Source organism: Crinia signifera, chromosome 2 (genome assembly GCF_055691185.1).
Source record: "Crinia signifera chromosome 2, ASM5569118v1, whole genome shotgun sequence".
Lineage (NCBI taxonomy): Eukaryota > Metazoa > Chordata > Amphibia > Anura > Myobatrachidae > Crinia > Crinia signifera.
In genome coordinates this window covers 275625978-275698066 of record NC_139218.1, presented here as the reverse complement: position 1 = coordinate 275698066, position 72089 = coordinate 275625978, and the positions used below count along the sequence as shown (strand labels likewise).

The 72089-nt window shown below is 40.5% G+C and overlaps 1 protein-coding gene across 1 annotated transcript; it reads left to right on the top strand.

The window, feature by feature from the left end:
* The first annotated feature begins 20392 nt into the window (after positions 1-20392).
* EFNB2 (ephrin B2) lies at positions 20393-64677 on the top strand. The gene is made up of 5 exons (XM_083168655.1): positions 20393-20962; positions 42474-42754; positions 57078-57170; positions 58969-59082; positions 61096-64677. The coding sequence occupies exons 1-5, from the start codon at positions 20841-20843 to the stop codon at positions 61476-61478; spliced, it is 993 nt and encodes a 330-aa protein (XP_083024781.1). The 5' UTR covers positions 20393-20840; the 3' UTR covers positions 61479-64677.
* The last annotated feature ends 7412 nt before the right edge of the window (positions 64678-72089 follow it).

The window sequence follows — 72089 nt, the reverse complement described above, 5'->3', positions numbered from 1 at the left end:
GTTTTAACCATAATCTGAGTAGTGGTATTGTTAGCCTGCTCCTCAGCTGCAATGCACTACCATGCACAGTGCATACCCAGCACTGGGCATACCCAGCAGCACACTGATTGGGATAGCTGTTCACAGTGCCAGATTTAGCCTTCAGGGGGCCCGGGGCACTTTAGACAGGGGGGCCCCCTTGCACTTATCATTACTGGCCGCAAACTGCATGGGGGAAAATTACACTGTCAAAACACAGAGTAAAGTCAGTATAAACTTGGTCAATGGGTAACTTCAGGGGATATATATATATATATATATATATATATATATATATATATATGCACACACACACATACATACTGTACATACATACATACATACATACATACATACATACATACATACATACATACATACCACATGAAAAGCCTGTGTTTGTCCCTCTGCACCTTACTCTGTAGGAGACCTCACAGTTCCAGTGCTGCCTCTGATTAAAAACCCTCCCATGACTAGGCTGCTGCTGCTGTTATCCATGGGCCTGAGAAGCATGTAATGAGCTCCACCAATCAGAGCTCAGCACAAACGTCTCATCCTCTGCCCTCTGGTGCAAAGTGTCATGGGACTTAGTCAACTCCCAGTAATGTACTGCACACTTGTGTAGTCAGTGTTCCTTGGCACCCCATGCTCAGCACCATTAATCATTGTCACATTGGCAGATAGGTGAATCTGCAGCACTATCCCACTGCCATGCACAAAACATTTAGCTAAAAAAAAAAAAATTGTTTTTGGGAAAAATACATGCAAACCACAGGGGGCCCCTAGCTAAAGGGGGGCCCAGGGGCACTGACCCCTTGTGCCCCCATTATAATCCGGCCCTGGCTGTTCACCACTCATTGTTCTGTTTGAGAAATGGCTGAGAGTATCCACAAATTATGGTGCTGGAGATTATCTATTTATTTATCTATTACCAGTTTCTTATATAGTGCACACATATTCCGCAGCGCTTTACAGAGAATATTTGATCATTCACATCAGTCCCTGCCCCAATGGAGCTTACAATCTATGTTCCCAACCACATGTACACGCACACACAGACATTCTAGGGATAATATTGTTGGAAGCCAATTAATCTACCTGTATAGTTTTGGAATGTGAAAGGAAACTGGAGTACCCAAAGGAAACCCACGCAAGCATGGGGAGAATATACAAACTATGCATTGTTAGGGCCATGGTTACAATCAAACCCGTGACATCAGTGCTGTTATCTAAGTCATGTGATTTCTGGGGTTCACAAGGGCAGCTGCTAAAAGCTGAAGAGCATGCAAATACCAAAGTCCTTGGTTATCCAACAGTGGTTTGGATGTCAGGTCCATTCCCTTATGAATTATTGTATTATACCTGCCTCAGTCTTGTCCGGTATTCTTTGATGTCTCTGTGTCCTGGTTATGTTTGATGTGACTACTACCATTGACTGATTTGCTGGCCTTTTTCTGGTGGGGCGGGCAATCTGGGACTCGATAAGCTGCGAGCTTCGCAGCTTACCAGGACCACCAGAATCAGTCCCATAGAGAGTTCACAAAAATGCCATTGCAGATGTTCAGTAACAGAAAATAATGAATGAACATCGATAGTATATTATTTCTACAAATGGCCAATCTACTGTAAAAGGTCGCATTAGTTTGTGTCACTAATTGTGCATTTTGTAGAATGTCATAAAACATTGAAGAGTTTACATTTTTTTTCATTTCTGTTCATTGGCCTATGCAATTCTAAAATAATCCTAGGTGACTATCAATCTATAGAACTTCATTGTTACACAGAAGAGCTAAAATAAATGATTTTGTAATTCCATTACTATGCAAAAACATTACTTCCAAAGACAAAGGGATAAAAAAACACAAATCTTTTACTGAGAATGAATTAATGTACAGTATGTGCAAATCCACTGTGTATCTGCAAAGGTATTAGGCTTTTTCATATGGATGTTTATTGTTTTGTTTTATCAATTCTATGTTTCACTATCCTATATTGTGGAGATTTTAGCAACAAGTGATCACATTGCCTGCTCTCTGTAAAGGCCCCCCATACTTTAGGCTGACTTGTCCAAGTCGGACCTAATTATCCTGACAGCCCTCCGTGGTGTGTGTGTGTGTGTGTGTGTGTGTCACACACGATTTGGCACTTGATGTGCCATGTATTGCATGTGATAAATGGCATGCGATTTATCACATGCAGTTCCCAGGGAGCTGCAGACGGAGGGAGTCGGGGGATGGGGGGAGGGGTTGTGCGCAGAGAGCCGGGCAGGGAACGCAGTGAGGGGACCAGAGAGCCGGGTATGTGAAGTCGGGCGGCGGGCGCACGTAGAGTAGCCCAAGGGAAAAAAAAAACATACAAATGAATGGGCAGCCAGTGATTGGCTGAGAGCTATCTCAGTAAGCTGTATTGCTATTTTTTACTTTCTGAGTGCCGCTCCCTTCCGACGCTTCTGTATGTGGGGTTCCTCCTGAACTACATATGGTGAAGGCACCTGAGAATTTAGGCCATGAGATGTAAATGTGCTGCCCATCTGGATGATATATATATATCTCAATTGAAGGTGACCAAAGAAAAATATGATATTTTGCTTTTAACTTTAAGTACCACACATTTGGATGCTGAGATTCCAACAGAAATGGCAAATTGTAGATTTGTAGGCAATGGCACCAAAGCACGTTTGACACTTGAAGTCCAATCTTCTGCTAAGAACTGTGACAGTGATGACTTAATGCTGAGTCCAAGCACATCTCTCAACAACTTCCCATACCATTTAACGGAGCAGCAGCTACTATAGATCATTCCCTGTGACCTACATTCTGACAGTCGCCTTGAGTTTGAAGCCTGCATAGTACAGGCCAATAGGATATGTCTCAGTTCTAGTGGCATAAAAAGTCAGCATCCAAGTGACTACCCTGCGCCTCCTAAGTAGCTCCAGTAGCTGTTCCCTGCCAGCATCCGCGCTAGCATAAGACAAACCTAATTGTTAGGGTTTGCATAAAGCACCGAGTTTGTGGAATAATGTTTCAAAACTGCTCACAGAAAGTTTAAATGTGTGTGGATAATTAGGACGACAGTCAAAAGGGTGACCATTATTAGTCAACAGGCGGAAGGTCGACACATTAAAAAGGTTGACATGCATTAGGTCCACGTGGTAACAGGCGAAGGGTTGACATGGGAAAAGGTCGACATGAGCTTTTCATGGTTTGCGGTGTCTATGGTCGACATGGACATCGTATTAGTGTATCGCATCCTCTCCCATGGCTTGCTGCACTCGGCACACTCTTATATTCTCCCTCTAGGCCCACTGGGATGGTAAAGTATAAACAAGTTGGTTTAAAAAAAATCATGAAACACTCGAATTAATGCATTTAGACATTTTTTATGTGTCAACCTTTTGCTTGTCAACCAATAGGGGCCAACCTATTGACTATCGACCTAATGACTGCGTACCAGTTCAAACAGCAGCAGCTGCTACCTATCCCCTCTGCATAAAAGCAGTTGGCCCACCAAGAAAAGGGTGTTGTGGTACGGGAGGTGGGGGCATCTTCATAAAGGTCAAGGAGCCAGAGCCAGTAGTGATGTCATTGTAATGTAGTGAGAGGCAGCACAGCCTGCTGCAAATACTGGGCAGCTCTGCATCTGTGCTAAACTGCAGTGTCCTTGGAACTGGCATTGCATTGTCAACCAGATCTGCTAAAGCATGGATCCCTGGTGGCAGTGAAGATTACCTTTACTGGAATTTAAATATTGCATATTTAATTATATCCATTTGGGGGAGTGTAGTAATGCAGTGTGTAAGAGCAGCCTGTCTTCTGTAATTACTTTATAAACAGCAACAGTGGTGGAGCTTGTGTGTTGTGTGGGCCCTCTGCAAAAATATAATTTAGGCCCCCCTCTTTCACCCCAACCCAAGATCACAATATGCAACACAGCAGTGGGTGACAGAGAGAGAAGGAGGGTGACAGTGTAAGGCAGGGGGATACATCTGCCCCACCTGCAGTGCACATGGTTTTGCCCATTTTGAGAACAAATTTGTACTGCGATCAGATCTGAATAATGCCCAGTATCTGATTGGTTGCCCATAGCAACATCCCGTGTGACATAGAACTCCAATCTTAGTAAATTTCCCCCTATCAATCATTCCAATTCCTAATTAGTCAGGATTCCAACAGTTGTTTCTCCGACACTGGAATCCCAACTGTCAGTAGCCAAACAAGGGGGCAAGTGCCTTCAAGCCCCTTGTGGGTTTGCTGTGCACCCCATGCTGTGGGCTCGGTAATAAACTGCGCTCACCACCTATTCCATTGTCCCTCTTTAAGGGTCGTGGACCTCCACAAGGGAAAATAGCCTGTGTAAGTCGGGCCTCCGATTGTCCGGCTCCTGATAGTCGGGATTTCGATGTCGGAGAAACTACCATCGGAATCCCGACTGTCAGTGAGTCATCCAGCTCCCGGAGCTGTGTGGCTAAAAGCACAACCTTCAGATGAATTACAGGAGATTCTAGATACTGCTAAAAGTCCATACTAATACTGAAAAAATGCTATGGAGCAAAGGTCTATAGTGCACCGATAGTGGTGTCTAGAACCACCAGCGGAGTTTCTGCATGCAGGGTGCAGAATGTGGCTCTGTGACTACACGTTCAGACACACGCAATGGGGTGTGGTATAGGGTTCCGACAGTCGGGATCCCGATAGTGATTATCCCGACGTTGGGATCCCGACTGGCTGGACCCAGACAGCATGATGAGCGCCACTAAGCCCCGTGGGGGCTCGCTGCGCTCGCCACGCTGCGGGCACGGTGGCACGCTACGCAAGCCACCTATTCTATTCTCCCTCTATGGGGGTCGTGGGCCCCCACGAGGGAAAATAGCAGGTGGCCGTCGGGAACCCGGCTGTCAGTGTTTTGACAGTGGGGATCCCGACGTCAGGTGAATGCCTGTCGGGATCCCGACTGGCACCCTGTAAGTGCACAAAGGGAAGGCTGAAACTTCTATTTGCATATTATTGCTGCCATACTAGACAACAGACCCAAGAGCGGATGCAGCAGCTCTCTGAATCAGGCCCATGGACTCAGAAGCCAGGTGATATAGGAAATGCTGCTGAGACATGTTTTGAAAACCAAGAAAGATTACATTACCGCTAATGAAAACAATGGACAATTATAGCACCTAAGTACACTATTTATGTCATGTAAAGAGATTGTGTTACAGGTTTAAATATATCAGCATCAATTAATCTGATTACTTATTGTTTTTCTTGTCTGAGACAGACACATTTTGATTGACAACATTCACCACACAGCAGCCTGCAGACATGAGATGAGACAATTGATTTACAAATAAACAATAGAAGTCAGGTATTTGCCATGGTGATACCTGTTAGGGAAATGCAATTGAATTGTGAGATTCTTTAGAAGTTGATCATGAAGACAATAATCAGAGACATGGCCTTCTGGACTGGAAGCTGATCTTAAATGCATATCATTGCATATCAGGCTGAGAGTGATAAGGTGGAGAATGAGTTAACATGTTTAAATAGTGACTATTAACTTTGTGCATATCTGTAACGCTTTAATTCTGTAGTGACAACAGTTATCTGATTATAGACTCACAGTAGTCCGTGTTTGTGTACTGAGATTTGCATATAGTGATTCTTGCAGCGAAACAGATTTTTGTAAAATCATAGTTCTGTTAAAGTTTTGAATTTGGTGGAATGGCCATTCAATTGTGTATTTGTAAATTCTGGATTCCACATAATTTATAGAGTTTGGCCACTGATGGTATAAATGTAATATGCTTTGTGGTAGGTTTTTTATCCTATGCAGAACAAATTGAGAAACAAGGTCTAATTCTGCTGCAGATACAAGTGCCTAGGTTTAATTCTGCTGCAGATACAAGTGCCTAGGTCTAATCCTGCTGCAGATACAAGTGCCTAGGTCTAATCCTGCTGCAGATACAAGTGCCTAGGTCTAATTCTGCTGCAGATACAAGTGCCTAGGTCTAATTCTGCTGCAGATACAAGTGCCTAGGTCTAATTCTGCTGCAGATACAAGTGCCTAGGTCTAATTCTGCTGCAGATACAAGTGCCTAGGTCTAATTCTGCTGCAGATACAAGCGCCTAGGACTAATTCTGCTGCAGATACAAGCGCCTAGGTCTAATTCGGCTGCAGATACAAGTGCCTAGGTCTAATTCGGCTGCAGATACAAGTGCCTAGGTCTAATTCTGCTGCAGATACAAGCGCCTAGGACTAATTCTGCTGCAGATACAAGCGCCTAGGTCTAATTCGGCTGCAGATACAAGTGCCTAGGTCTAATTCGGCTGCAGATACAAGTGCCTAGGTCTAATTCTGCTGCAGATACAAGCGCCCTAGGTCTAATCCGGCTGCAGATACAAGTACCTAGGTCTAATTCGGCTGCAGATACAAGTGCCTAGGTCTAATTCAGCTGCAGATACAAGTGCCTAGGTCTAATTCTGCTGCAGATACAAGCGCCTAGGACTAATTCTGCTGCAGATACAAGCGCCTAGGTCTAATTCTGCTGCAGATACAAGTGCCTAGGTCTAATTCGGCTGCAGATACAAGGGCCTAGGTCTAATTTGGCTGCAGATACAAGTGCCTAGGTCTAATTCTGCTGCAGATACAAGTGCCTAGGTCTAATTCTGCTGCAGATACAAGTGCCTAGGTCTAATTCGGCTGCAGATACAAGTGCCTAGGTCTAATTCTGCTGCAGATACAAGTGCCTAGGTCTAATTCGGCTGCAGATACAAGTGCCTAGGTCTAATTTGGCTGCAGATACAAGTGCCTAGGTCTAATTCTGCTGCAGATACAAGTGCCTAGGTCTAATTCGGCTGCAGATACAAGTGCCTAGGTCTAATTCGGCTGCAGATACAAGTGCAATTCTGCCCCTAAATTCTATTGAGACTAATAATCCTCAGAATATGTTGCTCATCTCTAGATTCAAAATGTGTGAAATGTAACAATATTGTTAGCTGCCTTTATCACATTGTGGGCCTCATTCTGGTTCATTCACTTGGACGCGTGCACGCACCCTTGCAAATGACCCAAACCCCGCCTTGCGAATGGTTAGCCCGCACCACCCATTTGCACACCAAAATAGTTTGCAAGGCTTGCGAACGGATGTTTTACATGAACATCCATTCACATGCCAGTGGGAACCTCCCCATCTTTCGATGGTCGCCAAACATCGAATGATGGCGAAGGCGCAGGCATATGTAAGGGTGGCCCAGACACATATACATATGAGCGAAGAAATGCAGGGAATTGGGTGGGCAGCTAACATCCGGCTATGTCAGCTGTCCGCCCCCTGCGCATGCGTCACGACTGCATTAGCATATGTACGCCCAGCGGTTTAATCAACGCCCATGAAATGCAGGGCGTACACATATGCTAATGGCCCAGACCAGCACCCCACATCCCTCTCCACCCACCTCTCGCAAGGATTGGAGCATGCACTTGGCGACCAGACTTCGCACACACCCAGCGTATACACATGTGCGAATGAACCAGAATAAGGCCCTGTGTGTATGCAGCTTAAAGATTTTCCTGTATGTTTCTCGTTTTTCAGCCATGAGCAGTTAACCCATCTTGTATTGTGTAATAAATAGAGACAAATTCATGATCATGTGGTATGTTCCTCTGTATTCATATGGACCTTAAAATAGTGATCTATTAATCAGAATTGTCTGTAGTCAGTGTGTTGCAGACAAATGCCACAAGGACTGGACCAAACTGCTTTAGGGTCTGTTCAGCATATGGCTGAGGAGCTACACAAGTACATTTCACTATGCCCCCACATAATATATTTAGACTGTATATATTTGAAACTAAGTATCTTTGCAGATATTTGGCTTTCCATTGTCATAGCCCAAATGTTCTTCAGACAGAGGAACCCACAAGTGCATTTATCTGTATGGTATGGGAGCAGTATTCCTAAAATAAATCAGTATGGAGCACATTAATTATATATGCCATGGACTCAAGCAGGTGCTGGAAATATCCCTTGTCTTTAAAGTACACATAACTCATTGACACGTGCTTCGGCCCAGCTTGAGATCTAATGTGATTTGTGACCTGTTACCCTGCTGGAAGTAGCCATTAGAAGATGGTTAGATGACCATGAAGGGATGTGCATGGTCAACAACAATATTTGGTTAGTGTTATTTTACCAAGGCTCGTTTGTTATTATTGTTTCATTATTAATGTGTGGAAAGAAAACATTCCTCAAACCAACACTACCATCCACCTGGAGAGTTACAAATGGCAGTATGGATCCATGGTTTCCTATTGTTTGCACCAAATTCAGCCCTTCAGCATGTTGCAGCAGAAATCTTATTTCATCAGATGGTCAATGTGTTTCCAGTTGTATTGAGCTTGTGCCATTGGTTGCCTGTATTTTACCGCATTCAATATAAAATACTTCTACTTACATTCAAGGCCATTACTCTGACTACACCGATTATATCTCTTCGCTTATCTCAAAATATATTCCCACCAGACCTCTACGCTCTGCACAAGATCTGCGTCTCTCACTCACACTCATTACTTGCTCCCACTTACACTTGCAGGATTTTTGTCGGGCAGCACCCACCTTATGGAATGCCCTTCCATGCACATTAAGACTCTCCTCTAGCCTCCAAACTTTCAAGTGTTTCCTGAAAACTCACCTCTTCAGGCAAGCCTATCATATTATGGAACACCCACACAACCTCCAATAGCAGTCATATCTAATTGCATCCCATCAGGACTATGTTGTAATCTGATGGGACTGCCATGCTATGGAATCCTATCCTTATGTATCCCTCCGATTATCCCTATAGATTGTAAGCTTGCGAGCAGGGCCCTCCTACCTCTATGTCTGTTTGTTTCTACCCAGTTTGTTTAATCACTGTTGTTTTCAATTGTAAAGCGCAACGGAATATGCTGCGCTTTATAAGAAAGTGTAAATAAATAAATTGTGCCCAGCAGACTCAGAACCATGCCCTTACATCAGACTAGCACATACACTTCAAAATTCAATGAGCTGGCTGCAAGAGATGCTTTTCTGCATACCACTGTTGTAACACATGGCTATTTGAGTTACTGTTGCCCATATGGCATCTTGAACCAGACTGGCCAATCTCCTCTGTTCTCTCATTAACAAAGTATTTTCTACCACAGACTGCTGCTCACTGAATTTTTCTTGCTTTGCAAAGCAAACTCTAGAGCAGCACTGGATGCTCACGTCACCATATTTGAGGGCCTAATTCAGCATTGAATGATAATTAGAGAAGAATCTCGATGCATTTGCAGATCCATTCGCAGCAACTGAACCATCGAACAGTTCTTTTTTTACATATGAGTACGTCTAGGGATTCAACTAAACTGCTAAAGAACCAGGCTGCAAGTGGTCACCCAGAAAATGCAACATTTCCACCCCTAAACGCTGGCTTCCTTTGAATCAAACTGTGACTGCTATGTGTATGGCCACACCAGCGGCGTAACTAGATTTTCGGCGCCCCCCTGCCGACAATGCAGGAGGCGCCCCCCGGTAAAAAAAAAACGGAGCGGAGGGGAGCCGTGGTACGGCGGTGGGGAGGGGGGGTTGTGTTTCTGTGTGTGTGTGTGTGTGTTTGTATGTATGTGTGACGTGTTTGTGTGTATGTGTGTGTGTGTGTGTTTGTTACCTCTGGCCGGCGTGGCCGGCTGGCCGAATCCGTCTGCACCGGGTCCCGGGCGGCTCTCCCGTTACTGCTGCTAATGAAAAAGTGACACTTGGAAAATGGCTGCCCCCATACTGCAGACGAAAAACCTTTTTGTATTAGAACAGCGCTGCGGCTGCCGGGACTCGGGAGAGCTGGGACCCGGTGGTGCAAATAAAACCACCGGTCCGGCGGCAGAAGGCAACTATCATCCCGCAGCCCCCCCGGCGCCCACATACCCTCAGCGCCTCCCCGCAATCGCGGGGGCTGCGGGACGATAGTTACGCCACTGGGCCACACATGAGCAATGCAAATGCTGTATACGTAGTTCGATAGTCAAATGGATTTTCGAACTCTCTATTTAGTGATCTGAGCTTACTTAGGCCATAGTTCCATGTTCAGTGGCTCAGACCACAATTCTTTACTATGCTGGTGTTTGATAAGAACAACAGCTGAACCTCTTGCATCTTGCATCCGGCTTCTTCCCCATTATTGGTGGATTACATATTTGCATAAATAAGCAGGCAGACAGGTGTTCATGATAAAGTGACTCCTAAGTGTGTGTGTGTGTGTGTATGTATATATATATATATATATATATATATATATATATATAGCTGCGAGTAATCCCAATGAAGGAGAACAGGAGGCGGCACTCTCAGTGTAAAAATGTGTATTAAGTCATCAAAGCAAAAAACAGCAAAGTGCAGGCGACAGCCAGTGTGTCGACAGTTTCGGAGCCCAAAGCTCCTTCCTCCTTTTCTGTATCACACGCTTTGTATCACTGTTATGTGACCAGCCTGTCCTGAGGAAGGAGCTTTGGGCTCCGAAACTGTCGACACACTGGCTGTCGCCTGCACTTTGCTGTTTTTTGCTTTGATGACTTAATACACATTTTTACACTGAGAGTGCGGCCTCCTGTTCTCCTTCATTGGGATTACTCGCAGCTATATACCGACTGTGGAAGGCACCCCCACCCATTTCCCCTCAGCTCCGAGTGCCAGTCCTACTCGCTCTGTATATATATATATAATATATATATATATATATATATATATATATATATATATACACACTTCCAAACTAGTCTCTGCTAACTCCAGCTGACAGACCACTGGAGCATTTTTTAATCTGCTTTGACTTCTTTAGATGTTTCAGAGATATTTGTTTCACATTTCATGTCTGGAAGATTTTTCCTCTCATCTTGCCTGAATTTCATTCAGTCATTTGGCCCCCTGTTTAAGCTGCTAGAAAGTTATTTGTGAAATAACCATGCTCAACCACACCTCTTTGAAGACATAATGAGATCAGGAATCATCTGATTTGATTTAGCAATGGCAGCAATGAGTGAATCTGTACCTGGTTATATTGTCTTGCCTCTAAACTGCAAACAGGAGACATGCAAAATTAAATTCCACACATGTAATGAAAGTTACAGTATGCAGTCTTAGAACCGAATTGCAGAACATATACACAAACACGATACAAAAATAAAATAATAAACACAAAAACATAAATGATATCAATGTTCACAAAACATGAGGCTCAAATGGATACATTGGTGTATTGTAAGCAGAAAACTCAAATTGTTACAATTGCAAGTCGTTTATTTCCTGAATAAAGCCAGCCTTCAAGAAAGAGCATGCAGACTACTGTCTGATAATCAGATATAAGGGGCACTACCACTGTGGAGATTATGTGTATAAGTATTACTACTGTGGGCATGATGTGTAAGAGGCACTACCATTGTTGGCATGTGGAAGGGGCACTACAGCGGTTGGCATTATGCATATAAGTGTCACTACTACTGTGGAGATTATGTATAAGTGGCACTACTACTCTGAGAGTTATGTAGAAGGGAGACACATTTGGCATAAGATTTTTTTTTAAGGGGTACGGCTGTGTAGTGTAATGTGAATAATAGCCATTACTGAGAGTCTAAATCGATTTCACCTGATTTCGGAAGATCAGACCTAGAAATTGGGTGAAAATAGCCCAAATAGCATTTGTGTGACATCCGATGCACAATCCCGTGCGCATTTGATTGGAGCCGGGGATCATAAATGCTGCACTTAGGATCTCCTGGTCAGACCCCCTACCAGCAGCAGGGAACGGGGATCACATGTGATACATTGCATGCAGAAGTAATGGATGTGATGTATCGCATGTAATCCTGCTGCCTGGTAAGGTCCCAGGCAGCTGAAGGGGGATTGGATGCAAATGAAAGTTAATAAGGGGCAATACTGTGTGTTGTAATGTGAATAAGGGGCACTACTGAGTGTTGTAATGTGAATAAGGGGCACTACTATATAGTGTAATATGAATCAGGGTAACTACAAGCAGAGTAATGTAAATAAGATTGTGCTACTGTGTGGCAGAATTTTAAATATGTGTACTATTGTGTAACCATACCCCTTCCTTGTATGGGAGGAAGGGTCAAATTTATAGTTTGCAAGGGGGTGCCAAAAACCCCACCACTAGTCTCGGCTCCACCTAATGGTGGTTGTGGTGGTGGTGTGGGGTGATAAGTGGCAGGGGCAATAAGTTCCCCCATCTCCCCAGGATCACTTTAGTCCCTGCATAAGCCAACTTACTGAAGGACTTTTTCGCAGATGGAACTAAAGCAAAATAAAAACGAGCAAACTATGCTGCTCTTTGAGTCATATGTAAAATGTGGAGCAGCTGTAGTGCAGATTTCAAAGTAGCAGATAGTGGGATGTACATGTCCTAGCTAATCATAGAAACGCAGTGTAAAAATAAAGCTGTCTAACGTTTGTGGACTTCAAAAGTAGCCAGTAGTTTTCTTCTTTGAAAAATAAAAGTATTTGCACCCCTTGTATTACAGTACAATATGGTTTGTCCGTGTGTAAAGTTCTCCTGTTGTTTTTACTTACACAGAATCCACCCATAGTGTATTTTTCACCATATAGAACAACTAAATAATGCCATCAAAAGACCTGATGACAGATCTTCTTTAATGTTACTTGTGTATAAAGTAGGAGCGTTAATTAGAGCAGCATTTTAGGCCCCTGCGTGAGATGAAACAATAGAAGCCATTTACAGATAAAGTCTTAGCTTGCAGAAAGACACAATCAGAATGTTTTGGGAAAAAATGAATGTCTTCTGGTCTCAACCCCTATGAACCTTCCTGTGTATATACCCCCATGAATCTCCGGAGTGCCTGCCTCCTCTTCAGTCATTCCCGACACATCCTAGCTTCTAATTACACGCTATTTGCACACTTGTAACATCCACCATTATCTCCTGTTTATCAGAGGGAACAGAGAAGGAGAAGAAAACATATATGAATCACCTGTCATCATATGAAAGGAAAACAACAGTTACACAATTAGTACATGTTCTAAGTTCAATGCAACTTGCTGGAAGTAATACACAAGGAACCTGATTAGGGAAGGCAAAATAATTGCTTGTGATGTGCTTTTATATACTATTGTCAGACATGATGTAGTTTAATATATTTTCACATATATTATTGAAGAATAAGCATGTATATATGTGGTTGTGTACTTTACACACCATAGATAGATAGATAGATAGATAGATAGATAGATAGATAGATAGATAGATAGATAGATTGATTGATTGACATACATAGAAGCAGATTTGTTGTACATTCCAGTAATGTATAAAAGTTGTATAAATTACATATATTTGTAGTATTATAAACATTCATTCTTTTCTGCTGATTTGAGATCTGGTTCATATTATTAAGAAAAAAATAGAGTAACATAAATCGATAAATCGATAGATAGAAATATTATATTTGACACTATTTTTAGTGCTCACAACTACTGCACAAGTGTAAAACATAGAAGATCATTTTCTAGGAAGCACATGCATAAAGTGCACATGAATTCCTGCCGGAATCTCCTAATCTCAGGTTGCACTGGCCCTGAATATGTTTGGTATGTGATGGAAATATGTATTATGTATCCCGCCTAAATCAGTATAAATCTTACAGTGACCTTTCCCATTCCCATGGGATTGGGCGCTAGCAGTGAAATGAGACCCTGTGTTTCATGTGTCAGGGAGCCAGCTACTGTGGAGTCTCACATCATAAGGAGCACATAAATACCTCACATTTTACGTGGGATTTTTAGCCTGCTCACGGTGCTGGAAACTTTAATCCTAATATTGTTCCTGGTATAGTTGCGGTTCTCCCTCCTGTTTCCAATACTTGTGGGAAGAAGCTGGAGGACAGGCAGCCCCATTCCCAGCAATAGAGAAGTAAGAGTGATGTGGAATGCTGGCTTCTGTAATAATAATTAGGGAAACTTTATGTCCTCCCATCTCACTGATGGTCCTTTTTTTTTTTTTAGCAGCTTCTTATGTGGAATTACTGAAACACAGGCCCCAATTAAGCCTAATAATGACCTAATAATATTTTAAGTCTTACAAATCTAGACATAATATTGTAGATGTAGGCTTATCTCACTGCACATTAGAGGAAGTTTCCCTCTCTTCTACATTGCTTTGTTTGGGATCTTATCAGTGATGAAGAAGCCTTTGAAGTGAAACCCCAGCTCCTGTGAGGTATGGCTGCTGCACTCATCATGGGGGATGGATTGTTTTTTTTAACCTAGTGTCAGTTTTTATTCTGATTATTACCAGCCTGACAAGTTTACCCAGAGACATTTCCTGTGTAGTGTCTGCAAATCTGTCTGGTTTGTCTTTCTGCCATCAAATGTAAAAAGGAAAGAATCAGTGACATAGCATACTCAGTCTGTCATCCCTAGCCACAAGTATTGCAGGTTACTAAGTGCATAGTTATTATGCTTACATGTTTTACTTTCATTTACCCCAAACTTTGGGACTAGATTTTCTGCGCAGAAATCCACATGGACTATCCGGTATCGGCACCACAATCACATACAGACACATGCGGTATCAACATTAATGAGAGCTTGCCCAGAGAGAAGGTGGAATACTGCAGACAGCGCTTATGTACAGTAATAATCGGGGATGTCATGTCCAGTAATAATCGTGTACAGTAATAATCGGGGATGTTATGTACAGTAATAATCATGTACAGTAATAATCGGGAATGTCATGTACAGTAATAATCATGTACAGTAATAATCGAGGAGGTCATGCACAGTAATAATCGGGGATGTCATGTACAGTAATAATAATGTACAGTAATAATCGGGGATGTCATGTACAGTAATAATCATGTACAGTAATAATCGGGGAGGTCATGTCCAGTAATAATCATGTACAGTAATAATCGGGAATGTCGTGTACAGTAATAATCATGTACAGTAATAATCGGGGAGGTCGTGCACAGTAATAATCGGGGATGTCATGTACAGTAGGGGCTCCGGCAGCTGCTGCACACCTCAGGAGGCACAGCATTGTGCAGTACCTGTACCGGTTCATAACAGGGGAGAAAGTGACAACTCCAACACGGCCTCGGTGTGTTCTACACCACAGTGATCCCAGACAGATCATCACCAGCTATTCTACATAGTACACAGGGACCTGCGGGACCAGGTAGTCACACTGCAAACCTCCAGGCTCCAGGCATAGCTGTAGAGTGAAACACTGTGAAACTGTGTGTGTGTGTGTGTGTGTGTGTATGTATATATATATATATATATATATATATATATATATATATATGTATGTGTGTGTGTGTGTGTGTGTGTGTATGTATATATATATATATATATATATATATATATATATATATATATATATATATATGTGTGTGTGTATATATATTATAATATATATGGTGAGTGCAGTGCAATATATATATATATATATATATATATATATATATATATAAATATACACACACACACACACACACACACACACACACACACACATATATATATACACACACACACGTAACATACTACATGCTCATATACACATGCACATGGATGGAGAAAATGTGCTTCCCAGGGTAATGTTTATCAGAGTAATTGTTTTGCCGTTATATTTTTAGCAGTGACAGTTATTTGTGGAACAGGAGTAAGATCACCGACTTCCTTTAGTCTGATTGGAACAAGGATGCAGCTGAGAGAGGTCACGGATGATATCCCCATCACATATATCACAGCCTGAGATATTTGTCAACATAAATAAATAAATAAATACATGAAATCAATAAAATCAAACAAACAAGAAAAGTACAGGAGCAAGTTTGCGTTATCGGCCCGCTTGCCATTCCGACCTGGCATAACACGGCCAGCCGCCTCGCTACGGTATATGTGAGTGCTACTCTCTCACACACAAGCATAGACCTGGACACATGAGTTGCTTATGTTAGGACATGTAATTGCTCATATCTCGTGCTGTGAGAGGGGCCCTGTGTTTGGCTGTGCCTTGTTTTGTGTACACTAGTTGATGGATATCTGTCCAGCAAAAGCCCTGTCTCCAGCTAGATGTGATTTGAGACCGTCCTGAAAGCCAGAGCCTTTATCCTGATGAAAACCGGATCCACGACCTTTGTGAAGCGCAAATTAAATTAATAGTTTGCTACAAAAGAGACCTTTTGAAAATGGAGTGTCAGAGACAAACTGCTCCCTGTCTTTGATGGTGCAAAACACATTTCTGAGATAAGAATCCACATTGGCTCAGGAGGCTGGAAATGTGAGCAATGCAGGCTAAGGGAGGACTGTATTAATCCCCTATATGATTTAATAGGTGGGGTACAATTTACATCCTACTTAACAATACCCCCCCAGTAAATTCCACTCTTGCATTTGCCTGTGTAGTAGTGAGCTGGGACTCTCCTGTGACTTCCCCCACTCTGCGATGCTTGTTGTTGGATAAATGCCGCTGTTCCCTGTTTTGTCTCGATTTCTTCAAATTTACCAAACACTATCTTGTCTATTGTCTTCTGCAGCTGTCACTCAACCCCAACACATCAAAAGAAGGGTATAGGAAGTGTGCAATGGACCTGAGTCCTCATTAATGGAAACAGACAGAGCACTGCTTGTATTGCATTGTCCATGTAACCATTATAGTTTCAAAGTGACTTCCCAGCTGTCTGCTGATTTACCATCCAACTTTCCCTATGTATTACCAGAAATAACAGAAGTTCTGTTCTGATACCACCTGGCTGTTACTGCTAATGTAGACTTTTATTGCATTTATGCTAAACAGTGATGGTGAAGTCTGCACAGAAGGTGACATTATATTTTACAGGAGAAGTACAGTATAGTGTGAATCTTCTGTTAATGTGGGACTACAAGTCCCCTGATGCTCTGCAATTATGGTACCACATATATATGGACCAGGAAGTGTATTATTTATCATTATCATCTGCTTCTACAGTAAAGCACCAGTATATTGTGAGTTTGTCATAAAGCAGCTAAGACACTGAAGAGGTTAAACGGGTGGAGTGCAGGACCTCAGAATAGTCTTGATGAGGTCGGGTATTCCGCGTAACTGGTGACCGCTAGTGGGCGCAATCGCACCGTGGAAAACACATCCAGGAGTACGGCAGCTCCCATAGCTGGATGTGGCTGTGTGACACCAGACCTGCAGCTGCATACATTATGGAGACCTCCCCCATCGCTCTCGCTGGGCCTGAGAACGTGAAATCTACAAGGATCACTGACACTGTATCACAGAATGTGGAGTGGGAGTCATTTAGCAATCAGTAGGTCCTGCAGTAACCATATTAGCATTACCAGCCGTTCTTACATAAAGCAAATAAATACAAGTGCCCATAATTCATGTCCCCATCTGGACATGATTCTGCCACAGAACAATCTGACCATAGTGTTATCTCCTGTATAATAAGCACCTCTTGGCCATAGTGAGATAAGCACCCAGACGTGGCGCAAAGCACTTCAGCAGCCCAGCCAGAGTCTGACTACTATTGTTTTGTTATCTAACTCAAGCTTGTCGCAAAAAGTCACATTGCAATGTGTGATAGTGTGCAGACACGCGTGGCACTGCAGTGTGTAAGTTACACAGCTCCCAAGGGGATGTGTAGGGATTTGGGGTGAGGAGACAGGCAGTCTAGGGCTTGCCATTGCCGAAATGCAGACCACCTTATAGAGTGTATCCTGCCCATCACAACACAATTTATTTTTTGCTGTGCCATTCAGATGATCTCTACACTTCAGTCTGATTTACAATACATTTATTGTGGATTATCTATACTGCTGCCAATGGTCGCTATACATAGCATCAGGTCAATGATTAATGCTCCCATTGTGACATATTATTGTCTCCTCAATCTTGCAGTTCTCTATCCCTTCATTCCAGTGAATATTGGATTCTATAACCTGAGAAGAAAGGTTAAAGACAGAGGGATTTGGGCCTCGGAGTGTTGTTGTACAAATACAACTACTCAGAAACAGATCCTAATAACCAAGACCATGTGTACACGTAGATGTGCCCTTGTGTACAGAGGCATTGCTCTGCCGAGGTCCCGTCACACCTTTCCAACCTTCTGCAAAATAGGCAATTCCCCGCTGATGTTGGCCACAAATGACTTTATGGCCAGTTTTATCTGTAGCATGCTGTGTCCTTATAATCAGTAAGTGGCTATCTATCTATCTATCTATCTATCTATCTATCTATCTATCATCTATCTATCTATCTATCTACCTATCATCTATCTATCTATCTATCTATCCATCCATCCATCCATCCATCCATCTATCTATCTATCTATCTATCTATCTATCTATCTATACATTCTGCTCCCTAATCCGCTACAAAGGAACTAATCAAATCACTTCTATAAATGCAATCAAATGTGCCACAGTATAAGAAGACTCACGTTTCATTCATTGGAGTAACAGTGTAACCTGTGAATGGGCACAATGTTTAAACAAATGTATCAAAGTTCCATCTATCATACCACACACATAATATGCGTGATACAATACACACATAATACACATGCAATACACTTATAATAAACACATAATACATACATAATACACATGCAATACACTTATAATAAACACATAATACACATGCAATACACTTATAATACACACATAATACACATGCAATACACTTATAATAAACACATAATACACACATAATACACATGCAATACACTTATAATAAACACATAGTACACACATAATACACATGCAATACACTTATAATAAACACATAAAGCATACATAATACACATGCAATACACTTATAATAAACACATAGTACACACATAATACACAGGCAATACACTTATAATAAACACATAGTACACACATAATACACATGCAATACACTTATAATAAACACATAAAGCATACATAATACACATGCAATACACTTATAATAAACACATAAAGCACATAATACATAAAACACATGCAATATATACATAATAAACATGCAATATACACATAATACCCATGCATTATATACATAATACACATGCAATACACTCAAAATATACATGAAATATACACATAATACTCTCATAATGCACATGCAATACACACTTATTACAAACAAAATGAATAGGGAATAGACTGCGTACATTGATTTCGGCACTTTCCAACCTAAACTCTATGTATGTAACTCTATGTAAATGACCGTAACTTCCCCAGGACTCATTCCCCCAGTGCTCACCGGGGGATGGCTATTTCCAACCCAACATAGGAAGTCTTGCGGGCAGGGAAGGGTCCGATTATTGCAGAGATGACAGCAGCTAATTACCGATTACAGTCCCTAAACACAGGACATATTCCTATTATGTTACCTGCTGCTCACTGTTATAGGGGCCAGATGCGCCACAGCTATACTAACTTTACTGTGGCAAATGGATGAGACATTATAGTCGTGGTCTGTCCACGCTGCCTGCAACTGTGTATGAGCGCCTAAGTGTCATTTTTGCTAAGTGAGTGCCAAAAACATAGTGTGTAAGAGAGAGAGAATGGAGAGAGAGATAGATATAGAGATATAAATAAATAAATAGATTGATAAATATGCGCACTAACACACACACACACACACACACACACATATACAGTATATGTACATTGAGATTTGTAAATAAACGCAGACTTGAGTATGTTGACGCATAATTGATGACATATACAGTGGTATAGGTGTATAGCATGTAACATTGCTGCTTATTCCGGCAGTGTGATGTGCAGAGTATTACATTGGAGCCAGTGACGCCAGCAAGTCCCCAGCCCCGGCAGTACACGTGCTGTAAGTAACTTGGCGATGCGGGAGAAGTCATAGGTTTGGTCTGCCTACAACCCCCCAATGACGAGATCCCGGGCCGGCACTGTGTCACACTATACAGGTCAGTATTATGTGCAGCTGCCGGAGGGAAACCTAGCTATTACTATATGTCCCCCGCACTTCTCGCCGGAGCCCCTGCTACTGCAATCAGCGTATAGCCAGCGAGAGAGCGAGAGGAAGGGAACAAAGTGAGTGTTGTCCGCTGGTAGATGGCGGGGTATGTGCAGCGGCCGGGGCAGGAGGGTGCTGCTGCTGGGTCACTGAATGCATATTAATGCGGAGCAGTCAGGACGCAGCATTGTATGGGAGGTCTGTACCTGTCAGACACAATACTCAGCCCTGCCACAGACACTCTCAGCCTGGGCTCTCCGTGATGGACGTGCAGCGCAGCCAATGGTGTCTGTGCCAGCTCCTCTCAGCCTATGAGCGGGGCGGGACGGAGGGGGCGGGCCGCCTTATAGGCACCCAGCACCGTGTTGGCCGGGGTTACTTTGGCTGAGTGTGGCTGGAGGAGCGGATCTCATACACACACAGAGCAGCAGCGGCGGTGACTGGCACACACACAGAGCCATACCCAGCCGGGGCACAGGAGCACCACCCGCGGGATTTACTGACTGCACCCAGCTGGATCTCTCAGCACAGCTTCCCTCTCTGGGCTGGTTCCCTGGGGATCGTAGTGCCAGGCGGGCACCGGGAGCGCAGTAAGGGGCTGTGACAATGTGGCCGCGGGCGATGCCATAGGATAACCGGGCAGCAGCAGCAGCAGGGGCTCTTCTCAGTGTGGAGTTGTGTGTCTTGTGTTTCCCCCGGGAGTGCGCTGATATTCCGGAGTGAGGAGGACTGATCCTCTGGGTACATCCCCTGGCAGTGCCGGACTTGCTATTCCCCCCTGTGGCTGGGGCTGGCAGAGGGTAACCCCGCACCATGGCACCCGGCAGGGACCCGTTGTGGAAGTACAGCTTGGGATTGTGGATCCTGTTGGTTAGGACTGCTATCTCCCGGTCCCTGGTGCTGGACCCCATTTACTGGAATTCCTCAAACCCCAAGTAAGTCTCCTCTCATGCCCTTATTATTGGCCGCACACTCCGGGCACTGCGCCTGCCAGTAGGAGTGCGCTCACTTGTGCCAAGGGATGCGTCCTCTGCGCCGTGCTGCACGCAAGTAGTGTGCCCGGTGTACAGCACAGCGCGGATCTTCCTGGCATGCCCGGGCCGGGGGTGCTGCCCTGAGTTGGTATACCCGGGGGAGCATGTACGCACAGGGGTAGTACTAGTATAGTATAGAGCAGGTACACAGGGTGCTACATCTGATATACATTGTGTGTGTGTGTGTATATATATATATATATGTATGTATGTATGTATGTGTGTGTGCTGTACCCGATAGGTGAAGGGCTGCACTCTCCGGGATTAATATCTCCACCCTGTACGGTGCCACCACAGAGCTGGCATTAGAGTGCATGCTATACCTGGGCAGCCTGTAGTATAGAGAAGGAGCTGCAGTGCACCTAGTCCCACTCACCCCAGTGAGTGCGTCACCCCAGCGCCACACTTCCCGCAATCCGCAGTGTAAGGAGAAGTGGCCCCGGGATTATTGCATGGCTCCTTACTCTGGGACCTTCGGGCTGAACGGGGAGTCCTTGTCGTGCAGCTGCCAGTGCCCCCCTCACCCTGAGTGCTCAGGCCATTAATCAGCCCCGTGCTGGGCTCCATTCAGCGGGCGGCAGTGAAGGCACAATACAGGCTCTATGGGCAGTGCTGGCCCGGTTACCCTGCACGGCACCTAGTGTATACGCTTCCCATGTGCATACAGGCTCTCCTGTATGTCCACAGCAATCATTCATAGGAGGATGCACCACTAGCATGTATGTGTCTTGTGTCTTATACCAACTACTGCACACCTAGCTTATCCAAGGGTTATGTATTATATTATAGCTGCTGTGACGCAAAATGACAGTTAGTAGAACCCATGTAGCAGGGAATGTAGCCGGGTGTATGTGGCTCCTATGTAGCTGCCCAGGAACATGTTTTGAAAACATCAAAAAGTCAAAAGGTTAAGGATTGTCTTTGTAGCTAATCTTGAGCAGCACCCGTAGGTCCCTACCGAGGGGCTATCAGCATATGCGTGCCAACAGGGCCATCTATCACTTGTATAAGGCCATTGACAGGGTACACTGGGAGCACTGATAACAGTGTGACCTTTCTGTGATCCACCCCAATATTAATGTTACACATACACCTAATAGATAGTGGTATACTCTACATATAATGTAAAAGAATAACATCTTCCTTGCACCATTGCAAAACTCAATTACAGGATTTAGTTTTCTCTAAAGAAATGACATCCACCCCATTCCCTGCCTCTCCAGACATGCTGGGATGAATGGGGATCACATATTCATATGCCATAACATTTTATACGTGTAAATTGCAGATAGATAGTATCCCTTTTTGCTCTGATTGGGATTTGAGTGGGTTGGTGGGCTAAACAATGACCTCTGCTGTGTAATTCTTTCTACCAGGCCAGTTACATACAGTACATTTAATATAATATACAGAAGACTGGAAACCCTGAGCTGATTCCAAATCCTCTGACTTCCAAAAAGGTCTCATTGTAAAGAACATTTCAAAAGCAGTAATCATTTCAGTCCTACAGAGGTCACTCTTCCAATGCACATTGCTAGAGCCTGCTCATATACCCCTGATGTTTCAGTTTTCAGCAGAAGATCAGTTTTTCATAATCAAAATCCCTGTACTGTCCAGTGTTTTATTTACCGATTGTTTTGGTTCTTGTACATTGAAGGTTAGTGCATGCTGTATATTTGTATCTGATCAGTGACATCAGAGCTTCCTCGATGTACAGTAGATGTTCTGCTCTTAGGGCAGTGCCCTTCCACTAGTATTTTGTTTTGTTTTTTTTACATGACTCCAGAGTCAATAACTACATTATAGCCTTTTTTTGTGCAATCTACAGTGCTTAAGATTGTTTTATGTGCTTTTACTGCTTTAGAAATGACATTAGGAATACCACCTATTGCTCCTAAGGCAGAATTGTGCTCTAGTTTGTAGTGTACTCCTTTGCTTTTATGTTGCAGAAACCCTAGAGAATCAATGTTCTTGTACTACTGTGCAGTCATTTAGATAAAAGAATTAAAACATGCAGTCATCTATTTGCATTAGGTGGACATTAGTTGAATGTATCATTTAATAATAAATGTAATTTTCCACTTTGGGGATCAGTGATTAAATATGAATGTCACTGCGTTTCATATGAGATATTAATTCAGTCCGGTGGTTTCTAGAAGAACATTAAATTTTATAAATTTGACTATGGGGGATATACTCAGATAATAACTTTCATTCCTAGTTATAAAACTGGATTCTCACTGTTCCATATAATTAGAAGATTGAGGGCTTTCTCACCACCACTTATGTTCTGGTCCACAAAACCAATATTATGGACATGCATTATTCTCATGGCTAAACAGGGCTGCGCTTGATTAACCGCACAAGATATAAATACATTCTTCATAGTTTGTCGGCTGTCACTACTGATAGTGTTATGAGGAAAAAACATCTCTCTTGCTAGACACAGAATCTTGAGAAAAGTAGGCACTAGAGAAAACAGCACTGGAATCACAATGTACATTCCATGCCTATGTCAGGCTCCTGCCTTCATGTTGTTTATGCTTGGATAATTCCGAAACAAATCTGATAAAAAAAATAATGGCACAGCGGTTAGGTTAAGCCTATGTATCAATTATGATCATGGATTTTTTCTTTAAATCAAATGAATTTGTCTTTCTGTCCTAAATGTATCTTAGCCATTATTAAAGAAATTGGATAGTATGAATAATAATTAGTACATTGGCACATTCTATCAAAAGCCATTTTCTCAGTTTGATTTATGAATGCAGTAGCCATTTACAGTCTTGTAGGTAAACAACATAGGACCAGATGCACATTCAGTGCCATGTGTATACCTCCTTGAACTCTGCTCCTCAGTTTGTATTTAGGTTAATCTTGTCGGTTTTAATATAGAAAGCAATGAAAGGAGAAAGCACCAGGGGTGGAATTGTTGCTGATTTTACAGGCACATTCCTCACATTTTGTTAGGATGATAAACTGAAGGCATTGGCCCTTACTGCAAGGGACAAGTGAGCAGGCCCTTGAACAAAGCACCCTCTGAAACCATATCTCAGTCTCTGTGAAACTGCTGTAGACAATAATTTATTTAGGAATCCTTTCCCTTGGGTTAGTCCTTTTTTAACCGTCCCAATTACCGTTGCAAGCTAATGGAAAGTCTAAAATGGGTAGCTTGGTACTTACCTGTAAATATCAGTCAGCCCAAGTTGTGGTTATGACACTTTGAGGATTATACAGACATCTTAGGTCTATAATCCTTTTAGGTTTCTTTGACACCTGCACACCATATTAGCTCAGGTAAATTACTGGCCTCCAGAACACAAAGATGAGGCGAAATTTAGATATAGCGATTCCCTTTTTATCTTTCTTACATGGTTCAGCTGGGGTTTAATTGTTACATTATCTGTTGTAATTATCTCCAAGCCTCTTATCTGTAAACCTGCTCAGGTAAAGCACTTTGTTAGCTGGGTAATTGTCTCAGGATTGTGACTGGGAGGCAGGGAACAAGGCAATGTATTTATTTTCAGTTACCTTTTCTTATTGGCTTTAATTGTTTATTATACTTTTATACCTCTAAGTAGATTATTATGTTGATCATTTAGTTTGCTATTGAGTGCATATAAAGCAGGAATACGCATGTTTATTTCTTGGCCCATAAAATTTTAAAGTGCAATTTCATTTGAATATAGGCAATAATTAATTAGTATTATGTGATATACACGGGGTACATATCCGTTGTGCCTTGGTCACACTTCTGTGCAGTAAAATGTATTGCGTCTCTTTGACGTACAACTATCACTCACCTTAATACTTATTTTGAGGTAAATATGAAATGTGAAATAATGGACAAACATTACCTTTCATTCACACTGAAAACATATATGTGAATAGAGGGGGCACTTGGTATTCTACACCGATATCACATTTGACTTGTTAATCTGTTTGTTGAACCAATTTATTGAAGGTATTACTTTCCACTCATCCATCTTCCCCAAAGACATGCAATGTCAAAACTCTCTCAGCTATTGCATGCATCTGCCAATTGGATACTTTGGTGACTTTGATGCTGGAGCCTTCTTCCCTCATGTTTTAGTCATACATATTGATTATTCCCAGAATACCTAGAAATATTGTTTCAGAACTTTTGGAAAGTAAAGCGTTATGTGAAAAGTGCACACAGTGCAAAATGCTGTGTCAGTCTGTGAGCTTCGGCCTTAAGAACATTGCATAAAACTAAATGAAACATCTCAGTAAACATGGTTAGTGAATACTGTGAATATTTCTTTAACGCATATAAAATATGGCTATATTATTGAAATGACTTTACTCCAGTTAGAAGCTAGTTGTGTGTATCACTTATGTGACGCACATTTTTCTAATACTGTACAGAGCTCAAAGGGTAGTTACAGCCGTCCAGCTGTAGTTTGACTAAAGGTATCCGTTAAATTATTTAGCATTTTATTGCAAGCTCTGATTACAGGCCTGTAAACTGGCTGTAAAACTGTTCTATTTGGAGTACACATTACTTCATGATCACACTGTAAATAAGCAAAGAGCAACTTTGTTTTTTGCTATTGGTATGTGTAATCTACAAGCAGTTTTACAATCATAAGAAAGTAGAGCAATGTAGTAAATGGCTCAAGGTTTTGTATTCCTAGCAGAATCCAGTTTGACAGTATTTAATTTGCTTTATAGGGTTACTCTGTTGCACTTGGCTTGTAAAATTGTTGCTTCTATGAGGAACTGCAATAGTGTTTTAGACAGGTCTATGTTTAACATATAAGAAATATGTCAAAACAAAGCACAACTTTTAAGCAGTCCCGTTCTGCTGTGGTGGCAGCCATTTTGTGGGCTATGCTAAAGGTTGGTTTTAACTTACCTCAGTGATTTTGCTTTCATAGAGTGACTTGAAGGGTTATATTATCTTAAATGTTTGCTTCCCCCCCAAAAAAAAATTACCCCACAGTAACATTGAAGATTAAACAGTAAGTGATACCCATCAGGCACACAGTGACCGCCAATTAAAAGTATTGTTACTATTGTTATGTAGTCAGCATTAGTGGCATATTTGTAAATGAGAAGAAATTACTTGTTCTTAAAGACCATTAATTAAAGCTTTAATTGTGGCCTTATCTTTTCCTTCCATGCTGGCTGACATACAAAGAACTTGTTTTGCAGGTCACGCTGTCTTCCATTTTCATAGACTTTCTTATATGTTTATTCCTTGTGTTATTTTCTCATGTTTAATATAGGTGAGTTTAGGATATATGGATGCAGAGATTGTGAGCCATAAGCTTCTATGGAGATATTACCTCCTAGTATTATTTTTGTCCCAATGGTATACTGAAGGAAATGGTCAGTAATAGAACAGCCTGGTGGAAAACTCCTGTGGCGTCATTGTTTGGTCAGAGCCTAACTAGACAAAAGATATGAGCAATCCGGACCTTGCCTTATAAAGAAAAATGTACACCATTCACACAGCTTTCCTGTTAGATTTGTTTAATTCTCATTTTAAATTCAGTACGGTACAAGCTGTGTGAAATCTGCTGATTTCTTTAGTAATCCATTTTGTAGTTTTGATTTGGAGACAAAGCTAACGCCATTTGCCTTTATTTTTAAGCAAATCAACCCATGTTCATAGTTAATAAGGGGATTACAACTCCGGCCACATCTATACAGGAGTGATTTAAATGAAGGACAGTCTCTAAAAGAAACTGATCCCTTTTGATTGAGGTATAGAAAAAGAAGGGAAACTAACAGCCGTAATCTGATTGTATGGCAATAAAACCACAATTTTCCCATCTTCTACAAATTCATGCAGTAACAAAAAAAATGTAAAGGCAGATGAAGGGTGCAACCATGGCAACACATAGATTAGCTTGATGTTACAACTGACACGTATCTGAAAGGGTTCTTGCTCAGGCTGTTGGGTATTATGTGAAGAGAGCACAAAACTTGGAAGCAAGAATTAAACAGCATGAAAAAAGGTCTGATTTGATAGTGGATGGAGATAGCCACTCTTAGGCAGGTGGGGGTCATTTAATCACATAACCCCTGGCAGCCAACCAGATCCTAGCTTTCATAGTGTGCAGTACACATGAAAAATAAGATACCGTCTCATGGGTTGAGATGGATTACAGGGGCATGTATGGACATTGTACCTCGTTCTTAATAAGTCCCAAAATCCACAGCCCAAAAAGCCTGCATCAGTATGTAAAAGCATGATTATAGTTGCTTTTTATTTATATAACTTGTTTATCCTAGTTCATGTTTGATCATGTTTTCTTTTAACTCCCCGGGTTCTAGAAAACAGTAGTGACAGTTATGTAGCATTATGCAGTGCTCTGTGGTTACGTTCTATGTATTGGCTGTAGGCATGCTCATACTGTGAAGCAGCAGAGAGTGTATGTAGGGGAATAAAGGCCTCATCGTTCGTAAATAGATCTGATTGTGAGCACTACATTTAAAGTAGAAGTTTAAATAAACATGTCACATTGCATCCTTCATGCACATTTATCAAAAATCAGGTCCCTACTCTAGGTAAAAAGTCACCTTCCTATTAAAGTAGGCTTTTGGCATCTGAAATAAGAAAAGGGGGGAAGGGAATTACTTGTTTAAGAGCAGTGCAGAATGTCACATTAAATGCATCAGACATTTCTTTGTTTAAAGCCATTGGTTTTGTTATGCAGCAAAGCAGTAAAACGAAGGATGATTTCCTGACTTCTGCTCTCCAGCTGAAAACAGCCCTGTAAAAAGCACGAAAGAAAGAGGCTCTTTCGCTTTTGTTTTTCCCTGCACTTTGTCCTTACAGATACAAGATACACCGAGGAATGACACTTAGAAGAGCTTTAAACCTCACGCTGAGATGTGGTAGTACAGGTGCAGGAGACGGAGTATTTGTTTTATAGTCTGAATGGCTTGTATGCTGGGAGAATAGAATTCTTTATGATGGAAGAATAGCACAGACTGGGAGAAAACACAGAAGCTCACAGTAACTGTTCTGTCTGCACAAATAATCCTAAACACAATTTTTTGATTAAGTGCGTCTCAGATGATTTCATTAAATCATGTTTCTTGGCAGGTTGGCTTGGGTAGGTTTCCAGCTCTTTACATCTTTCTTTGTTGCTTGAAATCCGAGTGCAGATACCTTAACATTGTAACTTCAGATGATGTCCGGCCTATGACAGTGAATAATAAAATGACATCTGTGAGATCAACTATGTTTCATACAGTAGTGCTTTGATACCACATAGTATTTCCACATCAGTTTCACAGCAGGAAACGTCACGGTAGTGCTCTATCAGGGTAACACGGCTCTTCTACTATCAGTCTTCGGCCTCCTGTCTTTATTCCCCTCCTCGCATCGTGACACTGCTCTTGTCACATGCAGCCCTGTCCTTCCTAGCATTATCCCAGCAGTGGCCAGGTCATTGCTTTCCCACAAGATCAGCACAGTCAGTTATTGCTGAACTTGAAGCACTGTATAATAAATCACATTTGTTTCCTCCCAAACAGATCTACACCTTATTTAGGAACAAGTAAAATAAGCATAGTGACTTTATTTTTTATAGCCTTGGATTGTATAAGTGGTTAAATATTTATCTTGCAGAAACACTAAATGATAATTGTGTATTAGTTAGTTATTACTCTTTCTTTATTTAACGCCGACCTGTATCACAGTACTGTGCAAGAGACCCTTTTATTCATATCAGTCCTGTCCCAGTAGAACTTACAATCTAAACTTCCTAAAGCTGGCCATGATGTCTCGCAGCAGTGTATGGCCAACTGATACCCCTTGAGCCACCCGGGATCTTCTCGGGCTGTGCATGCAATACATTGCATGTGGTCCTTACACATGTGATATATCGTATTCAACCCGTTCCCTACCGGGAGGTTCATCCTCTAGATCTCAACCAATGCACTTGAGACCGCGCATCAGAAAACATGCAATTTGGGATAAGTTCACCCGCTTTATTGTCCCGACCCGTCCGAATCTGGTGAAATCGGCCACACTCGCAGTAGAGAGGCACACAAATGTATACTTACACCAGATCACATTATGGCCCTTATTCAGATCTGATCGCAGTACAAATTTGTTCTCAAAATGGGCAAAACCATGTGCACTGCGGGTGGGGCAGATGTAACATGTATAGAGTTAGATTGTTTCTGTGCAGATTAAATACCGGCTGCATTATTCTTACACTGCAACTTAAGGCCCCCATACACTAGCCGATTTTGGTCAGATTTAGGCCAGATCAGTCGGATCTGGCCTAAATCGGACCAAAATCAGCTAGTTTTGATGTCCCCTCAGATCGGATGCGCGGTCCCGTGCGCATCGGATCTGCGTCGGGTGGTCGGACCTGCTGCACGTCCGACCACCCGACTTGGGACCTAGTGGGGCGGTGCGGCGGTGGAGGGAGCAGGGGGGGCTGGGGACGCTGCTGGGGACACAGACGCTGCGAGGGACACAGGCGGCATAGAGCCGGGCGGGGGGAGCCGGGAGCTGTCAGCACTGAATAAAAAAAAAAAGCCCATACAATGAATGGGCGGCTTGTGATTGGCTGAGCGCTCTCTCAGCCAGTCAGCAATTGGCTGAGAGAGCGCTCAGCCAATCACAGGCTGCCCATTCATTGTATACAGTAGGCTTTTTTTTCTAACACTGACAGCTCCAGGCTCCCTCTGCCCGGCTCTATGCCGCCTGTGTCCCCCGCAGCGTCTGTGTCCCCAGCAGCGTCCCCAGCCCCCCTGCTCCCACCAGCAGCCCCCCCCCCCCCTGCTCCCCGGGTTTTTTACATGTGATAAATCGAGATGATTTATCACATGTAAAAAATGACACATCAAGTGCCAATCTAATCAAGCTCCCCCGGGGAGCAGCCGGGGAAGCTCAGGGGGAAGTCAGGGGCGACTTGTCCTAAGGACAAGTCGCCCTAGTGTATGGGGGCCTTTAGATTTCAGTTTTAACACACCCCACCCAAATCTAACTCTCTGCACCTGCAGTGCAGCATGGTTTTTCCCATTTTGAGAACAAATTTGTACAGCGATCAGATCTGAATAAGGGCCTATGTGTGTCCATCTACCTAACCAGTATATCTTTAGTCCTTAGGCTGAAACCCATGCAGGCATGGAGTGCACGTATAAACTCCATGCTGTTCACATAGGTACTCATCATTGCAAGGCCTGTTCCACCATGCATTGTAGTTACGAGGTTAGTTTGCAGGTCATTAGGATTCTGGCATGCTGATTGGGTGTTTGGCAAGGTGTCATTCTTCTAACATATTTCCTTTGTGTAAGGACAGTATAGCTTTCTACATGTGTGTCCAGCAGATTCAGGGCCTCTTTTAGAGACTATGCATATGTAAGGCATTCAAATAACAAAAGACGTAAAGTGATGGCTTCGGCCTGCATGCTTATTTGTACAAAGGAAAGGCAATAACTGATATGGAGCAGTGCCTGTCTGTCTCTCATTTCCTTCAACTACTGAATATTTTGCTTTCCACATCTGGTGCAGGCCTATCAGTCATGTTATCGCCAGACAAATGCCTGAGCATTGCAGAGCATAAGGAGGGCCCATGAAGGTGAATTCTATTTTAGCCATTAGGTGCCTGGTAATCCTATTTATGTCTACCCCACAGAAAATAGGAAGCCGGCAGTTACAATGCTATTCACTTGTCTCAATTCATTTATAGATGCGTACAATCCATGAGGTCTGGCAGCTCGTAAAACAGAATTCTAATGTTTTTCAAGCATTAAAAAATCATTAACAATGGGAAGCCAAAATGCAGAATGGCAATCAGCCTATGACTAAATTAAAGATTGATAACCATAATGAAGCTTTTATTAATGATCGTGCATTTTGATGACCTAATGAGGAGATCACAAACTGCATAGCAAATAGGAACGTTTGCTTAGCCACAGAGAAGCCTCTTTTTGTGATGCTAATGTGTGGCAACATCTGCTATGCAGCAAAGGTGGAAGGATGCATTACCTGATAGGACATTGTGAGTCACACATTGACTCAGTATGTTACCATCCCACATTCTTCCTTATCATTGGTTTGGAACGCACTGTGCAAACTGAAAGCACAGTAATCTTTAGATAATATTAGCATTATTTTATATGCTACTCATTCGCCTGATTTTTTTACAATTATTTTCTAAAGCACTAATGGAATTTGTTCCAAAGTGCAAGACGTCACCCGCCTTTTGGCAGCTGTGACTGGCCAACACCCAGTATTTCATTGCGGTGTATGGCTGTTAATTACAAAGCAGTTGATCTTAAGGATGATATAAATATTAGGTTCCCTTTCTAGCTCTTAACTCAGTTCCCAGGCTACCAAATCATATATTTTTAATATGTGACATGACTATGTGTTTATTCAGTAGAAAAGCCTTAAGGCCCATACACACTGGGCAATTTTCAGCTGAAAGCAGCTCTGTTTTGTCATTTGAGCTGCTTTCTGGCGATGACCGGTCGAACGCTGATGCCCGATCACGCATCATCGATAGCCACCGCTCATCTGCTGGTATCAGCAGATGATTGGCAGGGTGAGCGCTTTCCATAGTGTCCTGCTATGGAAAGCTGTCCACCCAGTGGCGTAACAATAGCTCCGCAGACCCTGCGATGGCTTGGAGACGCTAGGTAAGTTTGGGCACCGCGGGGTCTGTGTAAGCTATTACGGGGTTAATGGGGGGGGGGGGGGTCTCCGCCGAATATGTTGCTGCTGGCAGGGTGCCCTCCTTCTCCTCCCCTCCTCACTGCTGCCGCCCAGTCCACTGCTGCTCCCCCGGGAACAGCAGATCCTCCTGTTAGAATGTCACTTTCAAAATGGTAGTCCCTCACAGTAGACGGTTATTAAGGATGCTAGAGGAGGTGGTGACCTCGTCTTGCATCCTAAATAACGGTCTGCTTTAAGGCAGTGGCCATTTTGCAAGTAACAGTCTAACAGGAGGAGCGCCGGAACCGCAGACAGAAGGATTTTCTGGTCCCAGCAAGCAGCAATGGACTGGGCGGTGGAGATGAGGAGATGTGTGTGTGTGTGTGTGTGTGTGTGTGTGTGAGAGGGGCGGGGAGGGGTACACAAGCTTTAGTTGCGGGGGAGGTGCCCAATTCAGAGTTACGCCACTGTGTCCACCTCTGAGGAAAATCGCTTGCACAGGCAAAAATCGCTCAGTGTGTATGCACTAAACGGTTTTCAGCCCAGCGATTTTCCCCATCATCACTGTCCATTCACGCTGGGGAAAAAATGCCCGATTTGTATGCACCTTTAGGAATTTTGAATGACATGTATTTTGTCCCACATTCTAACATGGAATAGGTCGGCCAGACAGCTCGCAGCACAGTCTGGTGGGGTTATTATAAAGCAGACATTTATTCCAGCAAAATCCAACAAGCCGACTAAAGAGCAGCATTGGAAAAGCCAAGGGAATATATAAGTACTGTAAACGTGCATACAGGAAAGTATACTTTATTGAAAGTGACACTAAGTAAGAATGGAACAAAAGTGCAGATTCTTGGCAGATGAAGTTGCAACCAATGTAGATTTTTAAAGATTTGGAAATTGAATATGTAATAGTGGTTGAAATTAAGATGTCTCCGTGAGGTTTCACGCTCTCATTGAAGAGCTGTAGTCTCAGATAGCTGAAGCAATGATGTCAGCAGTCTTTTGAGCTTAGCATGAAGTTTACAAGTGAGCTAAGAAAAAATGATGGCTTGTTTTACTTACATCTAGTCACAATTAAATGTCATTTTTATTTTGGTTTTGGGAAGTTTGCCAGTTTGCAGCTTTATAAGGTTCGAAAGGTCGCCATTTTGGACAGCTCTATTCTTCCTCCATTGCAATTCTCACTGTTTGCTTGTACATGTGGTGGACTGGCTCCAACTCATGCTTACTTGTCTGTCTGCAAGATGTTACATTAGCACTTTCATCATATGACCCAAAGAGCACCTGTAAGAATAGTGTGCTGTCAACTCATTTTGGGGGTTATTTTGGTTTACTCCTGGCAAATTCCTTCTTAGATGGACAAAACCATGTGCACTGCAGGGGGCATATGTAAAATGTGTAGAGAGAAATAGATTTGGGTGAGTTATTTTGTTTCTGTGCAGGGGAAATTTTGTTTCATCCCACAATATATCTGTCTTCAATATGAGTAGGAAAATTTGCTTTACACCATATAGCAAATTTCGCTTTACACCATACTTTTCCTCTGTCATAGAAAGACGAAGGGTCTTCCAAATTTTGGGGGTTCTCTTAGAATCACAGGAGTAGCAAGCCACCCCTCTCTAATCTAATCACTGCATATTGCATCACTCTTCAAGGGGTGTACATACGGTGCGGTTGCCTTGCTATTCGATCCCGATCAAATTGCAAGGCAAAAGCAATCGATATAGACTAAATAGTACAGATCTGTACAATATAATCTTGCCTGCACAGTCTATTTTCTAGATTTTGATGCCACAGGCCCCGCATTGGGATCAAAATGACATTGAATGTGTTCAATTCTGATTTGATTTTGCTTATATAACCAAAATCAAATGGAAAAATTATCATATTTTATTTATAAGGTGCCACAAATGTTTCTCAATGCCATAAAAGGGCAAACAATAGAACAGTATCAAGGCTCACTTTCTTTCTCCAACCCCCTCTTCCCCCACAAACATACGCCTCTCCAGGCTCATTTGCTTACCCTGAGTCTCCAGGCTCACTCCATTACATACTATGGGCTAGAAGGGATAAGCCAGAGTCACAAACGTCAGTTAAGGGGCCAGATGTACTAAGCTTGAATAGTGAAATAAAAAAGAGAGTGATAAACCACCAACCAATCAGCTCCTTCCTGTCATTTTTTAAACACAGCTTAGTACAACTAGCCCCTTGACTGCTGTTTGTGGCTCTGGATTATCCCTTCAGCAGATTGAAAAACTCCCCAAAACCTAGGATCTACTCTCTTGTCTGGTGTGTGCCTGGTGTATACCACAGATCGAGAAATGCTGCTTTAAACAGTACTTTAGGTTTTTTTTTTCTCTTTGGTATGCTGGTGCTCAATAAAGCAAGTAGTCTACTTTAGTTTCATGTTGGACAATTTAACGAACATTCCAACGAGGTGATACCATGAAGGTGTCATTACTAACAAAAAAATGTCAAATATATGTAAGACATAAATATGTAAAATGTTCCATATCTGTCACTTCCTGAGGAGGGGCAAATTGTGTTGACATTTACAGCTTCAGCAACAATTTTTCATACATGAATGGTATTCTGCTATTTTGTTTATTTGTTTTGAAGTGCAAACCTACATAAGTGCCAATGCAGTGTGGCAAAAAAATGATGGTTGAGGAACGATGGTTTTTCTGGTTGAGGAATAATTAAAAAAAAAAAAAAAATGTTGTATATTTGCACGGGCCACAGTGGTCACATTCACAAATCCCCTTAAACGTTTTCTTTTTTTACTTAAAACTGATGTCAGAGGGAAAAAAGGAATCCTTTATGTAAGTAGTTTGCTAATAAAGTTAGATGTATTAGTCAAGTATGTTTTTAAAGAGGGTTCTTATGATATCACCTTTTTCTTATTCTATTAGAAAGGCATTGTGTGGCTGTTGCATATTTTTACAATATCCAGTTTCCATTTTGTTATGTTAGTAGATTTTTTGGGTTGAACAATGTATATGTAAATTATTTGTTGAGAATTTGACTTGTAAATCATAGAAATGAAACTCTGCTTCTGTTGAATTAGTACATATCTGTATATATTGCAGAAAATGAATTTATTAATAGTATCAATAGTCTTGTTCGGGGCTGGGAAGGGTATACAATTATAATTTTTCTGGACGAAAAAAACACATCCCAGATCCATATAACACATTGGATCAGGGATGTATTATTGTGGCTCAGAGGGCTGGTTTTCGGGGATAATGCTTTGTGTGCCTGAGGCACCTGAAGCATAATCCCTGATAACTGCCAGTTATCTGGGCTAATTGGATAGCTCACCGTGGACTGATTAGCAGCGGTAAATTCCCATGGCTAATAGGATACCCTGTATTATTGTAAGTTGTGTCTAGAGTATATTAGTGTTTACATGTTTAGCGGACATACAGCGGGTGTCTTTCACTGTGTTTGCTAGGCAATACATTGCTCTACACTTCCCTGGAACATTTTATAATTTTAAATTAAAAAATATATAGTATTATCTACTTGTCTGAATATAAATATTTAAACCAACCTTTTTAGGTTTCGTCGCATCCTTGTTTTTATTACGTACTTTGAGAAAAACATGTTATCACACTGAGTGAAAATTGCAGGGCAAAGCAATACATATTTTAAAAGACATTCATTTTGTTTCAGATCCTGGGGCTTTAAAGAGGTCATCCTCCCTGTGTGGCCTGTAAAAGCTGTGGCCTAACAATGGATGCTATTCTCTGTATAATAAGACACAAAATAAAGCAATATAGCTTTTTTAAAAACCTAGCTTTTTCAGCTACACGTTCTTCATCCTTCCCACAAGCTATGGTTATAGAGATGATATCACATGCATTTAATATCTGTATAACCATACCCGATAAACTAAATATATGGTTGCAACTTTTAATATTTCACTAGGTCCTCGAGGTTTAAACATATTATTGCTAAACGTGGATATTCTATTATGTAGTGGATATTAACGCCTTCTGTACCAGAACCTTATTCAGTAAAGTTGGATTATAACCAAAAACAGCAAGTGGTAAGGCAAAACCGGACTGAACAGAATTCTAGGTTTTATTATAAAACCACACTGGCTCCAGACATTTATAAGTGAAAAAAATAGAGGCGGCGAATACCTGAAAAAATGAGCAATATTAACCTCCATTCAGTTTATTTGCAAATATAATTTCTTTATGAAGAAAAAAAAAATAGTATAAGTATATACTATATTCGAGTGCAGCATTATCAAACTTTTGTTGATTTACTGTATATTAATATCTATGAAGCTCCCAAAAGGATCAATGTCTACACTAGCCAAAATTATGTGGGTAAGCTGATTAATGGAACCATTGAATAAAATATATTTGCAGGTTGCCAAAATAGACAAATAGCCCAGGTTCCAGGTCTCGTTCAACTTTTTTTTTGTGTGTGTGTGTCCATTTACTATGTATGGAAGATAGCTGCAAACGGGATGCAGTCAGGATCCTGGGAGTCACCATGCCATTGGTCACAATAGCATCTATGGCAGGCATGGCCAAACTATGGCCCTCCAGCTGTTGTGAAACTACAAGTCCCATCATGCCTTGCCACATTTTTGCTATTAGCGAATGCTAAAACTATGGAAAACCATGCTGGGATGTGTAGGTTCACAACAACTGGAGGGCCATAGTTTGGACATGCCTAGTCTTTGGAATCTTGAGTAGTAGGGTTACATACTAGTGGTTAGGTTAGCATTAGTCTGTGGGAGGGGACAGTCAGGGTTAGACTGCTGATGGGGATATCTTAAGGGTTAGTGTGAGAATACACACCAAAATTTGCCAGGGTTTTGACTGTCAGAATTTGGCTGCCAGTATTGTGACCACTGGGAATTTGCACGTGTGTAGTTGCAAACAATTGCATAACTAAGTCAATATCAGCATTGCATGTGACTTTGAATCAAGCCAACTATATAAAAGCACTGGGGGTATTCAATTCCCCAGTATCAATGTGTTGTGCTGTCCTGGAATGGCATACTGTGTCCTGCTGGCAACACAACTTTTCCATTACACCCATAGAGATGTGAGGGAAATCATATGATGTCAGCAATATGCTCATTGGTTGGCGGTATTTCATGCGGAATTGAATACCCCCCCATTGTGTTTGTACATTGATAGGACTGCACCGATGTTTAATAAATGTTTGCCTTAAAAGCTAACAGAAGCAGAAGTTACTAGGGCTCTCCAGAACTACAAAAAAAGCTGGTTGTCATTCAACTTGGTAATTGTGCATCTTTTATGCATTTGTGATTGTCATATTATCTGCCAAAGGCTGCAAATGATAGAGAATATTCCTTTATGTATCTATGTAATGCAAATATGTAATTTGCATTTTTTTTTTAGAACTAATTCACCCACAAAAAAAGTGACATCATTCAAAATCTGTATTTGGCATGAATTAATTTACAGGCTTCTCTTTATTTGTCTAATGCCTCGCCTGCACATAGCAAGACAGACCCCACCCTACTTTACAGTCTGTGGTTTGGAGCATTGCCGCCAGGAATCTAACTACACAGGTGTAAATTACCTGCAGATTAAATTGAATTGATAGGAGTCTGCAAACTGTATTGTGTTGTGGTAGAATGATTACAGCTACTGATTATGCAGCTCGGTGAAGCCAAATGACTTCATCCTCTGCTGTGTCCTTCCGTCACTCAGACTTATCTGTTGATTTATCTGTTCTATAGTTTGCATGTAAAGTCAGTTTTTAAACAGGTGCCAGCTTGACTTTGACAACTCTAGAAAAATGTAAGAGGCAGGGATGGGAGGTGAGGTCTTTATGTCACTTATAAGGCCTATACACGGAGCGATTTCAGGGCAATTTCTAAAAGATCTCACTAGATTGCTTAGAAAATTCCCCTACATCACTCCCTCTGTAATGGTGGGTACACACCAGGACGATGCAGCTCGTGAGTGGGTCATTAGGGGATTGTACGACACGCTCACGATCTGGCGCAGCCTACGACCCGCTCAGGAACTGCATCCGATCTGATTGTGATCCAATCGTGACCCGCACCCACTTGAATGGTCGTTTCTCAGATCCTACCTGCTGCAGGTCGAGATTGTATCTAAGTTGGCTCATTTTGGGCCAAATCATCCTAGTGTGTACCCCACATAAGGGCTATAGCGCTGTGCGGTCCCACCGGTCAGTGGCCCTGACAAATTGCTCAGCACACAGTGCTGCACATATATATATATATATATATATATATGTATATATTTATATATATTACCTTTTTTTTGGTGCTGTTTTCATATTTTAAAATAACTGGACCAGTTATGCAGCCCTGCTGAGGAAAGTTTGGTCACATTGCATCCTCTGTATGTTCCGACTTTTCTCCCACAATCCAAAAAAGTACCGGTCCATAAATTGGCTTGCAACAAAAAATTCTGCCCTAAACATGTGTGTACACGTGTTCAGGCCAGACTAGATGGGCCAGGCGATGCTTATATGTTGTCAAATTGTATGTTTATGATAACATACACCTTATTTATATTCTCCTGACTACACTCGTGTCCCATCTACTGGGTTTCTTAGAATATTAGTCAGTGCTATAAAGTGTTTGATAACATTTATTAACATCGAAACAATATTTTGAGCAAGGCAAACACTGCTACGTGTCTCACACATTTTTTAACTCAAACAATAGATCAAAGGGAATCAAGTGTGAAGACTCAATGATGCTGACTTGTACTGTGAAATGTAATATTATTGTTGTATACATAGCAATTGTGAGACAGAGGTGGGAAATTGATTAAGAATTGAGTAAAATTATACCCAGCTGCACAGTTTCTTTGTGCATTACAACTGAGGTCACTGAGGGTAAGAGCTATGTCAGTATAAATTACTATTTAGTAATTAAATAAGCATTGAAATGTACTGTATTACCTCCAAACTACACAAAAATGTGCTGGGACATGTAACAGAAATACTTGTCCAACTGGTTTCCAGTCTCTCTGTTCTTTCAGCTCTATTCCTTCATCTTAAATATTTCTGAAAAGTACCTGCAGCTTTAAATTAAAAATTAAAACCGTATCGTACCGACAGGATTAATGTAGAAACATATTGCTTACAAACTACATATGACATTGGAAAGTTCTTGGACAATATGAAAGCACGTCTGTGATTGCAGACCAGGGAATGATTGACATGTGGAGAAACTGCTCCTAAACAAAAGGATTTTTTTTTTGCATACATTTAATTACTAGCTCTTTTCATAAAACATAGTTGTCATGACGAATGCAAAGCTGTATTTTGTTCCATGTGCATTGTGTTCAAAAAAGAACATTTATGATAATGATTGTCAAAAGCCTATATATTGTATAATATCTACACTACTGAAGGCAAATGGAATCAAAATATCTGTGTTTTAATATTCCTAGTGGGCAATTAGCGGTGGTGGCCTCATCGTGCCACTAGAACAATACTTTGAGGGCACTAAAACCACCAAGTTTGACTTACATGGGGTATGGATTGATAAATCAACAGTAACCCAGTGGACCATGAATATGCTGACGGGGTCAAAAGGTCAACATGGGTATTTCATCGACAGTTTAAAAAAAAAAAAATCAAACAAAACCGTTTGACAAATGGGTTTGTTTGTTATATTAGCCTAACTCTCCCCAGTGTCTAAACCTAACCATCAAAAATCATGAAAAACACGTCAACCTTTTTTTTTCGTGTGTCGACCATATGAATGCTGACCTTTTTATCCATGTCTGCTTTTGACCCTGTCAGCCTAAAGCCCCTCACACTGGATGATAAAATGAGCAATATCGTTCATATTAGCCCTTGTGAGCGATGTCAGTCATTATATTCGGCCAGTGTGAACGCACCTGCCAATTGGATGATGCATGCTCACATGGGTCATTAATGATCCGCTTCACCATCTGTGCATGTATATACAGTATGAGGGAGTGTATCGTTAAGGAGGATGCGCCATGGCCCCTGCCGGCATCGGCAAGTGTTCACTTATCGGCGGCAGTGTACCTCTCCCAGTGTGTACCGGCCTTTATTGTAAACCTATTACCCGTTGAGCATCTTGTGTTGACCTGCTGACTGTATATCTACATGCGGAGACCCCTAACATGTCACAGAGGGGAGTAGGCTGGGGGAGTTTGTTGTACTGTATTATATGCATATAAAGATCTGTTACACATTGCAAAGAAGTCAATATGGCCTCTAGATTTTTTTTTTTCAGAATTAGCTTATGCTCCTTCTCCCTGTGTTACATATGTCTCCTACATGAGTGCTAGTACCACACCATTTATTGTTCCCCTTATGAATGAGTGACGCTGAGATTTATCCCCCAGCAAGCAATGAAAAAAAAATGATTACACATTCAAATAGAACAAAAGAGGACCCCATAGTGTAGAATACCCCTCTTTGCAAAATAACCGCCAGACGGTAAAGAAGGAGGGATGCCGACTTGAAGTACTGAAGTGTGTAGCAGTGTCATGGGTCAAGAGCTGGCCCTCATCCAGAATAGAAAGCATCATTTATCAAGAATAACGAGCAAAAAAACAACTAATTACTGTGTCCACTGATTGTTTATACTATGACACGTATCACACCGGCCTGCTGCAATCCAGAATTTTCCTGTTCACATCAGGTGATGTTCGAAGAACTAGTTTCATAGTATGAACATCGGTTCCAATTATGCCATTTTGGTTCATTAATTTGCTGACTGCTTCTAGAATTGGCATTGGAAGATTTGACATTGCCACATGTAGGATATTTATTGCATTTTACATTTATATCCTTAAAATGTTCTTACAAAAATTTTATATAAGACTGGCAAAGTGTCATTGTACTCTGGGAAAGGGTATGAAGCTGGGATAATTTACAAGCAACACTTTCAGAATTCACCAGCTGTATATTATGAATAATGAGTTCTAGCTGTATTAAATCCAAGTCAGACATGAGGATGTAAAAGACTGTGCCAGTAAATGCTGGAACAATAACATATATATGGCTTCTTATTTAACATTCGTTTAAAAGTCAGCACACAGCTCTTTTTAGCATGGCATCACTTTTATGCGAATCTTAGTAAGGGGCTGTAGCATCTGATTAATCTAGGACCAAGATAAGTTATTCCTAATTCGTGATTGCATGTAATAGCTGCAGGGAAGTAAGCAATGTTCTTCCATGATTTTGATTATCCATAATGTTAACCAAAAAAAAGCAGTTAGAATATCAAAGAATGCGGAACATGACACTCAGTTGCTAGGCCAAATGTGATTCCTTTCGGCTGACAAGAGAATTGATTTAGCAATTAATAAACTTACCTGGTGGCCTTCTTGAGACTTACTATGGAGGAATTGCTGGCTAAAGTCTTTGTTCTCGGTCTTTAATATTTTAATGAGCCTTCAGGCTTAGCTGCTTACAAATGAGTAGGGATTTCTAAGTGTTGTGTTTAATGTTTTTACTCCGCAAAGGATGGTGATTAGAAAGCTCTTGTTTCAATTTCCCACAGGCACACTGCCGCAAGCAATAAAACCGAGACCGGGCAACATATGTGAATATCGTAGTATGGCACATTGTGACCAAAAGATTTAACTTTTCCTTTAGACTTTATTTAGTTAAATAAGACCTGACTATTATGTAACTTTAATAAGGTGCTTTTTGAAATTGGTCTTCTATTTAAAGTGAGTTAAATATCGCTAAATCAGATTGAATTAGATTTAGATTTCAATTTCTATTATGTTTTGAGTTAGCTTGTTTTGTTTTGCTTTTGTTTTTGTTAGTTTAAATACTTTATCAGACCAACAGAAACATTTACATCGTTCTAGCAAGTTGAGAATTAGCAGTTTACATCCGCAAGGCAAAGTAAAAGATTTATTTTTCATTTTGCACGCTATACAGTCTTATGCTTTTCTTGGAGCACTCTTGAGTCATGTACAATTTTGCTGATAATGGCAATCTGTGCATTAAGGAGATGATTCTGCAGCTCTGAAATAGACACATGAATTCAGAGGCTTCATTTTCAGCCAGTTTATAAATAGAGCCGTGAAGGTGACGAATGTTAAATGCATGAATTTTTCTCTTCAGAGCTGCACTACCACCTACATAAAAGATTCCCACTTTCCCTGGGGCTTTTTATACTTTACCAACTTAAAACTTCTTGTATTCTGTGAATTTGGGGATTGCTCACCAGTAATCACCAGTTTTTAGTCAAGCCATAAGGAGTATAGAGGAGGACTGTGAAATGTAATGCATGTCGCCACTGTCTAGGGCAGAGGAGGGGCATGTTAGGCTAAGAGGAGGGGCATGTTAGGCTAAGAGGAGGGGCATGTTAGGCTAAGAGGAGGGGCATGTTAGGCTAAGAGGAGGGGCATGTTAGGCTAACAGGAGGGGCATGTTAGGCTAACAGGAGGGGCATGTAGGGAAAATGTTTGATATAGGCATAGCTCTGATTTAAATTAAACTTAGAATTTACAGTTCTACCTGTAAATACACAACTATTAACTTGATATTTTTCTAGTATGGTTTATAAGGTATGTTTTGATTACTAACAAATTCAAACATTTTAAGCTCTAATTAATTAAATAAATCATGGTAAAATAAATAATTGCACAATTTGTTTTCTCAGTGGACAATATGTTTGTTTTGGCTTGTTTTAAACATTAATTGATCTAGGATGTTTTTATAGCCCAATAATCCACGTTTACAGTGACCTGACCAGTTTTTTTTTCTTCATTTTAGATTCCTTCCTGGACAAGGGCTGATACTCTATCCACAAATAGGAGATAAACTTGATATTATATGCCCGAAAGTGGACTCCAAATCTACTGCCCAATATGAATATTATAAAGTCTACCTAGTGGATAAAGATCAAGCAGATAGCTGCACTATAAAAGACAAAACACCGTTGCTGAATTGTGCTAAACCAGACCAAGATGTGAAATTCACCATCAAGTTTCAAGAGTTCAGTCCAAACCTCTGGGGACTGGAATTCCAGAGGAACAAGGACTATTACATCATATGTACGTATGCCTGATTTTATTTATTTCTTATGTCAAATTCTGCTGTATGAATTGTTGCTTTGTCTAGCGGTAGATGTATCTTTTACTGACAAGATTACTTTTAATGTCCACTGGTAACTTGATCTGAGACAGACAATATGTATCAGAATATATCAGCTAAATCCCCTTTCTAAAAATCAAAGTGTTTTCATATTGAAAATAGATTAACATTGGGTTCCTGTGGCAGACACAGGGAATATAAGCTACTAGATCTGATATATAGGTCTACTTAAATAGTTGGGGTATCAAAATCTCCTCCAGCAGCTTGAAAAAGGGGTAGAATGAAAAGGCATCTAATGTCCCCTGGCTTTTTAGCAGCATTAAATGGGTTTGCAGGCTGAGAACTGATCAAAGCCTGCAAACCAAGAAACACACTTTCATTACCTCAGACCTCAAAGCCCAGTTGCTAACCTTTTTGAAAGTACTGCCCAGACTATCATGAAATATAATCATTTTTCGGCTTTCTAACATCTTTTATGACCTGTGAAGTGGGTAAAGAAGTGCCTCGGGAAACATTCGACTGAAAATCTCCGGCTTGCATGCGGACCTCATTAGTTCAGCTTACACTGAGATGATCATTTATACTGACATGGATAAACTCAGATATGTAGGTTTGCCTAAATGTTTTGTCCTATCCTTTTTTTTTTCCTTCCATTTCAACTAACCCTCTTAATTAATGACCCTCCTGCCTCAGTGCAAACAATCTAATTCCCTAACCAGTTGCATGATTTGGCTTAGTGTGCGATGCAGTCAGTTGGATACATTTTAGTCATAGAAGATCACAGAATTGTACATCTTTTTCCTGCAGACTGGATGCAGGCCACTAAATATTTTATTAGATTCCCTTGATGACAACCGGCAGAGGCTGTGTGGTAGGATATTATTGTTTTAAGACAACAGCAGCGATGAGTTCTGTCAGGCATTATATGGTGACTCTGCCACAGAAAGTAGAAAGTAGTAACCTAACACCTACATAAACCTGCTTTATATCTTGAGGCTAAATACACTAATTCAGATTTACAAATTTATTATGGGTGGTAGTAGGGTCTTAACACAGTCAGGCCCATGTATCATAAGAACAACCTTATCTGAATTAGACCCTACATTTGCAATTCAGTTACCAGTGAAGTGAAAAAAACAAACATCTTTCTGTGAACTAATGTCGTACACTAAAGAGGCCAACCAGGACTGAGTTTCTCATTGTAAGTTCCCCCAGAATTCAGTAAGTGATCAGATCAGATCCGGTAGTTTTGCTTTTACACTGACAGGTCCTCAAAACAATGTTTTAGCACAGAATGGTAACTGATGCTACCTATGTGCAAATGATCACTATGGAGTAAAAAACACAGCTGTTATAGAACACACAATTGCCCCATATCTTTTTAGAGTTCCTTAGAAAAATGACATATAATTTACAGCCATTGATAGCTCAAGTAGAAATCCACTGGAAACATTTGTTACATTGGTTCAAGGTGTAAAAAAATGTTTCAATTGGAACAATTTCTGTTCACAAATGTGATTAAGGAAATTGTATGTCTGCATAATACTTACTTTTGTGTAAAATATTTCGTTCAACTACTGTGATCAATTGCTGTCCTCATGCAATCACCACTGTAACCTCCGTACAATAGACTGTTAAAAAAGGTGTGAGAAATGCATTACCACAACAGTTCGTACAGAGCCCATATTCATTGCATACACACTGTATTACACATTTCGTACATCATTTGCATTGGGTCTGTATAGGAAGCAACAAGATACAAATGCATGCTAGAACACACTAAGTGATTTCACATAGTCAGGTATCCTTACAAACAATCCAGTATTGCAGCTTTAGCAAGGGATTCGGTATGTAAGCCCGGCGGTCGGAATCCTGGCGTTTAAAATGCCGACGCTGGAATCCCGACTGCTGAAATCCCGACAAGGGGGGGACGTGGAGCGCCCCACCCCCCCCTTGCGGGCTCGGTGCCTCGCTACGCTCGGCACGCTAATTTATTCTCCCTCTATGGGTGTCGTGGACATCCACGGAGGGAGAAAGTTTTGGGATTTTGGCGGTCGGGATTCCGACCACCGAGAAATTGACTGCATCCCTTAGCAAGAACATAATACTTTTTATCATGTCAATTTTCTATTAGTTTGTTTGTAGTTTAATTGAGTTTTCACTAGCCAGTCAAAATGTTGTAACACCATAACAGTAATGTTAGTGCTGCCAGCACTTGAATTTCTCCATTGGGCACCATGTAGTGGCCAACAGCACACAAAACACTTAAATTCACCCATAAAAGTGAGGAACAGCGTTTGTCTTTTATTCTATAGGCTGTATTATTCATTTTAATAAAACTTAAGGTCTTGGTAGCTTTCAGGTTTTAATGAGGCAATGGTCTATTGCTATTTACCATTGCATGCCACCCAGATCTATGGAAATTCTAGCATATTGTCTTCATTCAGTGACATTTTGTGCAATTGTCAGTTTATGCCAGTGGTAGCCAACTCCAGTCCTTGAGAGCTACCAACAGTTCACATTTTCTGGATCACGTAGCTGTGGCACAGGTGCATTTATTACTCACTGACACATTATAAGTGATCCACAGGTGGAGCTAATTACTTCACTTGTGATTCTGTAAGGAGACCTGGAAAACGTGCACTGTTGGTAGCTCTCAAGGACTGGGGTTGGCTACCCCTGGTTTATGCTGTTGTAAAGTGTTCCATACTTTCACATTCCAAAGACTCATCAATATTCAGCCAATGAATCGACTAGGAACTAGTGACATCAATGGGACTTATGCTCTATATTTCCTTGGGCCTTAGAGATTTCATAAGTTTTGAAATCGGGTGCCGGACAGTTTCCCGACAGTCGGGATCCCGACAGTGATTACCCCAACGTTGGGATCCCGACAGTCAAAACCCTGACACTCGGGGTCCTGACGGCCACCGCCTATTCTCCCTCGTGGGGGTCCATGAGGCCCATAGAGGGAGAATAAAATAGCGCAGCGAGCCCGCAAGGGGCTTTGTTGCACTTGCCCCGTTGTCTGAGTCTGGCCAGTCGGGATCCCGACGGCGGGCTAATGACTGTCGGGACCATGTACCACACCCTTGAAATATAGGCTGTATTGTCAGGAATATTGGTTCAACCCAGAAATAGGTTGATATCTTGGATTTAGGCAACAGGTACAATGGAAGATTATATGCAGCTTCAATTCTTACAAACTCTTTAATATTGTAGCACTACAATGACAGTTTAGTTTATTCATTTAGTTTTTTCCATGTGATTTTATTTATAATTCATGTTTACTTGAGGTTACTAGTTGTCTCTTCTTGTAGAGGGGAATATGTTAGGCTTATCTGTAATTTTAAACTTCTTTGCAGAAAAACCATGAAGTTCTGTAAAGTTGTTGTTAATTAGCCCAAGCTGCAGCAGATAGTATGATGCAGCTCACTGCAAAGAAACGAGGTTCATCATCAGGGCAAAAGTCTAACAATGGCATTTATTGGGTTTACCACCGGCCTGTTCTCTGTCAAAGTAAACGGCATCATGCCCATCTAGCGGTTATACGAGGAGAGTGGAGTCTTTTCTAAACTGTAGTGTTATATTCCAAACTGTCAGTTGGCATTAGCTCAGTCAGTGGTAAAATCTCACCACTAAGAGATGAACTCTGCCTCAAAATGATGTTTTCCACTTCAGTGCCACTTGTAACGCAATTACTGGGTCATTAATATCATTGCATGCAATTAGTGCCAGTAGAGCAAGCCTGTGTCTTCCCTGTACCATGACCCTTTGTTAGCCGGGGAATTCAGCTGATCAATTCAAACTGATTTGTGGATAGTGTTTTGAAGCCAAAATATTGTAATGGTTTAATTACAGTAATTGCAGTGTTGAGTAGTCACTGTGGCTGGGAATGAGTTAAATCATTAATCGCGAGGCCCTCGATGCATTATAGCTATTTGTTGCTGTATTGTGCGGAACATACATTATTTAAACCTTTTTAATTATTTTTCAGTCTCTTCTCATCTTTGTACCTCACCGTTGTCCACTGATTTTTTTTCCTGTTTTTATTTCCTGTTAATTGCTTATTTTATTGTTTATTCCAATCTTTTTAATGAAAGCCCTCTAGTCTTACTGTAGAACACGCATGTAACTATAATTCTAGAGTTGCTTCTGCCAATATTATATTGCTCAGAATGCCCCGTGGTGTCTTATCATGTTAGTCAGGCCACTCATGTAGGCAATGTTGGGCGTTAAAGTAATTTTTTAAGTCTAAATTAGTTAGGCTTCAAGGCTACATCAGAGCTTTATTTACATTTTTATTTATTTTTGCAGGTTGCTTTTGTGCTTTGCATTTCTTTTTCAGTTTATCTTCTATTATAATGAGTACTGCTTTTAGATAGAACAGACTCATTTCTGTATAAGGAATTATAGGGATACCTAAATCTTTAGACTGCATGAAGTAAGCCATTAGATTGTAGTGTCCATAGGACACTCCTTACTAACTCTCCAATCTCTGCTGATTATCTTGTGTGCTTAAATGGAAGAAAATACCGCCCTCCGCTGCCAGCAGGGCGGAAGAAAGACGATTTATTACTGCAAGCACCATTTGATCTTCTTGAGAAACTGCTGGCTTATTGGTCTATGGCCTGGGAAGGTACTTGTGTCCTTGTCACTCTTTCTCTTTGCTATCGGCAAGGATGGCAATGAACTGTTCTTTACAAAGACAGCTGTGGTCTGTGAAATCTGTGCTCATTAAATCAAGACACTCAGGTTTAAAGTGCTCCTGATAGCTATTGAAAGGCCGGCACATGAGAAAAAATTATAATGTTGCTTGTGTGTGTGCTTTCGCTTATTTAAACTTTTCCATCTTGTTTTGCATCACCCTACAATGCTCCACTATAGTTCAAAATGACTATTCAAGAGTAGGGTTATGGATGCACTACAGAATATTAATCTCTATACTCTGCTCTTCTCTTGCCACAAGAATTTCGTTTGATGTGGGAAGACTTAATGCATCATCTACCTTAATAAAAAAAAAATGTTTTTCCCATGTCTAGATAGCAGACAAAGTATATTTGAGTTCATAAAGTCGTTGCATTACGAATGATAAAATCCTTGTTATTCTAAAAGTAAAACTAAAGGTAGAAGTACCATTGACATTCTAATACAATAAAATAAAGAGATTTGAATTAAAAGAAGCGAAAATACAAAATCAAGGTTTGTTAATAACCAAAAAAAATGTACAATGAGTTTCAATGACTAAGAGGTCTATGCAAGCAGTCCTAATTTAGTCAGTCTGTAACACGCTATGCTGTCGCAACCCAGGCAAAGGTGGTAGAGTGGGCTGCATCCTGCACTGCTTTCCTAATGGCCCTGAATTTAGTATCCTGCTAGCAACAGTGGATACAAAATCATCAGCAATCATCAGCAATTTATTGCTCCAATGTGGAAGCAGCTGATTCCAAGATCAGCTGTGTCAGTGTTCCCTGTTGCCACTACTTCCATAGCAGTATTACTTAGCACTGCTAAGTCTGACTCAGCAGGGCTAGTGTACATGGGTAAACTTGACTTCATGCATGCAAATATAGAAGGAGAAGGGAAGGGACCACAGTTAGGTTGCAAGGACATTCATAAAAATAAGGTCGATGGAAGTACATTTACTAAGGAGAAAGTCCTAACAGAACTCTCAAGACTGAAAGTGGATAAATCAATGGGGCCAGACGGAATGCATCCGAGGATACTAAAATAACTAAAAGATGTGTTGGTAGCGCCATTAACAGATTTATTCAACCAGTCACTAGATACAGGTGCAGTTCCAGAGGACTGGAAAATAGCAAATGTAGTTCCACTGCACAAAAACGGAAGGGGGGGCGTAGATGTGGCACATCTAGAATTTAGTAAGGCATTTGACACTGTCCCACATAGCAGACTGCGAAATAAACTTGAAAGTGTAGGATTGGATTATAAAACAATTAAATGGATAAGAACCTGGTTGCGGGATAGAAAACAGACAGTTGTAGTAAATGTAGTGCATTCTATGGTGGGACATGTTACCAGTGGAGTACCCCAGGAATCTGTACTTGGACTAGTGCTCTTTAATATCTTTGCTATCTTGATTATGGTGTACTAGCTATTTGTGATGAGTATTTTTGTAGCACAGCAAATGGCAGTTAAGTTGCCAATTAAGTATAGTGATGCATGGTGCGGGCCACTCATCAGGCCACTTATGCCCTTTTTTACCTTAGATTGTGTACTTTTTCCTTTTGTTGTGATTTTCCTTAATTTTGCTTTTGTGTTAATTGGGGCTATTTGATGCAATTTGATTATAGGTGTATGTGAACACATCTGTGTGTGCGGCACTCAAACCCTCCATAAATTTCCTTAGATATTGATATATATATATATATATATATATATATATATATATATATATATATATATATATATAGTAGTTATCACATTATCACTGAATTCTCACAGCTCGCTCCATTATATTGTGCATGTGTTATTGTTACGTTCAGCCTAATGTCTATAAACATTAGTACAGCAGTACAATCTCTTTGCTTGATTACCAAAGCAGCTTTCACTGTATGATGTTGTAGAATTACATGTATTTGTCTAACTGAGTAGGATTTCAGTGTGAGTAGCTTTAAATGGGAAATATCCTTTCAGAAAAGCTAAGAAACACTAATGAATTCTTGCAGATATTTGTTTGATTAGAAATTGATGGCTTTCTTTCATTCCCCAAAGAACTGCTGTAAAAGAAAATGCCTTTGTTTTCATCGTCTCAGGTCTCTTAACCCAACAGTTTAATCCCAACCTCAGCGTTTTTTTTTTACCTTTCATCCTGTAGACATAACATTGGTTGTTTATGTTAAATATATTGCAAGGTATTATTTTTTTTTTTTAAAGTCACAAAAAGCAACATTGCAGATGAGCGTTAACTCAGCAGACTGTGGCTATGAAGGTTTTTTTAAGCGCAATTACCAAACACAGTTGGTTTCAAAGAGGGGTATCCAATTAGCTGTGATGATTTTGATTGATCAATGGTCATTATTAGGCTAACTAATTATAGGCTTCTCTTTTTATCAGCCGAAAAAGGGACCCACTATAATGCAATAACAAATGGGATCAAGAAGATCCTATGTTATTATGGCTCCGAAGGCTGTCTATTGCGGATTATGCTTCGGGTGTCCGATGCACATGGAGTATAATCCCCAATAAGTGCCAGTTATCGGGGCTAATTGGATAGACCACTGCGAACCTATTAGCAGTGGTAAATTGCTGCTGCCAATAGGATAACCCCCCCCCCCCATAGTGTACTACTGCATAGACATAAAAGTGTTCTGGATATTATTCGTATTATTAGTATTACATTCTTTACTTTATACTTGTCTTTATGCCTGCAGTGTTCTGCTTCTATTCAGTTTGCTTAGCACTGTGACACTTGCTGACATAAAGAGCTGGCTCACCATACTCCCAGCACGTTGTATGTCTTTGTCTAAAACCTGCTTTCATATGTTATTTTTGGCCATCATGACTTCTGTGTAAGCTAAGGTCACTAAGAGTAGCATTGCACTAGTAATGGGCAATGTCCCCTGTCTCTTTAATGTTCTTTGGTATTAGAGGAGTTAACTATGCACACATTTAGTAGCTGAGATTACCCGGGGATCATCAAGCTGATGACACAGTGACATTGCATTAACTCTTGAATGTAGCTTGTCACATCAGGCATATATTCTGGACTGGATTGGCTAGAAAGGTTACTAATTATAAAAAAAAAAATACAAAATCCAACATTATTCACTATAAGGCAGGCAGACAAATGAAAACAGCCAGAGCGTGCTTGTATGGTCTTGCTGCCAAAGGATTTTCTTTGATAAGAGAGCTGTGAGCTTGATAATCCTGTGAAGCGGACATTAGATCAAGTACAGCTTGCAATAAGGATTGCTTCTTATTAATGCTTGACTCTAAAGGCTTTCACTTCTTTCTGTTTTACCGAGTAGAATAGATTTTTTTTTTTACGGAGTCTAGGGATGTTTATTATGCCTGCCTCTCTCTCTCGCAAAGCCCAAACGGATATGACTGGAGAAATGAATATTCGTTTAACTAGGCTTTAAAACTCCCAGGTAATTCATCTCACACTATGATTAAATCACTGCATAGCGTGAACAGAATATACGAGAGACTACATTATAGACAGTAATTAGAGAACAGATACTCTATCTAAAACTGAGTACAATGCGCCAACCAAGTGCAAAGGATGGATCTTCTTTTATTATTATTATTTTTTTTCCCAGCGTTCATTAGTGAAAGTATATGTAGGAGCAGAAACCCAGCCAGCTTAGTGCTCTATCTGATTAGTGCAATGTTACTGTCTTGATAGGCCAAAATCAGCCAAGATCTATGCAGCAGCTTAGTCTCCTGGGAGGCAGCATAATAACGATCAAATGAAGACATATTAAAATGTAATATTACTTCCCTTCCATGGGGACTATATAAAATCATAGCCAGAAACAGATTGTGCCTGCTGCTTCGGTTTTAACTGCTGATTCAGTAGCTTTTCATTTTGAGTTAGCATTTCAAACACTAAACAGCATAGATAGAAAGGCAGATAAATAGACTGACAATGTCAGATAAAACCTAGGACTTATGAACCGGCTTCTTGGCTGCTACAAGAAAATGATGTCGGCACCAATTATTGCCGTATCTTCCTAGCAGCATATGTTACTGCTGCCTGACCGGACAGTGGTGGTGTTGTGGCATAGGCAACAATGGTTCTGTATGCTGTGGGATTAGCCTGGTCAAAAGTTAGACAGAACTTAAGGTCCACAGGTTCAATAGGTTGGCATGTCAATAGTCGACACAGATGCTCAACACAAGGGTTTGTTTAAAAAAAAAATTCATTTACCATTGGAAATAGCAACTGTTGAACATACAAAATGTGGTCAATAGGGCAGCAGTCATTTAGACAATCACTATAGGTTGTCACTAGTCCCAAAAAGGTGGTTTTCATACTTTACTATCCAAGTGGGTTAAGGGCCCATGCACACTGGGCGACTTTGAGCTGAAAGCCACTCAAAACAGTCACTCAAAACTGTATGACCCAGCGATGAGTGGTGAGCGCTGCTGGGTGCTCCCGCAACATCGCCGGGAAAGCCGCTCATCTGCTGGTAATACCAGCAGATGAGCAGCTTTGAGGATGGCTTTGCATGCGCTATACAAGCCATCCTCCCCCCTCCGTCGGTGCCGGGCAGGGGGAAAGCCGTTTAATGTGTATGCACTGAGCAGCTTTACCTGCAGCAGTGATTGTCGTCATCGCTGTCCATACATACTGGGCGTAGTTGCCCAGTGTGTATGGACCTTTACAGTGAGAATATAATAGTGTGCTGATCATAGCAAGGCACCATGCCTGAAGCATGACGAGTGAAGCGGTACACTTATAAGATGTCCATGTTAATTTATATAGCACCAATAAATAAACTAATGTCGACATTATTCATGTTGTCCTAATACTTGTATCACCCTATTGACCATATCTACCTAATGCATTTTGACCTATTTCATTTGTTGACCTATTGGGTGTTGACCTATAGACTTTCAACCTAAGTTCTGTTGACCCTATGACCCATACCCATTCCAAACAGCTATGACACCAATAATCCATAATACAGGTAAATAAGAAAAATACCCTTTCGTCAGGCTTTCTCTCATGGTGTTTTTCAGATTGTGACAAATATAAATGCAGAAATAGGATAAAGAGTTCTCTGAACTTCATTCATGGTCAAGTTTTATTCCAGGAGGACCATTATGCATAATTTACACATCGTTATTTTATTTTAAAATGGTCAAATACAAAAGATTTCCAAAGTTTTCTATAATTAAGTCGCAATATAAATTATACAGCAGCACTTACTAATCAGATCACGTACATTGTATCAAATTTTTGTTGTCAGACTAGGCCCAAGGGGAGACATTACAAGTCAGGATAGACTTCAAATTATTAAAGGACCCTCTAAAGCCATTATCTGGCTAAGCATCACTGATAGTCAACAACTGTTGGTGCACCGATGATTGCCAAATCTTGCCTAAATAATAAAGGAGTGTTAAGCCATAGCGCCATAGGTACAGGAAAAAGCAACTCAGGATCAAATGCTGAACTATACATGCAGACATTAAATCTGATAAAAGTAACATAAATCTATTTCATATTAATATCATTGTGTGGTTTTTAAAGTCAAATGACAACATTAGGCAATATTACATTTATTGAAAAGTCCAGAGATTAAAACTTGAGATTGTGTTAACATTCACACCATGCTTTATAAACAAAAAAATCAGTAGCACTTTGTTCCTAGGAAAACAAAAGCCAAGAGCAAATGATAAAATAATTGGAGCAAATGCTCTTAAAGTAGGAACAGCTTTCAGCCGCAGGCATTATAAATTGCACATTCCATTTCCAGCATTTTGCCCCAGCTTTTTACGTATTTTTGGCTATTGAATTTGTAAAAACAAAGCATTTGGAATATTAATTCCCTTTTAAATGACAGGAAATTAATGTTGTGATTTTATTATGGAGCCAAAGGGGGGGAAAAAAGAAACATCCATTGTAACTTGAGCACAAATTGGGCAAATCTCTTTTTTAAAAGGTAATATTATTAAAGCCCTTTTCAATGAAAGAAAAAGGCAATTGGGGAAAAAAAACACAGCTCCGTGAAATATCTGCTTTTAGAGTATTAATGTAGTTGCTTTCAAGAACCATTTAACGCTGACGTGTATCATCAGTGTGTATCTGGGTAATCTGCTGCTGCACAAATGGCTGGTTCATTTTAGCTTTAAATGAGCTTTGTGACAATTTTTAAAGCATTTAACAAACATGTGAAATAAAAACAAAGTCCATTAACTGCAACAGAGGATAATATAATACTTTCTAAAGGATTCTCACTGCATAATATAATGCTGAAAACATCACTTTTCTCTTCCTGCGTACTTATCATTCCCAAGTCTTCCAGTGACCCGCTCAAAACCATTATTACCTCACACTACTTTAATTAAAACACTTAATAAACCTACTAACTTCCAACGGCTATTAGATCTCATACCTCAGTGCACTCATTATGTCTTTCAAATCTCCATATGTTACTTGGCTTTTACAGGGCCCCTGCTTGTATTAGGGAGGAAAAAACTACAGTATAACATTGGCTAAAGCTGGTGCGTTGCTCAGCAGCTTTGATGACCTATTAATGATCAATAGCATTGATAGTGGATTTTCTATAATTGCAATATGCAATCATAGTTTTTTTTTTTTTTTTTAATCATCACATCATTTTGTTAAATAGACTGCTTAGTCTATCAAAATCTTCAGTATTAGTTTTACACATTCTATTCGTAATAGAGCTTTTGGAGCATCTTCTACTTCCTTTTAAATGATTTGTTTCAGCAATAATATAAAAGAACCCATTTCACTGCTTTTAGCTGCATTTATTATTTAGATACATAGAGATATTGAAAGAACCAAATACTTTAGTATAGTCAGCACTCATAAGTGGTTTGTGCACAAATTTACGTCCATCATCATCATCATCATCATCAGACACTGATTCCATCAATACTACATGCTCCATTCACAACTAAATAACCAAATGCACAGTTATATTTAACATATGAAGTATCGGGTTTGTTTTTCCACCTTGAAGAAAAACCAAATACTATTTTCTAAGCTCTTCTAATATAAAACATGCATAACTCTATTGGTTCTTAAGGGGCAGCTTTGGGTACTTTAATAACTTTAATAGCTGGTCTGTCCCTAGCCTCGCAGAAATAGATAGTTGAAAACTTTGTGGGTTACCCCCCTAAAGACCCAGAAGGAACCAGTCCCAGGTGCCACCATGAATCCCATATTCACATTCCTGCACCAACTGCAAAATTCTGTGATTTGCTGCATTTTACAGCTGGAAGATAGGACATGGTGACAGCCATGCCCCGCCTACCTCACTGCAGAATTTGATGCGGTTGGGTAAGGAATTTCTACTCTCCCAGTACCCCAGGACAGCTCCAGGACAATCTGGAAGAGTAAGCATCTATGGAAAGGCAAGCAATATATTGTATATATGTAAAATATCCTTGCACATTGCCTCAAGCATTAATCAATCCAACCAAATATGTCTATGTATAAGTTTTGATCATTTATAGTAATGATATTTAAAGAGGGTACCAGTTCTCTTTGGTCGTTTCTATGGTGATTTTGTTGTTCGTGGTAGAGGGTTTGCTTTAAATGTCATTGTCATCTGCTTAGAATACAAAATGGCCACAGAGAATACCCCTTCAATATTAGAAAAGGCCTTCCAGTCATTTCATGTGTTTGCTTAATAAAAAGCCTTTTTTGTGCTTTGAATAGGAAGCAAAGGAATTCATCCAAATTGCTGGTGTTCTGAATTTCCCTATAGAGGTTGTTACAAGCAGTCAGTTTTAATTAAGGATGTAATGTGGCTTTGGCCTTTTGCTATGTTACCAGATAACACTTCATTTCGAAGATGAGCTTTGCGGTGCCCAAAGCTATTTTAGGAACCTCTAACAGAGATCATGCAAAAAGAATATGACATGCTAAAATTACATGACACAAAGGCTTTTATCAATGTAGGGTTAAAAGCTAAAAAAAAAAATCACAGCACAAACGTTGTGTAATAACAATAGCATGCACTACTATTACTATGAATAGTAATAAGGACACCGTTTTATGTAAATTATGTTTTCTTAGCGCCATAGCATAGTCTCTCTTCAAATAGAGAATTGCTGGCTTGAGACAGATTTATGTTGGCATTCTATTATGTGAAGCTTCTAGCCTGAATTAGATGCTGACGTTTCTTTAATCAGCTACCCGTATAGGTGTGTTCTCTTTGGTTGCAAGATGTTACAGTATGTTCCAAAAACTCCTCCTCAACTGCACATTTCCTAGTCTGACACATTAAAAAATTAGATGTGAGTGATAGACTGGCAACAGAAGCAAGAATCTATTCAATAGTAAATACATTTTGTAGATGACAAAGGACAAGGCACCCTGCAGCTTTTATTACAATTATAAAAATACTGCTTCAGCACATCTGCACCTCTGCTTTTACTTTCTCTATGCCTACCCCCCCCCCCCCCCTCTATCTTGCCGGCCTGTGCATCGACAAATAGGTTGAAAAAAAAATAAAGAAAAACACTTTTATCACAGACACATTTGATTTATGTCTAGTACTGCTGCTTGCTATTGATTTTTGTTTCCGCTAAAAAAAAAACTATGTCTCCATTATTTTGTGAGCCTTGTGTTCTAGTGTCATGCTGTCAGATGTACTCATAGATTAGATTACTATTGCTTTTTTTTTTCTTTTCTTCAGCATAAAAATAGGTTTGGTGGCATGATTTTACAAAGAAACACAACGGGAGTGCATTGGAATGTCATGGTGTAAATTTAATGAAATGGATATAAAAAGCCTATAGAATCTGTGTATAGTACTTATAACATTAAGTACACATATAAACGAGTTAAATAGATTTACAGCATGGGTATTGTGAGCATTGTGGATAGGTGGTTCAAGGATGTCTGACTACATTGCAGTAACGATGTGTGGGTATAGACACAAAATTCAAGTTACGTTTTTTCCATGGACAATGTAAATATCTGATTCCCATGTTACACATGAACATGCATTATTCGTATGAATCCTCATTTTTAAAAGAAGAAAGATTGGTTTTAAGTGTATAATATCAAAGATATCACGGTGGCCCGGTTTTGGATCAACAAATGTTGGCATTAAATTTACTTTGAAAAGAACTGGCAAACTGTCTTCAGCTTTCTAAAAGTTATTTTAAGTATAAAGTTGCTAAGTCAGCAAAGTATAATAAAACCCCTATGCTTAAGAATGTGCCACACAATGTTTTTCTTGCTCCTCTATATTATACAGCATTTTGAAAACATTACCATCTAATTAAATGTGAGCTTGGTTAGACAAAAAGCAGCGCACTATAGTTGATGACAACAATTAAATGATAAATTACACAATCCATGTAATTTCCTGATCTTTATTTAACATAATAAATGGCTTTGATGTGTGAAAATACTTAAAACTAGCAAAGCCATGGCAAAGATTGAGGGGGTGTCACCTTCTAAGCCCCAAGATTAAATGTTCGTATATTTTGTCGATCTGGGCTCAGTCATTAGTTACCAGTGGACTATAAAGTAAAGACTGCATTACTGTGTAATATATAAAATATAGAAAGTGTTGTGAAAATGACAACATTTGTTTTGTTCTGCAGCTACATCCAATGGTTCATTAGAGGGCGTGGATAACCAAGAAGGAGGAGTGTGTGTATCTAAAGCCATGAAGATCCTCATGAAGGTTGGACAAGGTACGAGAAAGGCAACTTAGTTCTATTTGATGAAAATAAAGTAATATCAATCTATAATTAATGAATAATACCATTTATGTTGTAGCACAAAGGAGCTTTAATATAATGTTTTTATCCATAATGACAATTGAAATAAATATAATAATTTTGACAATACGAAAGTTTTCCATATGAACAGTTATGTACTGACTATATTTCTTTTATTGATATTTCACTTTAAACATGTATTGGGTTTTGGTTGTTTTGTCTATATGAAACTAGCCACCTGTGTAATACATACTCTCAGCAGCGGTTTCTATCTGTAACTCCCAGGGTGTCTGATGCACTGAAAAATGTAGCCGGCTTATATACATGGACAGGATTGGCTGCAGACCATAGAAGTTAGAAAGGGCTGGTGGTATAGCAAGGGAGTGACTTCCTATTGTAAGATTTCTCTCTGCTAATTGCAGTCTGGACAGACAGTCCCAGGATGAGAAAACACCTTCCCCGTGAGTCTGCCTGCCCGGTTGTGATTTCAAATGTGAAGCCACTATTAGGCAGTCTTTATGGCTGGTGGATTTTACTGTGAGTGGGAGTAAATCGTAGTACCTGGAGGAAACCCATGCAAGCACTGGAAAATATACAAACTCCTCTCACAGTTAGAGCCATGGCAGAAATCAAACCCATGACCTCAGTGCAGTGATGCTGTACTTCTAACCATTACAACATCTGCTGTGTGTCATGGGAACAGCCCCCCCAGACTTGGATTCTTTATGCTTCTTGCAAGCATTTGTTGTAATCTACTTTCCAACTACTAAAGTCAATTATTTTGTCTCTGACACACAAAGATGTCCACAAAAAAGTCAATATGGTGCGCAGTGTTTAATGATCTAATTAAACCTTGATTAACAAAACATAGACCTAGCCTTGTTTAAAAACAATGTATCATTATAGTGTAAAACCTTCCATTATTCGAGGTTTATAATGTATCTGCTAACTTACCACACATACAAACCAACACTCACCAGAGCCAACAATGTTCTGATCGCCTTTACCTCTTCAACATAAAATACATTTTAGAAACTATTCCATAAAAGATTTGCTTCATTCCTTATTTAGCCAGGAGATGTTGCATATCTGAGCAGAGGAATTTGGCCTCCTATATCCCTACTTCTACTACAACCCCTATACCACACTGCACAGTGCAACCTTCCAACGTCCCAGTGCAACGCATACACGAGACGTTCTATTGATTGTTCTTTTATACAAACCATAGGCTTCTAACCATAAGTAGATAGAAGGGACAATCTTTATTTTTGTGTAATATTTAATGAGCATGGGCAGTCATATAATTAAGATAATAATTTGTTCATTAATTAGTTATTAATTATGCTTATTTACTGTGTGTTTATAGTAGACACGAATTGCTCCCACTTACTTCAAAAGACATATTATCTTATCATCTATACACGGTTCCTTTTGTTTTTGCATATGGATTACTTACTATGTGGGAAGAATGAATAATATTTCTAATTAGAACTTCGTTTTGTAGTCAATCAACTCACTGTGTTAAATTGAAATGTCATTTGCAAAGCATTGCTTGCCAACTGTGTGGATCCCTATAGTTTCCCCACATGCTCTTACAATCTCAACCTCTAAAATAACTTGCATTATGTGTTTCCTTAAGGAAAAATGTCACTGTTATCTAAGCATATGGTCTGCTGCTAACTCATATCTCATTGTCTGCGCCTAATACCTTCTCGTGGTTTCTGCTGTATAAGGTGTAGTGTAATGAAGCTATTCCTATGTTTTCTTGTAGATGCTGACTCTCCAGGTACCAGTTTTAATGCAGGTCCAACAAGACGTCCAGATCAAGAGTCTGGTGCCAATGGGAAGAGTTCCACCACCAGTCCATATGTCAATGGCCCTAAAAGTAGGTCTCATTACCACATTCCTTATCTTTAATTAGATGCAGTATGTATTTTGGATCATTTTGTTGATAGTATTTAGGTTGTCATTCAATAGGTCATCCACTATTGATCGACAGACCGAAAGTCGACACATTAAAAAGGTTGACATAGTTTTGATATGTTCTAAAGGTTGACAGAAGCTTTTGGAATAAAAAATTGATGTATATGTCAAAAAGTGTACCGCGTCCTCTCACACAGCTCGCTGCACTTGCCATGCTTCGGGAAAACTATTATATACTCCCTCTATGGCCACTGGGATGGTAAAGTATGAACAAGTCGGTTCTTGAAAGAAAATCATTAAAACCCCACGTCATCCTTTTTCCATGTCGACCCTTTGGTTATGTCTACCTGTTAAATATGTTGAGCTAATGCACATCAACCTGTTTCATATGTCGACCTTTTGCCTATCAGCCCATGGTGGTCGACCTGTTGACTGTCAACCTTTATACCTATCGACCGCATACCGTGTGTACATTTCATACTGTCAACTCTGTGTCGTTTTTGCAATTGACACAGCCCAGCTCAGGGGCTCATTTCTTAAAAAGTTGCCTTTCCTAGCAGTATGTGAAGCAGGGAGACTATGTTGCACCCACCCAAAATCCCTGTTTCCTTTTTGGATTTGGAAGGGACGCTGTTACATTTTTGGCTAGTTATATGTTGGTGGTAGAGCATATAATGATAGTGATGTGTTCCCTATGCATATTCATGTGCATGATGAGGCAAACTCTTATAGAGAACAATTACATTAACATACTGTTGACACATCACTCATTTGCTGGTGCATTTGTATTCATGAATATGAAATTGTAATGAATGACATGTTCTGGAGGATGCCTTATGCGTGAGACTGTTGTGAATAATCTTTGTAACATATGCGATAACGTGAAAAAGGGAGGAGTTATACGCCATGTGTTCATCCATAATGTTCCCCATTGTGCTCATTATGTTATATGTGCTTATTATTCTAATTAATTCCTAATGTGCTGAGAGCAGAGAATATCAGACTGTTCAATGTGACACTTTTTACTGCATGCCAGATGTGCAGTCATTTGTTTAGTTAATTGTGTATTACATAAGCTGAATTATTAATAATTCTACTGTGTTTCCCAAATTAACTTGAGTTTTTAAGAGTGTAGATATTATTCTGCACTGAAAAGTGAAAGAAATGACATTACAGACATCTGCACTGGTGAAATATATGACTCATATAATAAGGGAACATTGCAGCTCCCTCGGGCACTAAAAAGGTTAATCAGCATTTTTTTATTTTGAGAAACACAATAAGATCTGCTCCAGACAGTAGTGGCAATTCTTTTTGGAAATGCTGTTCTGCAACAGAGTCACAGGATATCCAAAGGCGTACCCATAGCTTCGCTGCCAACATTGATGCATGCCCACAGCAGAAATCCTTGGGTTGAACATCAATAGATTATGAGACAAAGGGGCGTATTTAATCTGTGTCGATATTTCCAGACAGGAAATATCGACACTCACCTATTCAATGATTCCGTTAATGACAGCATTGAAGGGTGTCGGATCTGTTTGTCAGAAACAGATGCATAATGTGCAATGTGCAATTCTTTTTTTTTTTTGGACAATCTGGCCATTTTCGCCAATCCACGGACTTTCCAACACTTGACAGTCAGAACTCTGGATTCAGACTGTCAAGTTCCTGTCGGATCACATGAAAAAGGGACGGGATTCCCACTGTCTGGAAGTTCTGACAGTCGGAATCCCTCATTGAATACCTCCCCCTAAGTCTTGTTTAATATTGATCACTTACTCCCTTTGTTTACATTTAGCTATCTACGATGGTAAATGCTTTGTCAAAGTTCAGTTATATGTCAGTTCATACCAACGTTGATGTAATGTTTTAATGTTGAAAATTAAAAATGTTAAAGCTTTATGAACCATAAGAAACATACCATACGATTCTATCTGACCAAGGATGTTTTGTTTGTTTTTTCTCCCCTAAGGTTCTAGCACAGATGGCAAAAATGCTGGACATACAAGTATCATAGGATCCGAAGTGGCCTTATTTGCTGGGATTGCTTCAGGGTGCATCATCTTTATCGTCATCATAATTACACTAGTGGTGCTTTTGTTGAAATACAGAAGACGACACAGAAAGCATTCACCTCAGCATACGACAACTTTGTCCCTTAGTACATTAGCCACACCAAAGCGCAGTGGCAATAATAATGGTTCAGAGCCAAGTGACATTATCATCCCTCTAAGGACTGCAGACAGTGTGTTCTGTCCCCATTATGAGAAGGTCAGCGGAGATTACGGACATCCTGTTTACATTGTACAAGAAATGCCACCACAGAGTCCAGCAAATATTTACTACAAGGTTTGAGGTATTGGGTGGCACCTTTTGACAATACTAAGGACAAGTAAGCCTGTTGCTTCCTGATGGGGTTTTTTGGTGATTCCTTATGCATAAATATGGACTTGCATAGGGGAACAGGCACAAGAGAAAACCTTTCTTCAGAGAAAGCCGCACAGTTTATGGGATCTGATGGTTCCTGTGAAAAGTGTTCACTGCAAGCTGGAAGACTTTACAACAAAATACCCATTCTGATAGCTATACCCTGGTCATGTTCACCCTCCTCAAAGCCATGAGCACCAGGCATCCAAGCATATATACGAAAACCAGGTTAATATAGACATATTCATGGACATTATTCATATGAGGCGTTTTAATGATGCTTTAGTATATTTATCTTGAAATGCAATGTTGCGATCGAATAACAACTAGATTTATCAATACATACTGGAGTTGTCAGAAACGTAAGTGTGTCTAGAACGTGAAAGAACACAAAGTACATTTTTTGCATTTTAGTCCTTCACTGTTTCCTATTTGTCTGTTGTCTATGATGACGTTATCCTTCACATAAGATTCCCTCTCACTCCACCTCCTTAGTCACTAATGGAACATGAACCTTTGTGGAGTCTTACTCTATCCATTCTACCGCAGTAACACTTGAATGGGTAATATATTATGGAAATTGTGTTTGCTAATACAGAGCCTTCCAGCAAGATGCTAGACTGTCGGCAAGTGCAGGAGCCCATAGGATAAATAGCTGATTGCAGTTAAATCCTGCTGCCACTGAAATCAAGCATAGGAAAGAAACCTACATAGGCAGCAAAAGCACTTTGATATCTTAGGATTTGAGCGGCAAATGAGATGCAGTGGAGTCAGGCTGCACCGGGCGGATTTCTGTCTAGTAGCACTATCTAGTAGCAATGTGTGGGATTCCAGAATACTTTCACTACAAGTAAAGACAAAGAAGTATTTTTAGACAAATGATAAGCAGGTAGGGAAAGACAATAGTAAGTCGTTGGCGACAAAGGCAATAAGAGAATGTTGTATGGAAATCCTAGTCTGTTGGGACTGAATCTATAAGCAGACTCAGGTGCTATACTGACCATATTATTCCTCAGCTAGGAAAATCTTTCTAGATATTAACAGAAGTTCAATGTGATCTGTTCTTCTAGAGGCAGAGGTCATAGAGGAGCAGATGTTCCACAAGTCAGTGAAAATATGAAATTCAGTTTTTCTCTCTGTGATATGAATTTGAGAAAGCCATTTACCTGGTAATTCTAAACAAAATCATTGGAGGCGCTTTCTTTGTGGTCACACTGCCCAAAAGTGAGGGCATTGGTATCGTAGTTAACATGGAATTTCTCTGGTGCTCTGTTTCACATAAAGCACATATGGCAAACATGTTACAGTTCTTAGGTATAAAATAAATTATTAGAATGGGGAGCAGGAAAGAATAAAAATGACTTATTTAATAGGTGTATAGCACAGGGGATATATAGTAAAAAGAATTTACTAATATATAATTTAATATTGCACAGCCTGCCCCTCCAGAATATGTGAAATCCATTTTGCAGCAGTTAAATAGGCTTAACTGTTAGCAACACAGAATAGAATCAGATGCTGCTTCTGGGGGGAAGAGCAACTAGGTTCCAAAAATAACAATAATGAGAAAAAGGAAAAATAACAAAGACCTCTAAAGGCGTCTTACACAAGAGCAGACTAGGAAGTTCCAGCCCAAAAAAGCAGGAAATCAGTATTACTACATCGTACGTATAACAAAGATGAGAAGATGTTTTGTCAGTCATTTTCTGCATTAGAATTTCCTTTTGCCTTAATGCAACAATGTTACTAGACTTCAGCAGGTTACAGAGAGCAATACCTATTTTATTTTCTTCTACCTTTTATTTCCTGTCACCGTCCCTCTTCCCTCCTTTCTTCAGTCTTTTTTTCCCTTCTTTCTTACATTTATGTGCTATGCAAAACAGATATCATCAACACCATCCTGTTTCTATGGTAACAATTTGCTCTCTGAATTGGAAAGAAAAAAAATTAGTAACAGCGTTTTAAGGTTCTCGAGTCTCTAAGGAGCACCTGCAACGATGAACTGTCACAGAATTGATTGCTCTCCTTTTTTCTTGAACCTGAAAATTTTGTTGGCAAGAAGGAATAGTTGTGTGGTCAGAAACAAATGATTGATGGCAATTATTTCTTAGCAATTACAACACACTTTGTTTTTTTGTTTTTTCAAATTCCATTATGACACATGTAATTGTTCAGCACCCTAACGTAACATGTAAGATAAAGGTGCACTCTTGATAGGTATAACCTATTCTTGGCGTTAACTTGTTTTGCCCATCCTCTTTGCTACTGGAAATAACTCCAGTATTTTATTTTTTTTACCATCTTTTGGCAGTGTCCTTCTTTTTATTAAAGCTGTGAAAATCCTGGTAACCAATTCATCAACCTGCAGTATCAAACCTTTTATTTTATGTCTGTTTTGTGTCTGACGCCGAATGACAATCTTCAAACTGTTCCCTTTTGTTTAGAAGTTGGTTCAGGTTTGGAACGTTTTTCTGTAAATGCCTTGCTTGTGAGATCATGTGATCCTCACCTGATTTAGGAATTTGCACCATTATGTCAAAGTGAAGATGCTGTAAATATGTTAAGAAATGTATCTGGATTTGGGGTGTGTCCGTAGCCTTATCACCTTTTTAAATATTAATATAGAAAAAAAATTACACTTGGAAAAAAAAAAGACAGAAAATGGATTTTCTTAACCAGATTGTGTATATAGAGCAATGTTGGATTTTTTTACAAAGTCTAAGCAAAATGTTTTGTATAAAATTGAATTTTTGCTATGTATTTAGCTACCGCTTGTTTAAAGGCAGTGTCATTTTCCCTTTGCACTGTAATGAGAAAGAAAAGGTAAAAGGTTGCCAAATTGCTGCATATATGTGCCGTAATTGTGTACCATGAATATTTATTTAAAATAATTTTTTGTCCAATTTTGTAAGTAACACAGTATTATGCCTGAGTTTATAAATATTTGTTTCCTTTTTTTAAGAAACGAAATAGCATTTCCTAGGTTTACAAGTTTTGCTTTAGTTTCACATTGTATTTAGCCCTTCAGTCCGTTCCCTCCCAGACAACAAAACTCTGAAATTTCACATTCCACGTCTGTTTCAAACTGAATTTGTTCTTAAAAAATAAAATATTTTTTCCTATGGAAGTTCTTGTTTGATTTTTTTTTTAACTAAGATTTTCCTATGTTGTCCTAAATTGTTTAATCAAATACGCAGATGTATAGAAAAATGTATGTATAATGGTTATGGTATGCTAGAAATACAGCTGCTTATGTATTAAGTTCAAAATAATGAAAACTTTATTGACATGCCTTGTCATGAATACATTGGTTTACACATACTTTACAATCAGTACCAAATTAACAGGCAACAGTGTTGCAATCCTGCACTTGTCTGATTTGGCCAAGCACTTGGATCTCCAAGAATTTGGACACCTATGAGACTTTCCAAGTTGGACACCGATCCTGTAGGTCAGGTGTCTTATATCTGTACTGTTTATAGTTGCTCTATAGAGGATGTCTACACACTGTATGCCTGACTGGGCTGTGTAGTACACAGTCAAGATTACAAGTTGTTGCTAGTGTTTATTATTTTCCAGTTTACCCTGCACATTACACATGGCAATTATGTGCATTCTGTCTGGTGGTGCCAGATCCAATCAGACTTCTTATAGTTATGAGTGCTGAAGAACAAGTAAATGACTGGTCACCTATGCCTGAGTGAAAGCAGCTGTAATATTACAAGTATCGGTAAACTACAATATATTGCAACATATATAAATTTATCAGCCAATTTGGAATCGAATTTTGCTCAGTAGAGTTAGCTCAGGATACAGGCATATATTGTTACTCCATTCAAACCAAATAATGCAACAGCAGGGGCCAACCAGTAGACAAGAGATTCACTATGACCAACCCATTAAAGCTGGGTACACACTTAAAGATTTATCTGTCCAATCTGTCAGTTGGGAACAAAAATCTGGGAGCAAATGACAATCAACCAGTTGCTCCCAAGCACTGGAAAATGGACAAAAAGGAAAACAATTGTTCTTACAAATTTGTTAAATCAAACAGTTTTAACAAATTTGTCTTAGTGACTGTTTTTCAAAGTTTGGGAGCAAATGGCTATTTGTCATTTGACCCATACATACATTACCAGATTTTCGTTCCCACCTGACAGGTATCTAGCGTTAAAATGACCTTTTATTGTGTGCAAGTCCTACTAGACAGTGTACATAGCAAACACAGGTAGAATAGGGCTAATGTTTGAAAATTAGACTCCCTAAGCCTATTTTACACAGTTAACCCTGAAGGGCCTATTTATCAAAGTGAATGAGTCCGTTATACTTGAGAAAACATTAGTCCACACATATTTAAGCAGCAGACACATTTGCTATTGCAGTGCCAATGTACCCATCATCCATTAATCAAGCTCCGGAAACAAAGTATTTATAACTTGCAGCAACTAATGTCACCTTTATATAGAGTAGGCCTAAGTAGAGATTGAATGTGAATCCATTAACATCCCCCTTCTTACTCCATTCATAGCTGTGCACTAAGTAAACATATGTGCAGAAACTGTCTGCCAATGTAAACTGTAGTAGTGGTTAGGCTCATAGTACACCTGCTTTTTGTAGAAACGGTCGCTAAACTGAGCAATACTGAATTGCAATGCATTGTTGTCTGCAGCTGCAACTCGTGACTGCTTGAAAACATCATTTATGTGGGGCCGTCGAGCGATCATTTTGAATAATGGGGTAAATGAATGAAGCTTGGAGAAGTGGTATCTATCCCCATAAAGAACGTTATGTGCAAGGTGATAATGTATCAGCCAATCGGCTCCAGTACGTAAATTGACAGGAACTGATTGGCTGGAGAATTTACACCTTACACATAACATTCCTTTTGGGGAGAGATAACACTTCTCCAAGCTTTATACATTTACCCCAATGTCTTAAATGAAGACACCATGAAAGTATACCTTTACTCTAAATCAGGGTTGCCGACTTCCCAAAAATCGGGTCCCCCACCCGTCCCCCCAGAAAGGTGGGCAACCCTCCCGGATACCGGAGCGCCCCACCATCTCCCCTGCGGTAATGTTCATTTCCTGTGATTTGCTGCTTTTGTGGGGAGGGGGCTAAAGATGTAAGTTGCGTCATTTAGCCCCTCCCCGAAGACAGGGATTTGCTGGGAGCGGGGCTTGATGATGTCTACATCAGGCCCGGCCCCCCGAAGTGCTGCTGACAGAGGAGACTTTAAAAGTAGGTAACCTTGCTCTAAATATACCTACATGTCATGTTTTCATTCATTGATGCTTCTAATGTGCTCTGATATATGGCTATATTACAATTTGTGACACATACGGTGTAGCTTAAATCCATGCTAGACCATAACCATTTAGACTAAAAAATGCACATAAATACAGAGTATCTATTTTTGCCACACATGGCTAACATCTTTGTAAGCTGTCACTTCACATTTTCCTAACTGTTGGCCAAGGAGAAATCCGTAGACAAGTATATTTCTATGCAGTATATAAGCACACTACTTCCATTGAGCCTATACTGTCTGATTATATTGACAACACTTAAAAAATATTTGATTTCAAACTATTTAATGAGGTTTTTTTTTCTTTGTTTATTCTTTTATAGGCTTGTGATTGACAAGATAATGCCACTAAAACAGACCCATAAGTAAACCGGGGGCTTGTAGCCTGTCAGATGGTTGAATGTCTCTTGTTGACATTGCAGCCAAGCAACCACTACCAGCAACATGCACAGCAGTCAGGAGAGCCAAGACATGACTTGAAATGCACTTAGAAAAGTGTCATTCACTATACACTGTATCTGTGGGTGTCTCAAACATATGTTTGTGAAATATGTTGAAAGTCCCAAGTATGTCACAGGTCAAAAGTTATTATTAGGTGGCATATACGTAGTGAACACAATCTTCAAAGGAATCAGTGTTTCATGGTCATAGCCAGAACTATCTTAGGCAGACTAGGAACTAGAATGTTTGTCACCGCTGTTCACATGACACTAATAATTGTCTAGCATGGACAAACTGTGCATGAACTGCCGTATTTATGAATGGAATGTCATCTGTAGACGATAGAAGCTTCTAAATGAAATACAGAAAAAAAAAGGAATTTCAATGAGCTGCACATCTCTCAGTATGTCAGACATATGGAATAGAGTTATCCTTCTGGTGACTGTCACATAGTCATACCACTAGTGTGAGCAGTGGGCTTTGTTGGAAAATTATAAATATATGTATTAGCATTACACAGGGATGTGGCTGTTTCATGTGTTATGCAAATCATCACTTTACATGATACCTGCAGCAAAAGCATTGTATGTTTTTTCACGTTCAGAAAATATGGAATAATACAAATACAGTGATTTCTAATTTAACAAATAAAGTCATGTCTACACATATTGCCTCAGATGAATGGTATGATGTTTTAAGAAGTATTGTTTACATTAGGTACAGTAATTAAGGAACAAAGCTTAACCTGTAGTAAGCTATGCAAAAACACCAACTTTTGGCTTGATGCATATATATATATATAGTATATCGAGTCACCAGTGGCATAACAATGGGTACCCTGTGGCAGCTTGGGCAAGACAGCGCTGGTGGAGTCTGCAGGGAGTGCCCGGTCTGGGATTCTACTGCACTGACAGGCAAACATGGGAGCTGCAGAGACCAGCATCCTTCCAGAGGTGACTAGGGCGGATAAGGATATGCATATGTGCAATAGGCTGGTACATGGGGTTGTGGGTAGCAATGCCTGTCTTGGGCCAGTGGAGCCAGCTGCTGGGTATCAACACTGCATAGAGATGACCTCACCTCTCCATCCCCAGTATCCTGCTCTCTTCCCTCCCTACCACAGCACCAATGCCTCTCAGTGCTTCATACCACTCCCATTCACAGCATTTGCCCTCCCCCTCACAGGCTACCCTTTCCCTTAACAGCTCCAGACCACCCTCCACCACAGACTACCCCCTCATGCTCTTCTCCCCTCACAGTTCCAAACACCCCTCCTTACACAATACTACACAAACAAATTACCCTTTCATATTCTTTCTCCTGTAACTGCTCCAAACCTTCCCCCATCTGCAGAATCCATGGCCCCATGTACAGACTACCTAGTTACCTTCTCCTGTATTTTCTATCTCCACAGCTCCAATCTCCCTTATTTCCAGTGTTCTGACAGCAGTCGGGATGCCAGCCTTGGTATACTGAACACCAGTATCCTGACCACAGAGAAGCTGACTTCATTCCACATTTAACATGCATTACAGTGTGTGGCATATTCTATAGTGCATTAACAGTGTGTAGCATAATGTTTAATTGGCACTAAGATGTGTGGTATGTGTAATGGGCATTACAGTGTGGTATCTGTAATATGAATTATGCTGTTTGGCATTATGTGTAATTGGCATTAAAGCGTTTGGTATAATGTCTAATGGGCATTTTGTTATGTGGCATAATGTGCAATGGGCATTATAGTGTGGCATAATGTGTAATGGGCATTACGGTGTGGGGCATAATGTGTATTTGGCATTAAGGTGTGTGGCACAATGTGTAATGGGTTCTACAATGTGTCATGAAGTGTAATGGACATTACAGTATATGGCATATGCTGTAATGGGCAATATGGTGTGTGGCATAATGTGTAATGGCCATTAGAGTGTGGGACATATTGTGTAAGGGGAAGTACCTTGTATGGCATGACCAGCATGACCACACACCTTGCAGTGAGGCCACACACCCTTTTTGGAATGGGCATGCCATAGGTACATGCAAATTCTTTATTTTTGTGTTTTTTTTTAATAGGGGGTGGGGGGGGGGGGTGGTTTTACCGAAATGGTGGGGGGCATCAGGAATTTGTTTGGCAGGGGGGAGGAAATTTCTACTTACACCACTGAGACAGTGAGGGAATCAAACAGGGGAGAGAGTCAAAGAAACACAAGGTGCACTGCAGGTGGGGCAAATGTAACATATGCAGAGAGAGTTAGATTTGAGTGAGTTATTTTGTTTCTGTGCAGGGAAAATATTGGCTGTTTTATATTTACACTGCAATTTACATTTCAGTTTGAACTCACCCCACCAAAATCTATGGTACAGGTTAGGGCTTTAACTCTGCGACTAATACCCCATTTACACCAAATATCCCGGATTTGACCTGGCATTTGAAACATGGATCCAAGTCAGGTCGGATCTGGGATTTGCACCGTTTACACTGCGGTGCAGTGTAGACAGAGGTGGCGCTTGGAGATGACATCATCTCCAAGCACCGGGACCACGATCATCCCTGCAGGGACCCCTATTCCAACCCTCTGGGCAAGTCCAGCACCAAGGTAAGTTGCTGGGCTGCCCCCAGCCCCTGTGCATCCCCCCAGCCCCGTCCACAAGGTGAATGGATGCCGCACAAAGGCATCCATTCACCTCCTCCCTGCCTTCGCTGCTGTCTGCAGAGTACAGCAGACAGCAGCAGTGGTTGTGTGCGACCCCCGCCCAACCTCCATGTTGACTGGAGGACGCTGCGATCCGGAGGTTTGGGCTTCCCCCATTGATGTAATCAAGAGCCGGGCATACCCGTTTATACTGCCCTCTACCCAGGTCCTAGCCATGTTCAACCCAGGTCAGGACTTGGGAAGAAATCCTGTGTAAATGACCCATTTACACCGCGGCTGACCCGGGTTTTTGTGGCGGTGTAAAAGGGGTATAAGACATTATTTGCTGGTCAATTACATGCAGATTGGGCCAAACAATCTTACCTTTTTTGTCTTTTTTTTTTCTTTTAGAAAAGGCCAAGTACAGATTGTGGCCTCATGATAAATCTGATCCATGTATAAAAATAATACAGCCACCAATAACAAGAAAAAAAAAAGATTTTCCCATGTGCTGAAATTTCCATAATAGAAGTAAAAGGGAGAATGCAAATAAATCACATCGGGTTCCTTATCATCCGGTCATATTTATAAGGCAGATCTTTTAGGCTTTTAACCATGTCACAATAATGCTGTGTGCTCTAAAGTAGCTGTTTTCTAAAGAGGTTGTACATAAATGTTTAGTTAACAATACGATTACTCAGATATTTACCATCTGCTTCTTGTTTTTATGTGAAGGCTATGTGGGATTTACCCCTTAAACTTAATCTTTTTATTATAAACTGAATATAGAGATCTTTGTGGAGACATACAGTATTTTGTGGAAGTGCTATATACATCTGCCCACATTATATCCCTAAAAATGAATAAACATGTTATTTTCACTCTTTTCCACACATTTGGCTGTCTTCCTCCTACTTCCTCCATCGGTTTTCTCATGGGTGGAACTTTGTGGGATTTAATTCAAAAATATTTGTGCCCATAAATGGGCTATTAATATTGTACAGTGAATCTTGCCCACTTTATTTAAGAAATTAAGCAGGTCATTACAGGAAAAAGTAATTTGGGAAATAAATGTTTATTCTATCTATCTACTTTCCTATGGTAAGCAATATTAATCTAAATGTACAACAAAGTGCAGCATATACGTGCCTATAAATGACTAAGATACTTTCACGCATGCACTAACAGTGGCGTAGCTACAGGGGTCGCAGCGGTCGCACCGGCGACCGGGCCCCTGAGCCAGGGGGGCCCAGCCCCCGCCACTGTCCGGCCGTCCTGGATGAGGGTAGTGAACAGTAGCACCCGTTCCCAGTGGTGCTTTGCGGGCCCGGCCAGCGTGCGTCGCGCTGACGTCACGCGGCTCTGGCACGTACCCTCCCGTACTCCTCTGTTGGCGTATGGTCTGCTGAGGCGCCATGGATTAGGAGGACCTCCCACACTCCTCCGCGGGCGCATACTCTGCAGAGTATACAAAGCGCCGTGGAGCAGAAGGACTGAGGAGCACCTGTGGCGGCTGGCGGGAGTCTGGACACAGTGAGAGGGGAGCAGTGAGCAGAACACAGAGTGAGTGGGCAATTGCATACATATAAATGTTGGAGGCTTCACCTTAAACTATCATTTTATCTTGCCTGCACCTTTGTGAAGGATAACACATTAGTTACAGACAGTGTTATGGGGATCTCACATGGAGCTTGGAAGAGACTAGTTAGTGGTAACAATGCATGCACTGGACATTCTAATGGGAGTAATTGCTTGTTGCCACTATCATTGCATGCAGTGCTGCGATGTCACTGCAGACTGTCCTTCCCCACTAGGATTACATTTTGAAAAGATTGAAAGCCAGGAAACTGCTAACCTGGGCCTCTCCAGTTTTATCATCTTTGTTCTTTTAATATTTTATTTAAATAAACTACTATCCTATGTTTAAATGTTAGTTCTATTATTAACATAATATACTTGATGTATTAAAATATAAACAGACCGAGATTTTAATTTTGTTGTATGTAGGGGGGCCCCAAGCTGACCTTTCGCACCAGGGCCCATGAACCCTTAGCTACGCCCCTGTGCACTAATACACACTCATCTTTAAAGACCCCTGTTGTTGGCATAACATACAGGTCAAATTGGCTATATAGCAAAACAACCAGCATGTTCAGCGGG

Excerpts from the sequence above, each read along its gene's own strand:
- EFNB2 (XM_083168655.1), top strand. The coding sequence starts at position 20,841 with ATGGCACCCGGCAGGGACCCGTTGTGGAAGTACAGCTTGGGATTGTGG. Across the intron at positions 57,171-58,968 it reads CCTCATGAAGGTTGGACAAG|ATGCTGACTCTCCAGGTACC; the intron begins GTACGAGAAAGG and ends GTTTTCTTGTAG. Across the intron at positions 59,083-61,095 it reads ATATGTCAATGGCCCTAAAA|GTTCTAGCACAGATGGCAAA; the intron begins GTAGGTCTCATT and ends TTCTCCCCTAAG.